The sequence below is a fragment of the Lissotriton helveticus genome, chromosome 4_1 (genome assembly GCF_964261635.1).
Source record: "Lissotriton helveticus chromosome 4_1, aLisHel1.1, whole genome shotgun sequence".
Classification (NCBI taxonomy): domain Eukaryota; kingdom Metazoa; phylum Chordata; class Amphibia; order Caudata; family Salamandridae; genus Lissotriton; species Lissotriton helveticus.
Genome location: NC_136063.1, coordinates 1,872,547,163 through 1,872,619,251, shown reverse-complemented (window position 1 = coordinate 1,872,619,251; position 72,089 = coordinate 1,872,547,163).

The window sequence follows — 72,089 nt, the reverse complement described above, 5'->3', positions numbered from 1 at the left end:
CGTCTCGCACAGGCACGATGCGACGATCTTTGGAACGGCACCGATCTCAGGTGCGACGTCGATGTGCAGCGGCGATTTTCTCCTCTCGCGGCCCCTCGATGCAATGGCTCCGCAACGATTTTCACAGCGATGTGATGCAGTCCGCAAGCAAGCAGTGTGGCGATCTCACCCAGCGACAACAGGTTCTGTGACGATTTTCACAGCAACAGGAATCTTCCTGCACCGGGGCGATGCGTTCCGCAAGTGAACGATGCGTTGGTTCTTGCAGGGGCAACAGGGAATTTCCTCGCACTGTCAGGGATGCGCTCCACAAGCGAGCGATGCGTGGAAATTGCAGATTTTCTTCTTTTCTCCTTGTCCAGCTCCCAAACAGCAGGCACAACTTCCAGAGGCCCCACAATTGGATCAAGCACTCTAGGAAGGGCAGAACTCATACAGCAGAGTTCAGGGGGAAGCTGGGGGTGAAGTCCTTTTGTTCCTGGGACTTCTTAACAGGGAACCAGCTCTTCTCAGGCCCTTGGAGATCTCTTCAAGCAAGGGGAAAAAGCAACAGCAAAGTCCTTCCCCTCTCCTTGGCAGCGAAGCAGGTCAGCCCACAAACACACAGCAGGACAGTCCTTCCTCTTCAATCTTCCAGCTTTCTCCTTGGCAGAGGTTTCTTCTTGATTCCAGGATGATCTAATTTTCTGTAGTCTGGGTAGCCCTTTTTTACCATTTTTCTCTTTGTTCTCTGAGGGCAGAGGGGCCTTGGCTTAGTCAGAACCAGTTCTGGTCAGTCCTGGAGCACTTTGTTTACTTGACTTCTTTCCTTTGAGAGAGAGGGGCATGGTCATCCGCTGCCCAGCAGGCAGTGGAGCCAGCATTGTGGGAGGCAGGCACAGCCCTATTCAGGCCCAGGTGCTATCCCCTCCCACCACTCAAGATGCTGATGGAGCTATTCGGCCCAGGGATGACTCACCCAGCCTCTGGAAACCACCCCAGCCCCTTTCACTCACAAACCAGACAGTCAATTCACAAACAGGCCAAGGCACATAGAATGGTCAGACAAGAAAACAGCCACTTTCTAAAAGTGTTGTTTTCAAACATAGGATGTAAAAAACATCCTTCCTAAAAGATGTGTTATTAAATTCTGAGTTCAGGGATACCAGACTTTAATTTTCTATCTTGCTCCTACAGGAAGATATGCGGGTAAACATTATACACAGCATTCGCCATTATAGCCAAAGGGCAAGATAGCCTTTCAATAGTGAAAAACGAAAATGGCTGTAATGCACTACCAGAGCATGTCACCCACACTAGTACATGCTCTACCTTTCACATACACTGCACCCTGCCCATGGGGGTACCTAGGGCCTTCCATAGGGGTGTCCAATGTGTACAGAAAGGGAAGGTTTAGGCCTGGTCATTGTGGGCACTGGTCACGTCAGCATGGCAGTTAGCAACTGCACACAGGCACTGCGGTGGCAGGCCTGAGACACCATTTTAGGGCTACTCCTGTGAGTGGCACAATCAGTGCTGCAGGCCCACTAGTAGCATTTGAATCACCAGCCCTGGCACACTCAGTGCACTTTACTAGGGACCTACTGGTAAAAGAAATATGCCAATCATGGATAACCCATGACAATAACAATTTATACAGAGAGCAGATGCACTTTAGCACTGAGCAGCAGTGGTAAAGTGCCCAGAGTCCTATTTCCAAAGACCACAGGTCAGGAAAAATAAAGGAGGAAGAAGCAAAAAGTTTGGGGATAACACTGCAAAAAGGGCCATTTCCAACACAGGGTCGCTGCATTGCTGAGGAAGCATGCTGCTGCTGATCGCCGACGCAACACCGGAGAAGCGTGTCGCAGGGCCTGTCGTGGCTCAGAAAATCAATGGGTTCACTGCACATCCGTCGGGCGTGCACGCATCATCTCTATGTTGTCGCATTGCAGTAAAGATGCCGTTTTCTCACATCGCATCAGATCGTCTCAACGCATCGAGGCACCATCTTCGCTCATCGGAAATGGAGCGCAGGAAGAATCAATGCATTGCCTTCTGTGCGACCCTTTTTGTTTGTTTTGCATTACGCATCCCAGGTAGTTTGTGAGTAAAGTGTTGCATCTCATCATCTAAAAGTTTATTTTTGCAAAAACCTTTCTAAAGACATTCTACTGAGTTTTTTATGTTGGAGTTTTTGTTGTTTTGGTCTTGTTTAGTTTAGATAAAGATATTTAATTTTTCTAAACTGGTGTGGTGTCCATTTGTGGTGTTTTCACTGTGTTACTGTGAGTGTTGGTACAAATACTTTACACATTGCTTTTGGGATAAGCCTGTCTGCTCGTGCCAAGCTACCAAGGGGGTGAGCAGGGGTTATGTAAAGTCTGTATCCCCCTTACCCTGGCTATAAGCAAGGGTCCCTCTTTGGACAAAGGTACCTACCTCTGCCAACTAGAGACCCCATTTCTAACATTGGTGGGCAGCGGTGAGATTTGAACTTGTATATGTACTTGACCCACAGGGATTGGTGTACATCACAGGACTAGTGCAGACCACTAGGGGTGGGCGGAATTTGCGTAGTCAGGCTACACAAAGCTCTACAAAACGGTACAAAATCTTCACGAGCACGTAAATGTTCTGCGAACACGTGGAATTGCTTGTTCCGTCCGTTAGCGATGCTTTTTTCCTGTTCGCGAACGCTGTTTGCATGCTCAGGGAGAAATATCTCTTGAACACGCATTTTGAAAGCACGAACAAGCAATTATCATAATGTTGAGTAGTTACAAAGTAGGTCAACTCAAGCAGTTCTGCAGCCACTTTGGATACCCCATGATGAGCAGCTCCAGGAAGGAGGAGCTACAGAAGGCCTTAGGGCCTGGTGGGAGGCCAAAGAGGCTGGGGAGGCAGAGAATGCAGAGGTGGATGAGGATGCACATGGGGAGGGTTTCAGGTCACAGGATTTGCCTGTGTTTCCAGAGCAGCCTCCAGTGCTAGCAGCAACCATTCCGCTAGATGTTTTTCCCCAGAGTAGTTGGAGGAAAACCAAAGGGTTATAGATCATGAGTTAGAAGTCATGGGACTCAAGGTGAAAATAATGGAGATGGAGAACCAAAAGGCTGAATTGTAACAAAAGATATTGCTTGAGGAGAGCAAGAAGATGTATGCTTTAGAAGAATTGAAATTGATCTTGGCACATGAGTTGAGAATGAGGGAGCTTGATTTGGAGCTCGAGAGGCTTAAGGCCTTGAGTGTCTTAGCCATGAAAGAAGAAAAGTGTTTAGCTCAGGAAGTGAGCTTTGCTGAGTTGGAGGTGGAGTCCAGCTCAGATGGTGGCAGCAAGATTATGTTATCTAGTACTGAGGGAGAAGTACAAACACCCAGAGATGTGGCGCCTGACTTGAGGGAGTGGGTTAACATACACAAGGGGTATCAGGTTTATGAGATAGCTGCAGTGGTGTGCAGTGTCCCTGAAGTAGAATGGGGAACTGACACAGGTGATCATATTCCTAGTGGTGGGAGGGACACTCTACTGACTCTAGATGAGAAGTGCAGAGAGTGGGGTTCCCCCATGGTAGAAGTCCTGATGTGTAAGTGTGAAGACCACCTAGAAGAGTGTGGGTTGAGTGACAGAGACAGTCAGACACTGTCTTGCCAATCTCAGGAGAGTGGTGTGGGGTACTTGTGTGAGGCACTGGAGGGCGAGGCAAAGGGTAGCTTGGTAAACAACTGTGGGGGGCAGTGTGATTCATTTGTTGGAGAGCATATTTAAGGTCCCTGTTTTCCAGAGCTATGCCAACACCTTGTGGAGTGTGAGTTCTCTGATTCCAGGGATCTTGCATTGGAGGCCGACCTCTTGGTGGATTCCAGAGGGTCAGAAGGGGCATTGGGGAGTGATCCTAAAATGAGTGGTCTGGGTATCTTCCTGTCCTGTGTGGTGGAAGAGGTTCGGAGTAGCCCAGAAAGGTCCAGGTATAGTGGGAGGGGTGTGGAGGCTCACGTCCTGTCTCAGCGGAGAAGGAGTGAGTGTGGGCTGTGTCCCAAGGTACCCGAAACCTAGTCTCAGGGCCTGGAGGGTTCCCAAAGGGAATACCAGTTTGGGGGCCTAGGCTGTACTGGTAGACTATTTGAGGGGGATCTCCTAGTGTCAGGAGAACCCAGAACGTCTGTAAACGGATCTCCGGTGGTTCCTGTGTCTGGCGGTGGCGCTTCAGTTGGGAGGGTGCAGAAGTCCAGATTGAGGGGTGAGAGGGGGAGGTGTTCCCCAGTGGGAGAACCAGAGGGTCAGGAGTCAACCAGAAGGGCTGAGCCTGCCAGTAGTGACCATGGGGACACCACTTCTGTCCTGGGGGATCTTTGCGCACTGTCAGATGGGCAGGGGTCAGTAGATCTGCGCTAGCCAGACTGTCACACGACACATGAGTCATGTGTTACGCTCAGGGGATACTGTGTGAGTCCCCAGAAGTCCTGATGTGCCAGGCAAGTGCTCAGCCACAGGGTTTAGCCCTAATGCTGGGAGGGCAGGTTCAGGTTCTGCCAAACCTGGAGGGAAGGAAGACTGTAAGCAGTATCCTGACCGGTTTGGCTTCCAGTGGTACCCTTCCAGGATGGAAGGGTGCAGCACTCTGGAAGGGGGTGCAGAGGGAGGAGTCCTCACCTCTGACCCCGGTTCAACCTGAGGGTTTAGATCCCAGGTTGGGAGACCAGTTGCTGGTGAAAGGTCCTGAACTGGTGGGAGAGTTGTGTTCTGAGGGTGCATCTCATGAAAGGAGAGGGCGGGACCCGGAAGGAGAGTTCAGGCGAGGAGAACCTCACCCATGACCTTTGGTCAGCCTGAGGATACAGACCCTGGGCTGGAGGGCCAGTGTCAGGATGCCATACGTGACTTGGCAGGAGGGAGAGTAGAGAAAAGGTGCCTGGCTCCTGGGGCTACTGCCCCCCACTTTCTGATGCCACAGAGGTTAGAGAGGCCTGAAAGGCATGAGGACTGGTTCTCATCACTGACAGCTGTCAGTGGCCACTGTGGCTGGTGGTCCTGGTGGACAGAGTTGCCCCTGGGAGGGGGGGGCAGGAGTCACACCCTGGGGTGGACTGGGCCAAACTGCTGTATTGGCCAGGTGGGTAGTGTCTACCAATACGGACATATCTGTGAACAAAGTAAGTTTAGGCGCTGTACATATGGGGCCCGGGTGAGGAGAATGGTCTCCCATGGGTTAGCCGATTGGGCCCTGAGAGTATAGATAGAGGGATCCAACTGGGTTCAGGGAGGCATAGAACAGGAGTATGCCCCGGCTGTTTGGGCCAGGTTCCATGTTCTGCCGCCCCAAGCAGGAAAGCCCACGAAGGCATTGATTGATCTACCCTGGCTGTAGGCTGGAAGGGGGTTGTGTTGAAAATGGCCCTTTTTGCAGGGTTATCCTTAAACTTTTTGCTTCTTCCTCCTTTGTTTTTTCTGACCTGTGGCTGTTGGCCATAAGACTCTGGGCATGGTCAGCCTGAGGATACAGACCCTGGGCTGGAGAGCCAGTGTCAGGATGCCATACGTGACTTGGCAGGAGGGAGAGTAGAGAAAAGGTGCCTGGCTCCTGGGGCTACTGCCCCCCACTTTCTGATGCCACAGAGGTTAGAGAGGCCTGAAAGGCATGAGGACTGGTTCTCATCACTGACAGCTGTCAGTGGCCACTGTGGCTGGTGGTCCTGGTGGACAGAGTTGCCCCTGGGAGGGGGGGCAGGAGTCACACCCTGGGGTGGACTGGGCCAAACTGCTGTATTGGCCAGGTGGGTAGTGTCTACCAATACGGACATATCTGTGAACAAAGTAAGTTTAGGCGCTGTACAGGTGGGGCCCGGGTGAGGAGAATGGTCTCCCATGGGTTAGCCCATTGGGCCCTCAGAGTATAGATAGAGGGATCCAACTGGGTTCAGGAAGGCATAGAACAGGAGTATGCCCCTGCTGTTTGGGCCAGGTTCCATGTTCTGCCGCCCCAAGCAGGAAAGTCCACGAAGGCATTGATTGATCTACCCTGGCTGTAGGCTGGAAGGGGGTTGTGTTGGAAATGGCCCTTTTAGCAGGGTTATCCTTAAACTTTTTGCTTCTTCCTCCTTTGTTTTTTCTGACCTGTGGCTCTTGGCAATAAGACTCTGGGCACTTTAACACTGCTGATCAGTGCTAAAGTGCACATGCTCTCTTTGTAAATTGTTATTGGTCTTTTTTTTCCTTTGTAAATATCTTTTTATTGGCATTATAGATTTATACACTATAATAGTCTAAATATTTTTGAAGTAAAGCAAAATCATACATATTGCAGTAGTTATCAATTACATCGAACATAAGAGCAGCAATGCGTTCCTGCCAACCAAAAAGGGGTACATGTAACCGTAATAACATACACACGTTCAATTACATAGAAAATAAATAGTTACATTGGAGGAAGAGCCGCGTCATGATAAAGTCTAGTTATTAACGTCAATTCAGTTGGGAGTGTTTGATCATCTACTCTTGTGGCTGTTTAAACACCTCCACATTCCTGTAAACTACAACATGTAATCCGTCTAATATTCCCAAATAATGCTAAGTCGATAAGAGAAATGCCACCTATAAAAATAAAAACAAATAATACAAACATTCAACGATAACAAAATCTAACCCACCAGAAGTCTGCACGATTTACGAAAAAAAAGCTGCCTGGTAGAAAAAAACACCAACAGTGTATGACAGGAAAATAGGCAAAAGGGAAGGGGGAGGGGCGGGGGGATTGGGAGAGAGGCCCTGAAACAAATTGGAACAAACCGTGAAGTCTGCACTGGTATCTTTCGCTATCCCTCAGAGTCAGTCGCGGTTGAAATCGGGGTCTGATTCGGGGTGTGTAGTGCCTCCCAAATCTTCACTGCATCAGCCCAGGGTTCAGCCAATGGTTTACGTCTTTTAGTAATCCTATCTTCCCGGAGCAGAGCTTATTCCTCTGCTCTAACCCAGTGTGTAACGTCCTCCTCTCAGGCCACCACTAACCTTGATTTCCAACCCAATGCAATCCTTCTCTTAGAAAGGATAAGAGCTAGACCAATGAACCTATTTCCTATTTTGAGTGTTTTGGGTCTCGTGAACAATCCCAATAGGCATATCTCTGGAGAACAGGCTAGGGTTCTGGCCAAGACCTTATTAAGCATATCTACAATCCATTGCCAGAATTCCACTAGTCCGGCACAAGACCATATCATATGATCAAAGTCTGCATCAAATATGAGCACCTGGGACAAGTCTGATCCTCCGTACCATAGATTACATTTAACCTGTGTGGAGTAAGATAGGTCCTGTGGAGAATGTTAAAGTGTATGAACTTTAAGGCAGTATTCCGAGATACCTTTTTTGGGCCTCTAAGGGCTTTCTCCCATTCCTGCTCAGTCAATTTTCTATTTAACGCATTCTCCCATCTCTCTACTAGCCCAGGCAAAGAGCGTGGCGCTAATTCCCTTATTGCCAAATACTACCATTTAATCAAGTGCCCTGCCAAACCCAAAGTTCACAGTCCCTGTAAGGTGGGATGGGTTCCCGGTTCATTGCTAGCTATACCCCACAGTTCAGTCATTGCCACTCGGAGTTTATGATAGTTTAAAAATTGCCCTGGTGGGAGTTGTGGTATTCCAGAAACTCATTTAGTGTGAGCAATTCCCAGTCTCTATAACAGTCTCCGATTGACCGTATTCTCGCCTCTACCCAGCCCACCAATTGTCGCCCAGTGAGGGGTGGACTAATTCCCGCTTGTGTCATACCTGTAAGTGGAATACTTGGTGCGTAAAGCACGGTTCTCTTGGCGCGCGTTATGCATCTGTCCCAGCAAGCCACTGCAAGCAGCACCCCCATTTGTGCGATCTTCCGCCGATGGTTAAGTTACCTAGGAAGTAGATTCATGTGTAGGTCGCCATGTGCAAGGGACAATGTAGTCGAGTCTCTCCCGTCTAACCACCTAGCGAGCCATTGGAGTTGGGCTGCCAAGTAGTAGGCCTCAAAGTCATTAATGGAAGTTTCATGGTCTTCAGCGATACTCTATGATGACCACCATCCCATATTAAATCACGTAGTATTTCATCCAGAGTTCTAAACCAATGTTTAGAAATTATCTCCGGTAGGTTGACAAAATAATACAAAAGTCGTGGCAATTATACCATTTTAGATAACACTGCTCTAGCCATTACTGGGAGTTTAAGTGTGCACCAAAAGGCCACATTTGCTCAAAGCCCCCTCAGGGCACCTCCTAGGTTACCCTCAGAAAGGTCAGCCTGTATACGATAAACCTGTATCCCCAAGTATTTAAACGAGACCAATGCCCAATTAAGGGTGGGTGGGAAATCTGGTTGCTTAAGGAGAGTAGAATGAAGCGGGAACACAAATATTTTTGGGGGATTCAAGCATAAGCCGGAAAGCTCTGCAAATTCCTCAAATATGCATAACACTGTGTGGATCCTGCTGTGGCCATCTCGTAAGTATATTAACATCATCAGCATAGAGCGATATAATATGTGAGGTCCCATCCAGTGGTATCCACAGCCTAACTTCTTCTTGTCTAAATCGCACCGCCAGGGGTTTCATCGCCAGGGCAAAAAACAGTAGCGAGAGGGGACAGCCCTGTCTGGTGCCCCTATGGATAGGATAGGGTGTGGATATCACCTGACCAGTATTACACGTGTCCAAGGCTGTGTATATAGATGGCGAGACCATTTCAGCCATCCGTCCCCCATCTGCAACCTCTCCATGACTGCCAACAAAAAATCCCAGTGTAGGGAATCAAAAGCTTTCTCTAAGTCGATTGCCACTACCACAGCGTCTGGGAAAACGCCTATCTCTGGATGGAACATCACGTGGAACGATCTCCTAAGATTTATGGATGTAGATCGTGAAGGGATAAAGCCATTTTGGTTGACATGAACTAAGTGTTGCATATGAGGCAAATGCCGGTTTGCCAGTGCCTTGCTCAATATTTTAATATCTATATTTAACATGGACACTGGTCTATACTCCGTCAAGTGGGCATGAGCATGTTTGGTGTTTGGTAGGGGAATCATCAGTGCTTCCCTGAGAGAGGGTGGCAATTGTTGGTTGTGCAGTGCAACGGTGTACATCTTTTCCAGTTGTGGGGCTAAAATGGCCACAAATGTGGCATAGAATTCAGCCGGTAGGCAGTCCGGACCTGGCAAGTTCCCCCTGGCCATGTCTCTAATTGCCATCCTTATTTCACCTGCTGTGACTGGCGATGCTAACAAAAGGTTCCGAGTTGCATCCTATATTTGGTAGCCGCAGGCCATCGAGATATGACTCAATCAATCAATCAATCAGTGGCACTTATAGAGCGCGCTACATACCCGTAGGGTCTCAAGGCGCTGGGGGGGGGGGGTGCCGCTACTGCTCGAACAGCCAGGTCTTCAGCTTCTTCCTGAAGGAGAGGTGGTCTTGGGTCAGGCGCAGGTCGGTCGGGAGGGAGTTCCAGGTCTTGGCGGCCAGGTAGGAGAAGGACCTTCCTCCCGTAGTCGCTCTTCGGATGCGGGGGACGGCGGCGAGGGCGTGGTTGGCTGATCGGAGGTGGCGTTTGGGAGCGTAGAAGTTGACTCGGCTGTTGAGGTAGCTCGGGCCTTGGTCGTGTAGGGCTTTGTGTGCGTGGGTGAGGAGGCGGAAGGTGATTCTTTTGTTGACGGGGAGCCAGTGAAGGTCTCTCAGATGTCCGGAGATGTGGCTGGTTCGTGGGATGTCGAGGATGAGTCTGGCTGAGGCGTTCTGGATCCGCTGGAGTCTCTTCTGGAGCTTGGCGGTGGTACCGGCGTAGAGGGCGTTGCCGTAGTCCAGTCGGCTGGTGACGAGGGCCTGGGTGACGGTCTTCCTGGTCTCGGTGGGGATCCACCAGAAGATCTTCCGTAGCATGCGTAGGATGTTGAAGCACGACGAGGAGACGGCGTTGACTTGCGTGGTCATGGAGAGGGAGGAGTCCAGGATGAAGCCCAGGTTTCGTGCATGGTCTGTCGGTTTGGGTGCGGTGCCCAGGGCGGGAGGCCACCAGGAGTCGTCCCAGGCGGAGGGTGAGGAGCCCAGGATGAGAACCTCCGTCTTGTCCGAGTTCAGCTTCAGGCGGCTGGTCGTCATCCACTCGGCTACCTCTTTCATCCCTTCGTGCAGGTTGGCTCTGGCGGCGGCGGGGTCGTGGGTCAGGGAGAGGATCAGCTGGGTGTCGTCGGCGTAGGAGATTATGCTGAGGTTGTGTTTGCGTACGATGGCCGCGAGGGGACTCATGTAGACGTTGAAGAGGGTGGGGCTCAGAGATGATCCTTGGGGGACGCCGCAGATGACGTCGGAGGCCTCTGACTTGTACGGTGGTAGGCGGACTCTCTGTGTTCTGCCGTCGAGGAAGGAGATGATCCATTCCAGCGCCTTGTCCTGGATTCCGCTGTTGCCGAGGCGCCGTACTAGGGTGCGGTGGCAGACCGTGTCGAATGCCGCGGAGAGGTCTAGGAGGATGAGGGCCGCTGTTTCTCCATTGTCCATCAGGGCTCGGATGTCATCGGTGGCGGCGATGAGGGCGGTCTCGGTGCTGTGGTTGGCTCGGAAGCCGGACTGTGAGGGGTCGAGGGATCCGTTCGTCTCGAGGAAGGCGGCCATCTGTTTGTTGACGGTCTTCTCGATGACTTTGGCTGGAAACGGGAGGAGCGAGATGGGGCGGTAATTCTTGAGGTCGGTGGGGTCCGCTGTTGGTTTCTTGAGTAGAGCGCTGAGTTCGGCGTGTTTCCAGCTCTCCGGGAAGATGGTGGTGTCGAAGGATGTGTTGATGATGTCTCGCAGGTGGGGTGCGATGACGGCGTCGGCCTTGTTGAAGACGTGGTGAGGGCAGGGGTCGGTCGGTGAACCGGAGTGGATAGAGTTCATCGTGCGAATGGTGTCTTCGGTGCTGATCGGGGTCCAGGCGTGGAGGGTGGTGGTGGGGGGTGGTTGATCGGTCTTGGTGTGCGTTGGTTGGTTGTTGAAGCTGTTGTGTATGTCCGCGATCTTGTTGTGGAAGTATGACGCGAGGGAGTTGCAGAGGTCTTGCGATGGGGTGATGTCGTTGTTTCCTGCGCTGGGGTTGGATAGCTCTTTCACGATGTTGAAGAGTTCCTTGCAGTTGTGTGCGTGGTTGTCCAACCGGTCCTTGAATGCTGTTTTCTTGGCGGCGCGGATCAGCTGGTGGTGTTTCCGGGTGGCAGTTTTGAAGGAGGTCCTGTTGTCCGGTGTCGGTTCCCTTTTCCAGACTTTCTCCAGAGCTCGGCAGTTCTTCTTGGAGCTCTTGAGTTCATTGGTGAACCATGGGGCCTTCTTGCTGCCGGGTCTGCTAGGCGGGGTCCTCAGTGGGGCGAGTTCGTCCGCGCAGTTGCTGATCCACGTCGTGAGGTTGTCGGCGGCCTGGCTGGGGTTCGCTGAGCTGGCAGGAGGGTGCTGGATCAGGGAGGTGGCGAGCTGGTGTGCTGTGATCTTGTTCCAGCTTCTGCGGGCCGCCTGTTGCTGGTGGTGGTGAGTCGTCGTTCTCTTGAATGTGAAGTGGACGCAGCTGTGGTCCGTCCATTGAAGCTCAGTGGCGTGGCTGAAGTCAATGTCTGTGCTGGACGAGAAGACTGCGTCGAGTGTGTGTCCGGCGAGATGGGTGGGGGTGGACACCAGTTGCTTGAGTCCCAGGTTGGCGAGGTTGTCGAGCAGGGTGCTGGTGTTGCGGTCGTTGTTGTTCTCCAGGTGGAAGTTGAGGTCCCCGAGGAGGATGTAGTCGGCGGAGGGGAGGGCGTGCGGGCTGACGAAGTCGGCGATGTCCTCGCTGAATTGCGTGCGTGGTCCCGGGGGTCGGTAGATCAGGGTGCCTCTGAGGGTGGTGTTCGGGTTGGTGTGGATCTGGAAATGCAGGTGTTCGGCGCTGGTCAGGGTGTTGTCGGTGCTGGTTGTGAGGCGGATGGTGCTCCTGTGGACGATGGCGATGCCTCCTCCCGTCTGGTTGGCGTTTCGGTCCCTCCGGACGATCTTGTAGCCCTCTGGGATAGCGATGGCGATGTCAGGAGCTGAGGAGGTGTTCATCCAGGTCTCAGTGAGGAAGGCAACGTCAGGGGCTGTGGCGTCTAGGAGGTTCCAGAGTTCGATGGCGTGTCTGTGGACGGAGCGGGTGTTGAGCAGGATGCACTTGAGGTGGGTGCTGCTGGAGTTCGACTTGGCTGGTGTTGGTGCGAGGCAGGTCCGGGTGCAGGAGAACTTGCAGGCGTGGCAGCTGAAAGGTCCGTGGGTACGTCGTGGTGTGGCTTGGTGGCAGTCTGGGCGTCGGCCGGTGTTGAGTGCGCTGAGAGTGGCGGCTGAGTACGTCCTGCGGGTCGGTCGGGATCGTCGAGGTCCAGGGGTCCTGGCCCTGGGCGCGGTCCAGGCGCGGACGGGCACAGACGGGCTTACCTTTGGCGCGCCTTCGGCGCACAATCGGCGCGCCCGCTGCGCGTCAACGCTGCGCGTTCGCACGGTCGCCATTTAAGGCGAAGTGCGCGGGTGGGCGGAGCAGCTGGGAGGCGGGAGCGGGGAGGGTTACAGAAGAGAAGAAAGGGGCGGGGACAAGCGGCGGTGGCGGGAAGGGAGGGCGGAGGACAACAAGGAAGGCAGAAACACGGGTAAAAGGAGGATAAACAAAACAGGCACAAATCTGCGACCAAACAAGGGAAATAAGGGGAAAAATAACAAGTTACACGGAGTAAACTAAACAGGCACAACTATTAGGCAAAACAAGGGAAAAAGGAAAAAAAAAAAGGAGATACACGAAGTTTTGGAAATACAGGCACAAATGCTTGACAAAACAAACCCTGCTGCGGAGGCAGCCGGCAACCGGCAAAACGCGGCAGTAGCGAGGCAGAGGGCGGGCAGGGGCACACGCAGCAGCTGGTGGCCGTGCGGCGCGGGGGTGTCCCACAAGTGGGTCACACTCACCTGCGTCGCACGGTCGCCATTTAAGGCCAAGTGCGCGGGTGGGCGGAGCAGCTGGGAGGCGGGAGCGGGGAGGGTTACAGAGGAGAAGAAAGGGGCGGGGACAAGCGGCGGTGGCGGGAAGGGAGGGCGGAGGACAACAAGGAAGGCAGAAACACGGGTAAAAGGAGGATAAACTAAACAGGCACAAATCTGCGACCAAACAAGGGAGATAAGGGGAAAAATAACAAGTTACACGGAGTAAACTAAACAGGCACAACTATTAGGCAAAACAAGGGAAAAAGGAAAAAAAAGGAGATACACGAAGTTTTGGAAATACAGGCACAAATGCTTGACAAAACAAACCCTGCTGCGGAGGCAGCCGGCAACCGGCAAAACGTGGCAGTAGCGAGGCAGAGGGCGGGCAGGGGCACACGCAGCAGCTGGTGGCCGTGCGGCGCGGGGGTGTCCCACAAGTGGGTCACACTCACCTGCGTCGCACGGTCGCCATTTAAGGCCAAGTGCGCGGGTGGGCGGAGCAGCTGGGAGGCGGGAGCGGGGAGGGTTACAGAAGAGAAGAAAGGGGCGGGGACAAGCGGCGGTGGCGGGAAGGGAGGGCGGAGGACAACAAGGAAGGCAGAAACACGGGTAAAAGGAGGATAAACAAAACAGGCACAAATCTGCGACCAAACAAGGGAAATAAGGGGAAAAATAACAAGTTACACGGAGTAAACTAAACAGGCACAACTATTAGGCAAAACAAGGGAAAAAGGAAAAAAAAAAAGGAGATACACGAAGTTTTGGAAATACAGGCACAAATGCTTGACAAAACAAACCCTGCTGCGGAGGCAGCCGGCAACCGGCAAAACGCGGCAGTAGCGAGGCAGAGGGCGGGCAGGGGCACACGCAGCAGCTGGTGGCCGTGCGGCGCGGGGGTGTCCCACAAGTGGGTCACTGTAGGTTACCATCCCAAATCACTCCCGGTAATCCATAAAGCGTCTCATAATAAGCTCTAAAAGCCGTATTAATAGCACATGGAGGGAAAAGTATCTGGTCTTGGTCATCAGTTTTACTGGGAATAGGTGTACCTCTACGCTCTGGTTAAATCAACCAGGCCAGTAATCGTTCCGCTTTACCTTCTTCCATGTGTTGTCTCGTTTGGTATGTTTTAAAGTCCAAGACTCTCAATCTATCCCAGGTAGAATTATAGAGGCTTTTCAGGTCTGCCAATTTACCTTGCGATCTAGCCCCTCCTGCTATTTCTCTGTCAAGTGCCAATATTTTACCCTCCAGATCATTTAACTCATGTGTTACCATCTTCCTAAGTCCCGTCTTCTGTCCCAGGCAATGCCCCCGGGTCACCACCTTCAGCGCCTCCCATTCTACTAATGGAGAGCTGCTGGTTCCCTGGTTCTCTGTAAAATAATGCCGCAGGGCGGCCGAAAGAAGCTGGTGGAAACCATCATCCTCCAACAAAACAGGGTCCAGCCTCCATAAATGTATGAGTGTCCTCTCTGGGGAGGGCGTGAATCGCAGTAGCAGGGGGCTATGGTCCGACAGGGATCTACCCAGGTCTTCAGCTCCTGACATCATGTTCGACAACACAGCAGAGCAGAGGAACATATCCAATCTAGTGTGTAAGTCGTATAAATGTGAGCAATAAAAGTAGTCTCTGCTCTGCGTATTTTGTATCCTCCATATGTCGAGCAATTCCCACCCAGCAGCCCAGCTCCTAAGCCCCTTTGCTGTAGTAGCGGCCAAGGTGCCCCTTAGTGGAGGGATGGATCTATCCCAACCCACATCCCACACACATTTGAAATCTCCTCCCACAATCAGGTTGTCAGAAGATATGCCTGCCAGCTTACATGATAAGAGGTCCAAAAAGGGAAGCTGGTCCCGGTTAGGGGCATATACACTACCCACCATTATTTCCTTCCCAAGTAACATGACAGTAATGAGTACAAACCTTCCCTCTGCATCAATGAGCTTCCGGCTGAGGGAGAAGGGGACACCTAGGCGGATCCATATCAGCGTTCCCCTCGCAAAGGCCAAATAAGCAGTCGCATATAATTGCCCTCGCCATCTGCGTCTAAGTGTAGTGATATCCATCTCAGAGAGGTGAGTCTCCTGTAGCAGTGCGATATGGGCGCACCTATGTTTAATGTATTTCAGGATACTGTAGCATTTGGATGGTGAACCCATGCCCCTGATATTCCACGTCAGGACTTTATAGTCCTCAGCCCTATCAACGTGTAATGCCATCTGTGTCACACATCCACCCCGCCCCACCTCGCCCCCCCCGCACACACATTGCAGACCCTCTGGTGTAAAACAAAAATCACAACTGCGTAACTTACCAATCCAAGAGCGGTCTGAAAACTGTCAGCTGCCCAAACTTAAAGTAATACTGCATTACAGTGACTTACAACAAACAGTCAAGGCACAAGGCTACTCGCACTGGTGCCTACAGGGGAGTGTAGACTACGAGAGCTTAGTCAACAGTTACCAAATCAACATGACTGCTCAGCCTAATGGGCCGTTCCAGCCCTGGCCCGGGGCGCCCATCCAGAGGCCCACCCAGGAGTTCCCCAACATTTCAACAATACAAAATACAAAAAAAAAGAGAAAATGAGACTTATCACATGAGGTCAACAGCGGGTCACCACAGGCATGGAACCGCTATCTGCTTCGGAGGTGTCAGTCTCAGAGTTCTCAGTTCCATATTTAACCTCCGAGTCCCTGTCCAGTGAGGCTTCTCTGATACGCCTCATGGCCGACACAGCTTTCAGGGCCTCTGCTCTCTCAATTGCTGTCTTGGAAGGGCTCGGTTTCGTCGTTGTCTTCCGCCGCTGCCTCCTCCGTAGTCGTTTCTCTGGAGTGCATACTACCGGCTGGTGTCCGTTGCGTGGCTTAGGAGCACCCTCTCTTCTGTAGGCCTCAACCCACTCCTAGGCCACCTTAAAGTCCTCGCAGAAATGATATTTCCCATCTAGCATTATTTTAAGTTGAGCCGGAAACATCAGTGCATATTGGATCGCCTCATCACACAACCGCTCATTTCACTTCCAGGAAGGAAGTGCGGCGTCTCTGCACTTCCATTGTGTAGTCTGGAAACAAGGACACTTTATGATTATCCACCTTGTAGGGTCCGTCAGTTTGAGCGTTTTTCAATAGCAGATCCTTGTCCCAAAAGTGGAGCAATTAGCCACCACAGCCCGAGGCGGCTGCCCCGGGGCTGGTGGTCTAGCAGGCACCCGATGCGCATTCTCCAGTGTGTAGAATTGTGACAGCCCCTCCAGCGCTACTACGTCTTGCAGCCATGCCTCCAGATAATGAACCATGTCTGGCCATTCCACTCCTTCTGGCAGGCCGAAGAATCGCACATTACTTCTTCGGTTGTGCCCTTCCGCGTCTTCAGCCCGCCGTTCTAGTACATTAACTCTGTAGGACAAGTCTCCTACTTGTGTAGTGAGGGCTTGTTGCGCTGGTGTAATTGTTTCCATTGTCATTTCTGTTTGTTTCACTCCGACAACTTTGCATGCTTGGCTCGTAGCAGACCCAGGCCCACTGCAACCGTACTAATATCTCAATGCAAGGTCTCCTTAGTGTCGGCGATCGCTTCCAGGATCTTCGTGAACTGTTGTTGAAGTAGTACTTCCGATTGGTCGCCTTTATCATCTGTCGGGACATGGCCAGGCGTACTCTCCTCCTGGTCCTGAGGGGGACCGACTTGTTTCCCTCTAGGTTTCCCCATTTACGGCGCAGTGTGGGCTCTTGTGGAGGACTGAATTTGTTGTTCCCCAGGGGTGTCCGAAACACTCACCAGTGTCTCAGGACTCCACCACTCCACTGTCCGGACCGTGCACTCCAGGGTCGGTGTATTACAGCCAGATAGAAGTTAACTATGCTCAGGCTGTGCCAAGGTGTGTCCAAAGTGCAAGCTGTAGTCACTGTCTGTTCCTAGAGGAGTGGCTCAGGAAAGCGTTGATTATCCCCAAAGCCTCTGACGTGTCGCTCCACTATGGAGCTTGCCCGGGTCGTGGCAGCACACTCTGCGGTGGCACTCTCAGACACAGCTTCGGTACTCCTTTACCCGCAACAAGGCACTATGTGACTATCCAAGCCCCACCACAAATCCACGCAATAGAAGCAGTGATCACTGAGGCCCATCTACCCATAAGGATTTCCACGCAGTCATCAGGGCTGTCCACACTGGCAAGGCAAAGTGATTCACAGCAGAGGCCGATCAGTAACAGGCAAGCTCTGGCGCGTCTGAGAGTGGACCAAACTCAGCTGGTGGCACAGCCGGGCACACCCCTCCCTATGTCGCGCCGGTCCAACCCTTGGTGTCCCAGGGGGAGGAAAGGGAAGACAGCTTCTCTGTGGTGTAACCAAGTGGCCCAGCACCTCATCTCCGTCACCACTCACCGCCCAGGGCCTCTATGATTGCGGGGGTCTCAGCGAGGTTCACCACATGTGGTAATCTTTCCCGCACCTTCAGTATGCCATTGTATACTTGCGCTCATCCATCTGCTGATTACCCAGTCCTCCTCCGGGCACGGTCCCCCAATCCAGGCCCCAGTCCCACAGACGCGCCTCAGCTGCAGATTAGCGCTCCCACACCACTCTGGGCATAGCCCTCCAAGCGCCCTCCACTCACCGCATCAATGTGAAAGGCCACCCTCACCGATGCCTCAGCGTGGTTTCACTCGTGTAGCTGCCCTAGCTGCGTGTAAGCGTGCACCTCCAAAGGCCAGCAAACCGCGAGGCCGCAATCTCCACTGCAGTGCTGCAGCACTCGCTGGGTGCATACATATGAGGCCGGTGGGCTCCTGGGTAAGCCTGCCAAACTCCGCAGTAGGCCGGTGCCGGTAGCCTCGGCCAGCCCCAATTCTACGATTCTTTCCGGTCTACCCAAATTGAGTTCAAGCATCGCAGACACACTCCTGCAGCAAGTCAGCATCCTAGGTTCTCCTTAGGGCCAGAATATGTCCCACCAAGGGCTTTCTGCTCATCGCTTCCACATCAGGGACCACTCCCGCCCAGGCCGCAACGTTTCGTTTCTTGAGGGCCCACTATGGCGACGCACGGGCAGAGCGTACCACGAATCCTGCTGTTCACAAGGTCTCAATCACCGCCGCAGCGTTGTGGGGCTCGCAGGGTATGTCCACATAAGTCCAGTGAGTCCGCAATTCGGAAACGCGCCTTCCCAGTTCCACAGCTGCCCGGTGGTGGCAGCTCCGGCTGGGGTCCCGTATTCCGTTGCTGCCCAGTCCGCCATTTGCAATCGCAGCCTCCGTGCAGTCGCGGTCACGGAACAGGTCCCGACAGCGAATCCAGCCACAATCCTCCCTGTCTGAGTAACTCTTGGCTCCTATGAGGCAGGTCCCCCACTAGGCGCCCCTGGGCTCAGGCGGATTCGCCGATTTACGGGATAATTGCTGTGGCTGATGCGGAGCTCTCGTCTCACGCGTCCGCCATTGCCGGCTTTGAAGTCACGCCCCCCCTATTATTGTGATTGGTTATCCATGATTGATGATTGGCTTATTTGTTTTACCAGTAGGTCCCTAGTAAAGTGCACTGAGTGTGCCAGGGCTGGTATTTCACATGCTACTAGTGGGCTTGCAGCACTGATTGTGCCACCCACATGAGTAATGCTGAAAAGAGGTCTCAGGCCTGAAACCGCAGGGCCTGTGCACAGTTTGTTAACTGCCATGTCGACGTGGCCAGTGCACCCACTTGTCAGCCCTCACCCTTCCATTTTCTTACACATTAGACATCCCTATGGTAGGCCCAAGGTACCCCCCTGGACAGGGTGCAGTGTATGTGAAAGGTAGGACATGTACTAGTGTGGGTAACATGCCCTGATAGTGAAATACTGCCAATTTCGTGTTTCACTACTGAAACGCTATCTTTCCCATAGGACAGAATGGGAAATGCTATGTAGCATGTTTACCTGTATATCTTCCCATAGTAGCAAGGTAAAAAATTTGAATCTGGTATCCCTGAACTCAGAATTTAATAACACATCTTTTAGGAAGGATAGTTTTTAAATTCAGTGTTTGAAAATAACACTTATAGAAAGTGGCTATTTTCTTGCTCAACCTTTCTGTGTGCCTCTGCCTGGTTGTGGATTGACTGTCTGGTTCGAGAGTGACAAGGGCTGGGGTCGCTCCAGGAGTCTGGGTGAGTCAGCACTAGGCTGAATGGATCTATCTGCGTTTGGAGTGACAGGAGGAGTAGCACCTGGGCCTGAATAGGGCTTTGCCTGCCTTCCACAGTGCTGGTTCCCCCTCCTGTGGTGCGTCTGATGACCCTGACCCACACTGACAAAGGAAGAAGTTGTGCACACGCAGAGTGCACCTAGAACTGGTTTGAACTGGGTCCAGGACTCCTCCTCACACATAGAGAACAAAGACATTTGGGGTATAAATATGAGAGCTGAAACCCCTGAAAGTTAGACTACTTCATGATCAAGAGGAATCCCTGCCAAAGAATATCAGCTGGAGAGACTGAGGAGAATTACTGCCCTTGCTGTGTATCTGGGGTTGGTCTGCAGTTTACTGTTTCTACTGAGGATAGAACTAAAGTACTTTGTTGTGTGCTGTGTCCTCTGCTTGAAGGACTTTGCTATGTGCAGTGTCCCTCTGAAGATAAGTCTCCAAGGGCCTGAGAAGAGCTGGCCTCCTGTTTCTGAAGTCCTAGGCACAAAAGTACTTTACGCCCAGCTTCCCTGAAATTCCTGGCTGGGAGTACCAATCTGCCATCAGGGCCTGTAACTGAGTGTGAGGCCTTTTTGCTGAAGGTAGCTGGAAGCGCAACACAACAAGAGAAGTGTGACGCCGCAGCAGCAGCCGCTGTTGCATCATCAAGGAAGTGTGTTGCAGCTGCCGCTGTTCGCCGTTGCATCACCCGAGACACGTGCTGCCGCACAGAGGGTTCCGTCGCATCACCAGGGAAGCGTGTTGCAGGGCTGTGGCATCGCAGAGGAAGGGCGCTGCTGCTGATCGCCGTCGCATCACCGGAGAAGTATGTCACAGGGCCTGTCGCGGCTTAGAAAACCACCGGGTTCTCCGCACGGCCCTTGGGCGTGCACACAGCGCCTCTACCTTGTCGCATCCCAGTAAAGACGCCCATTTCTCTCATCGGATCGGATCTTCATAACGCATCGAGGCGCCATCTTATGCAACGTAATTGGAGCGCAGGAAGAATCGACGCATCGCCTTCTCTGCAACCCTTTTGTTTGTTTAGCGTTATGCATCCCAGGTACTCTGTGAGTAAAGTGTTGCATCTCATCATCTAAAAGTTTATTTTTGCAACAACCTTTCTAAAGACATTCTACCGAGTTTTTGTATATTAGATTTTTTGTCCTTTTGGTCTTGTTTAGTTTAATTAAAGATATTTTATTTTTCTAAACTGGTGTGGTGTCCATTTGTGGTGTTTTCACTGTGTTACTGTGAGTGTTGGTACAAATACTTTACACAATGCCTTTGGGATAAGCCTGTCTGCTCATGCCAAGCTACCAAGGGGGTGAGCAGGGGTTATCAAAAGTGTGTATCCCACTTACCCTGACTAGAAGCAAGGGTTCCTATTTGGACAGAGGTACCTACCTCTGCCAACTCGAGACTTTCATCTCTAACAGGGTGGAACCCAAGAAGTTTCCTCCACTTCAAAAGTGGGCACCGGGTATAAATATTGTACCCTCAAACCCACTCTTCAGATCACTTCTGGACTGAGGAAGAGTGAACTGAGTGATTGCTCTGCTTGTCTACTGCAAGAAGGACTGTTCTGCTGCCCTGCTGCCTGAGTAAGAAGAACTGGACTTGCACTTTGAAATTAGGACCTATAAGGCGACTCCAAGGGCTCCAACACACTTGAACCCTGTTCCTGGATTTTGCCTACTGTAAGTCCTAACTCCCCTCCCCCCAATGTGGAGCAGTGCAATGCCCCACATCCAGGACATAGGGTACAATTCTCAACAAGCCTATCCTGGTCTCTATATCCAGCTGAAGCTCAATTGCACTTGGCCTGAACTTGTGACTTTGTCCCAGTCTGGTGCGACCAGGTAACCACAGTGTGCGCTTTGTGATTTTAAGCACTATTTTATCTAAAGCATTAAATTGCATATCTCCGGCTCATCAGATTGAATTTTTGTTATCTTGGTATAATATTGTTTATTAGAGTGCATTCTATTTACCTAAATTGGTGTGGAATTTTGTTTTCTTTTCTGTTATTACCTTAATACTATTTGTGTGTTGCAAAAAAACTTTACACACTGCCTTTAGTTAAGCCCAACTGTTTTTGTGGCAATCTACCAGAGGGTTAAGCACAGGTTAATTAAGTGATTTAATAGTTCATTCTGATGAGAGTTATGGCTGTTGCTTGAGAGGGGCTCACACCCTTCCATACCAACAGCCTGCTTTCTCGCACTACTTGTATCTTGTTAACCTACTCTGGAGTGTCAATGTACTACAAAAGAAAAGCCCATTTTAGAATGCATGCTCTTAATTTCCTTACAATGCGCTTTGCATTTAAAATTCGAAATATAATAATACACATTGTTGCATTAAGTACATTATATTAGCACATTATGCTCAACAAAAGACATTTCTCAAAACATTGACAGACATAACTGCAATCACTCAGAAACAATGAATACTAAACCATTGACACTCAAATGCCCTACATCTTTCTAAAGTATATTAAAACCAATTAGAAGGTTAAGTAATAATTGACATTTATAAGCATCACCAGAGTCCCCCAATAGCAATATAAGCCTGTATTACATTGTTAAATGCACAGCTACTTGTTCTCTCGTTATGGATTCTCTCTTGAGATATTTATATTGCTAGAAATAGTGGTCTCCAGTTGGCAGAGGTAGGTACCTTTGTCCAAATAGGGACCCTTGCTTCTAGTCAGGGGATACACTTCTAAAATAACTCCTGCTCACCCCCTTGGTACCTTGGCACAAGCAGACAGGCTTATCTCAGAGGCATTGTGTAAAGCATTTGTGAACACATAGAGTAATACTGTGCAAACACTACGAATGGACACCACACCTGTTTAGAAAAATAAGTAATCTTTATCTAAAACAAACAAGACTAAATAACAAAAATCCACAGTACAGTAATCAAAATATGACTTTCAAATGGTAGAAATAGTTCAGTTCAAAGCAAATTGCAGATGCAATACTTTTCACACAAAGTACCTTGGATGCGTCACGCAGACAAACAAAAAGGGCCGCAGGGAAGGTGATGGTTGGTTCCTTACGCTCATGGAAGGTGATGCGTTGGTTCCTTGCTCCAGTGGAGGTGATGCATTCATTATTTACAGCTGCACAAGGGAGGTGATGCATCCGTTCCTTACCAGTGAGGAGATGATGCATCGGTTTCTTACTGAGTGGGGAGGTGATGTGTCGGTTTCTTACTGCATCCCCCAATGATGCAACAGACGGCACCTCGATGCGAGATGACGATTCGTGATGATGCATGGGTTCTTGTAGCCACACAGTAGGCCTTGCGTCGGAATCGGTGCAGTGATCTTGGACTTCAGAGATCAGTGCGATTTCTCTAGCAGCGGGCAGGCGCTGCGAGGATTTCTTCGACGTTGCCTCAGAAACAGGTGCGGATGCATTGTGCTTCTTGAAATTGTGTACTTTTCACAGCCCCAGTGGCGAATAGCCTCCAGAATTCCAAAACAACAGCAGGCACCTCTTAGCAGGTCTGAACTGCCACCAAGGACGTTTGGGTAGCTGGTGGTGAAGTCTTTGTGTACCTCAGACTTCAGAACAGGAGGCAAGCTCAGTTTCAAGCCCTTGCAGATCTTCCACAAGCAGGGGACAAAGCAAACAGCAAAGTCCTTTCTCCTTTCTCCTTTCCTTGGCAGCAAGTAGCCAGTGCAGGCGAATCCCAGACACCAAACAGCACTGGGGCAGTATTCCACCTCAGCTCTGGCTTTTCTCCTTGGCAAAGGTTCCTCTTGATTCCCAGAAGTGATCTAAAAGTCTGGGGTCTGGGCCCCTCTTTTTATACGATACATCTCTTTGTTCTCTCCTGGCCCAGGGCTCTGAGCCCAGTCCAACCCAGTTCTGAGGGGCACTTTGCAAGTGCCCAACAACCTCCATTGTCAGTGTGAGCCCTGGCTTCGGACATACCACAGGGGGCAGAGCCATCATTGTGGAAGCAGGCACAGTCCTATTCAGGTGCAAGTGCTACTCGTCCCACCACTCCAAATGCAGACAGGCCTATTCAGCCTAGCGCTGACTCATCCAGACTCTCTGCACATCACTGCACATCCCCAGCCCCTGTCACTCCAAAGCCAGACAATCAATACACATTTTAGCAGAGGCACACTGGATGGCTAAGCAAGAAAATGACTACTTTTTAAAAGTGGTATTTTCAAACACAGAATGTGAAAATCACCCTCACTAAAAGATGCATTTTAACATTCTGCGTTCAGGCATACAAAACGTTATTTTCCTATCTGGTTCCCAGGGGCAGTTATGCTTATACGATGTTATAAACAAACTCCCCATGCCATCCTATGGGGACATTTAGCTTTACAATAGTGGAAAAAGAAATTGGCAGTATTTCACTATCAGGACATGCCACACACATCAAGGCATGCCCTACCTTTACTGCACACTGCCCACAGGGGTACCTTGGGCCTACCTTAGGGGTTATTAATATGCAAGAAAAGGGAAGGTTAGGGCCTGGAAAGTGGGTGCACTTGCCAGGTTGACATGGCAGTACTAGACTGCACACAGGCTCTGTAATGGCAGGCCTGAGCTATATTTACAGGCTGTTTATGTGGTTGACACAATCAGTGCTGCAGGCCACTAGCAGCATTTGATTTACAGGCCCTGGACACACACAGTGCACAATACTAGGGAGTGACTAGTAAATCAAATATGCCAATCATGGAAAATCCAATCCATAACAATTTACAGGGAGAGCATATGCACTTTAGTATTTATCAGCAGTGGTAAAGTGCCCAGAGTCATGAAACGAACAAAAACAGGTCAGAAACAGAAGGCCACAAAGCAAAACATCTGGGGCTAAACCCGCTGTAAAAGCCAGGTCTAACACACACACACATATATATATATCAAATAATAATAATAATTATTATTATTATTATGAGCTTAAAAAGCACACTTATACCCAAGAGCGTCCTGGCACTACAAACTGACTCCCTGGAGCACACGAAGATCTAATCCCTGAAAAAAGAGGTCTTAAGCCCCTTTCTGAAAGAGAGGAGCTCCGACTCATTCCTGAGATGAGTCGGCAGGCCGTTCCAGGCCTTTGCTGCACCGTATGAGAAGCTGTTTCCTCCCCAACTGGCCTTTTTTATTCGTTACACCACAGCTAGCCTGCCTTCGGCCGAGCGCAACATTCTCCCTGGCACGTACCATTTGAAACACCTACTCAAAAACTCTGGGCCACTGCCCATCAGAGCTTTAAAGACAATGCACAGCACTTTAAATTGTGCTTGTCTTATTACTTGCAGCCAATGCAGTTGCCGAAGTCCCTCACGTACCAAGGCAAACCTTGGGGTCCCTTTCCGTAGTCTCGCTGCCGCGTTTTGTACCAGCTGCAGTCTGTACCTATGCTTTTTTGTTCAGATTCAGGTACCAACTATTACAGTAGTCCAATCGCGATAATATGAGGGCTGAAACTGCTGTCCTAAAACCCTCAACAGGAAGAAAAAAATGTATCCTAATGTATGACATTGTTCTGAATTCTGTCCATCAACTGTTGTTTTTGCATTTGTCACCCCGAGTGGGACGGGTATGCTCAGACGTGAGTCCCGTGCTCTCCACACCACTGGAGTCAAGCTATCCTGGCTGATGACGGCTGATAGCCAGAAACCGGTCCTAGGATGCTTGATTCCGGTCCAAGGAAGACATGGTTTGGCAGTTCGGGCTGGACTGTTCCCATGAGGCACATGGTCAAGGTTGATTTGCATATGGCCTTGTCTGAACTGGGGTGGTGTGGAGTGCAATGGATTTAGGCCTAGATCTCAGTAATGGGGTGAATGTATGACATTGTTCAGCATTCTGTCCATCAACTGTTGTTTTTGCCTAAGGATATGGAAGCAGATTGAAACCACTCCACTGACCTGATCTCCAAAATGAAGATTCTGATCCACGATAACACCCATGTTCTGTGCCTTACCAGTAGGAACCGGTAGCTTTCCCAATGCCTCAGGCCAAATATGAGGATGTATGACGATTCATCGCAAACTAATACAACGCGTGCTTTTACAACACGGTTTTTAGTTCGCATGTACCGTCACAACGCATGTTTTTTCAACGCATGGCATTAGTTCGCATTTCCTTTGAAATGCATACTATATGCCTTAACATCGGACTCAACTTTCCCGCATGTATTTAAATCGCAAAATATCCCCCAAACACTAACACACTACCCTACAAACACACAGTTCACAGTAATACCCTACAGTACATAATTTAAAACTACCCCAAAACAGTACTCAAAACACGACCCTACCCCTACGTACAGTCTGTCCCGGACCTGCTTACACAACCCTAAAGCCTAAACCAATACTATACACTACAACCCCTTGACACTACCCTAAGCCCTAAATTCTAAAACACTAGCATACACTACAACACCCTTACACTACCCTAAGCCCTAAAGCCCAAACACTAGCATACACTACAACCCCCTTACACTACCCTATGCCCTAAAGTATTAAACACTAGCATACACTACAATCTCCTTACACTACCCTAAGCCCTAAAGTCTTAAACACTAGCATACACTACAACCCTCTTACACTACCCTAAGCCCTAAAGTCTTAAACACTAGCATACACTACAACCCCCTTACACTACTCTAAGCCCTAAACTCTAAAACACTAGCATACACTACAACCCCCTGACACTACCCTGAGCCCTAGCGCCTACACTACTACTACCTGAGACTACACTAAACCCTAATCCCACTTACTTCTCTCCTTCCTCGTGGTCCGTTCCCATTCCCAGTGTCGCCGAGTCTCTGCTCCCGGTTCCTGCATTGCTGTCCATGCTCCGATGCCATTACATCACATGCGTTTTAAATGTGCATGTGATGTAATGGCCCGCGTCGTAAAGTGTACGCGTGATTACGCCGCATGCGTTGTAATGCATGCAACGTAACGGCCTGCGAAGTAACAGCCGCGTTGTAATGGCTGTTCCCCAATCATGATGACCTCAGTCTTCCCACCATTCAATTTGAGGCAATTGGAGTCAATCCCGCCAGCAAGGTCTTTTAGACAATCATGGCATCTCGCTGCCATAACCCCTTGGGACCCTTGTTGAATGGATAACACAATTTGGGTGTCATCTGGTTAGGATGTAAGTTGCAGACCAAAAGATCTTATCAAGGCCGCCAGAGGGCTGACATAAATATTAAAAAGCGTAGGGCTCAAGGAGGACCCCTTTGGCACCTCGCAAAGGAGGGCAAATGGTTTAGATTTGTCCAACCCCAGGTCAACTGTTTGAAGTCTGTCGGCCAAGAAGGATTTCAGGAGGCTTCAGGCCGTACCTTCCACCCCCGCCTTCGACAACCGGTTCATCAACACCCCGTGGCCGACCGTGTCGAAGGTGGCTGACAGATCCAGCAGAATCAGAACAGCCATCCCTCCTTGGTCCACCACAACTCCTGCACGAAAACCAAATTGCTTGGGGTCAAGAGCATTAGTCCTCTAAAGGAAAGCGCTTAGTTGCAGATTTATAGCCTTCTCCAGCAACTTGGCTGGAAGCAGGAGTCGGGATATTGGTCTGTATTTGTTCAAATCGTTTTCATCCAAATTGGGCTTTTTTAATAAGGGAAGTATCAAGGCAAACTTCCGCCTCCTAGGATACTCATCCACGTCGATGATGGTGTTAAACAAGGGGGTAAGAGTGGTTGCAATGACCTCAGGACAGATTTTTAGTAAGGCCACCGGGCAGGGATCATTAAGGGATCCCGACCGAGCCGCACACAATAGATTAAGGACCTCAGTGAACAGTAGGGGACTGAAACCCTCTAATCTATCAGATGACATTCTCCTTGATTTGAGGCTGTTTGCCACATCCCCCACCTCCCCTTGCACCTTGGAGAAGGAAGAAATATATATATATATATATACATATACATATATACATATCTGGGAGCCCAATACTCAGCGCCAATGATGGTGCAATTATGAACACACACCGTGAGCTGTATAATGTCGATATCTGCCAGAAGGGAGCCGGTGACAGTCCATTTAAACCGGTAAGCACGTTTTTGCCTGTTATGCCCAAAGACGCGGTAGACATTTATCATGAATGTGTTATTGAAGATTTAAAAAAGTTACACCGCTCGGCACAGGCACAAACACATAAAAACAATGCCGCTGTGAATCAGTACAATATGCTAATGAAAAAGTTGAGTCAAAACCATGAAGTGGTGGTTAACAAATCCGATAAAGGCGGAAATATTGTTTTATGGCGGAAGAAAGATTATATTGGTGAGGCCATGAGACAATTAAATGATGCCAATTGTTATGTGAGATCGAATGGAATGGCATACAAAAAAGCGAAGGATGAACTTAAAAAGATGCTAATATCATATAAAAGAAATAAATCTATCTCACAAACAGAATTTGACTTTTTACATATTGAGCATCAATGATACCTATATTGTACTTGATTCCAAAAATACATAAACAGAAAGTTCCAACACCGGGCCGACCAATAATATCGGCCATTAACAGTATTGGTGAAAATATCTCCCTATACATTGATTTCTTTTTACAGGACATTGTTAAAAGCCTACCGAGTTACCTGAAAGACACGGGCGACTTTTTGAATAAATTGGACTCGATCCAGTGGCAGGACAATTGGTGTCTGATGACTCTTGACATCGAGTCTTTATATACCTCGATAGACCACTCAAAGGGTTTGGAAGCAATCAGACAATATTTAGGATTAAGATCATGTGAATATTACAGCTATAACAAAATGTTATGTGAATTAATACACTGGTGCCTGCATAACAATTTTTTCATGTTTGCTAAAGAAGTTTGGAAACAAGTCCGGGGTGTGGCAATGGGATCATGCTTCTCCCCCAGCTACGCGTGTTTACACGTGGGCTGGTGGGAGGGGCATGGTCTCATTGAAACACCAGGATTTGAACATGTTAAATACTGGAAACGATTCATAGATGACGTGTTCTGCATATGGGAGGGGGATGAACAAAGCGCCTTTAAATTTGTTGACGCTCTGAATATGAACCAGGAAAATCTTTTCTTCACCTCCAATGTTAGCACAGTGCAGGCAGATTTTTTAAACGTCCATATAACCATTAACAACAATATGGTGACAACATCGCTATTCCGGAAACCCACGGCCGGAAATAGTATATTACATGCCAGTAGTAAACATCCCCAACATGTGATTACAAATGTTCCCTATGGAGAATTACTGCGTGTTAAAAGAATAAGCAACACTCCTGAGATTTTTGAACAAGAGGCTAAGAACACTATTTCCAGACTCAAAGCTAGAGGATACAATGATAAAATTTTGAACAGTGCACTGAGACGTAGCCGTGAAAGATCCAGGGAGTCTCTGTTAAAATCTGAAGCACTTGATTCAGAAATGAATAGTAACACTCCTCGCTTAATTCTGTCCTATAGCAAACAGGAAAGACAAATTAGGTCTATTGTAAAGAAACATTGGCCTATTCTTATGACCGATGGTTTCTTCAGTGATACATTGCCCACTACACCTACAATTACCTATAAAAAATCCAAGAGCATGCACAACAGTTTGGTGAAAACCAGTCCTGAGCTAGGTGATGGCAGCATCTGGCTCAAACAAAAAGAAGGTTTTTTCAAATGCTCCTCATGTAGGGTGTGTAAATTTGGTGTCAACACGACACACTACAATACACCATTTAGTCCAATCAGTAAAGCTATCCGGGGTAATTACAATTGCCATAGTGATTTTGCAGTATATGTCCTGACATGCACCTGTGGCCTACGGTACATAGGGAGTGCCAAATTGCAGGTGCATGTCAGGATCCTGCAACACTTACGGGCAATAGTCAACAACGACAGCACATACCCGGTAGCTCGCCACTTCAGATCAACACATAACAATGATCTGACCAACTTGACATATTTTGTCATAGATGTGGTGGCCCCTCTCAAACGGGGAGGAGATAGAGAAAAATTACTGAGGAAGAAAGAAACAGATTATATAGTGGAGCTTGATAGCAAATACCCAAATGGACTTAACACCACTGAAGATTTACATCATTTTTTATAAACTGTAAAATTGTATAATTCAGCATATATGTGTGTCATCAGTTACATCATTGGTGGATCCAGTACAAACCCATATGTTTTTTTATTTATTTTTTAAGGACTTCCAGAATCAAATCTCCGTATGAAATTTAGAACATCTGATTGGCTCAAGTTGCCCCATGGGTGAACCAGTTGAATATCCAACTAAGATGAAATATATAGCTGATACTAGTGATCCGTTATTGGTATACTCCCAGATAAGAACTTTGTATATATTGATGAATAGTAACTTTTTGTAAAAAAAAGCTTTTTTCTTCACTTTTTCACAATATCACATATATAATCATTTATGGTATAAAAATGTTTTTCTTTTATTCACTTAGGATCAGGCAGGCACTGTGGGCACTTAAAGGACTTTTTGCGAAACAATTAATAATCGCATTATCATATACAGTTATTGAAATCTTTTATAGATGTTATTATCTAAGATCTGGTATAAAGTTATGAAGTTTATTGTGAGAAAATTAAATTTTTGATTACATTATATATATAGTTATATTATATGTAATTATTGTAAATAAGATTTTTGTATATTTATTTGTATATACATTGTTTCATTCTATTGGTTGGATTTGTTCAACAATGATTTCATTTCCAGTACTTTATAGTTCAATACTTTATATGATTGAGGAAAAAAACAGTGCATTCATGCAGTTATATTGTTTTATGTGCCCTTGTTGTTTTTATGGGTTTGCACCTATGTGGTGTATAGATGAGTATTTCATCTATGTTTATTTAACATGTGACTCACTAAGGAGGTGGAGCATCACGTAAGAAAAAAAGTATTTAATTGTTAGTTGACCAGGCGTATGGTGTGTGATCAAGGGCACGAGTTGCTCGAAACGCGTCGCCTGAGAGGTTGAATAAAATCTCCCTTACTGCAGCCTTGGGTCCGTGTCTTCATTGCAGGAAGTTGATGGTATGAAGATTGCGTTATATATATATATATATATATACTTTTTCATGATGTTATGTTATGTTTTTTATACATATAGAGCGCTTGATTACCCTCGGTGTCCTGGCACTAAGTACTGGTTACCTGTGGAAACTGAGGTCTAATAGTGAGAAAGAGTCATGTCTTCAGGCCCTTACGGAAAGATAGGAGTTCTGGGGCGTTTCTAAGTTAAAACAGAGGTTCATTCCATGCTCTCGAAGCACAGTAAACAAAGCTTCTACCTCCCCAATTTGTTTTTTTAAAAGGGACGATTTGCACTTGTTTAGACCCAGTAGACCGTAGTATTCTGCCTGGAACATACCATGAAAGTTTACATTTGAGAAACTCTGGTCCTGTCCCATTAATGGCCTTAAAGACAATACACAATGCCTTAAAGTGTGTTCTGAGCTTTACCGGGAGTCAGTATAATTTCTTACGTTCTACCTTGACAGAGACGAACTTAGGTGTTCCGGTCAGCATTCTGGCCGCCGCGTTCTGGACCAATTGCAACCTGTTCATGTGTTGTTTTTGAACATTAAGATATAGACTGTTGCAATAGTCCAGACGCAACATTATATGTGCTGTCACCACTGTCTTAAGGTTACTCTCAGTCAGGAAGAACTTAATTTTCTTGATTATTCTAAGGACCATGAAACAAGCTGAGGTCACCATGCTCACTTGGTCCAGTAGGATTAGTACAGCGTTTCCTCCCATATCCACGGCTTCTCTGATTTCCTCCGTGGATTTTAACAAAGATAGCTCCGTGCTGTGAAAGGCTCTGAACCCATATTGCGATAGGTCCAGTGAGTTGTTAAAAGAGAGAAAAGCACTGAGTTGGCTCTTCATTTCTTTTTCCAATAATTTGGCTGGGAGTGGGAGCTTAGAAATCGGTCTGTAATTATTGGGATCTTTAAGGTCCAGAGTATGTTTTTTCAATAATGGAAGGACGGATGCTTATTTCCATATTTTGGGAAATATTCCGGATGACAGAACCGCATTAAGAAAAGGCCTGGATTAAACAACCACTGGTGTCAGCAAAACTATGAGTGATCACTTTACTCGCATCGTGAAAAATTATTCTACTGGTTGGCTTAGCTCCGCCAACTGTGAGCAATCCTCTGCAGAGGGTGGGGGAAGGCAAAAGGAGGCAGCATTGCAAAATCTCTCTCTCTCTCTCTCTCTCTCTCTATATATATATATATATATATATATATATATATATATATATATATATATATATATATATACATTTGACTCATACAAAACCACTGAAATTCTGCAGTTATATTTACCTGACCTAAATATAACTTACATCCTCACAATGCACTGCTTATGACCATACATATTCCATGATTCATGACAAGGTCAGTGACATTACTTGTGACAACACTGATGACATCTTAATTGACATCCCTGCTCTCATCTCCCATGACATCATCCTGTGTGTGTAAGTGCTTTGTAAAAATGTTTGAGACCTAAAGATATATTATGAGCTACAGCATAAGTTAAATTACTATTCTTTCTATACCTGTAATTAGCTATACTATTTCTAACATTTTACATCTGAGTGACTTTGTGACTGCCTGTATCAGTATGTGACTGGATTTCTGTATGGTTGTATGGGTTTGTGAGTGGGTGCATGCGTGGCTGCATGGATGTGTTAGTGGGTAAGTGAGTAGCTGTATGGGTGAGTGAGTGGCTGTATTGGGTAGTGAGTGGGTGAGTGAGTGGCTGTTTGGGTAGGGGAGTTGGTGTGGGAAGAGCTTTATGGATGAGTGTGTAACTGTTTGAGTGTGTGTATATGTAAGTGAGTGGGTGTTAGTGGCTGTATTGGCAAGAGAATGTATGTGTGAGTAGCTATAAGGGTGAGTGTGTGGTTGTATGGATGTATGAATGGGCAGGTAAGTGGTTCTGTGAGTATGTGGCTGGGTGTGTGACTGATAATATGGGTGAGTGAGTGGCTGTGTCAGTGGCTGTATGGGTAAGTGTGTGGGTGTGTGAGTACCTGTAAGGGTGAGTGAGTGAGTGGCTGTGTGAGATTCTGTCTAGGTGATTGAATGGGTGTGTAAGTGTTTGTATGTCTCTATGAATGTGTGAGTGACTGTATTGGTGAGTGATTGGGTACATTAGTGGCTGTATGGGTGAGTTAGTGAGTGTGTGAATGGCAGTATGAGTGAGTGGTTGTGTAAGGGGCTGTATAGTTGAGTGGTTGGTTGTGTGAGTACTGGTATGGGTATGTGAATGATTATGTGAGGAGTTGTGTTAGAGTGGGAGTAGGTGCATTAGATGTCATATGGTGTGTGAGTGGTTCTGTGGATGATGTCATAAGTGATGTAAATTAAAATGTCATCAGTGATGTCACTGACCATGTCATTAGTGATGTAATAGGTCAGGTAATAAGCAATACATTGCAGGGTGTATGTTATAGTTAGCTCAGGTAACTATAACTGTTGAATTTCACAGATTTCACAGATTTTGTACAAGTGAAATCAGAACCTAACAACAACATCAATTCTATTTCCTAACAATAACATCCCTATAACCTTAGTTTTTTTCAGGGAATTACTTTGGTTTTAAATATTATTTCTAAACAATAACCAGGGCCACTGGAATTATGTGGCAGAAGGGGGCCAAATTATGTGTCAGGGTTGAGTGAATTATGCAGCAAGAAAAGGCTGATTATACGGCATAATGCAGCACATTTTATAATAGTATTACTTCATTATTTCATCATTTTTAAACTTGTTAACACTGACGTATTGGTTGCACCTCATTAGGACCGGTTTAACAAACATAGCAATAAGCAACAGAAAGGTGACCAGTCTAGCTTTGCAAATGGCCTTCCACTGTGCCGCAACACATGTTGTTGCATTGTTAGTAACCTTTGAACTGTTTGAGTTAGAAACATTCTTTTTGTTATAAACTGTAGATTATGTGGTAGATAATATATTATGTGGCAAATGCGGCGAATCCATAATTAGGCGAAAATCGCATCGGACGCACGATTGCATAATTCCAGTGGCCCTGACTATAACGTCCTTGTAACCTTTGTAGCTCTCCTGGCTGACAATGAAACATAAAGTAGAGCTATATAAATATTGTGTCAACTTGTTTCTGAATCTGTGTTGCAGATTAAATGTCCATTCCAGGAGCCCTGCTTTTAAGAAGGGTGGGAAATAAATGGGTTGAACATAAACTTTGTAAATATTAGAAAAAGTTTTACAAAACCTGTGAAAAATGGTTCAGAGGACACACAATATGTAATTGTGTGACCTGTGTATCAAAAATCTTGTTAAAAAAATACATTTTGTAACATATTTTAATTATGAATGTATTGTTTGTATTTTTGTAGCCCTGAAGAAGTTGCTTGTAAAGAGATGAAACACATTGGCTACATGAGAAATCTGATTTTAAGAAGATATGAATCAAGGAATATTAAAAGTATGTATGAAGAGTGCCCCGTTATGTCACCCATTTCAAAGTGGACACAAGATGCAATAACAAACAAACCGTGCCAATCAGAATACAAATCCCTCATTCCTTCAAAAGCAGCAGACAGTACGAGAGAGTGCACAAGGTACGCAGACTTAGTTCTTCATGTGCAACACTATTTAAGCACTTTATACTATTGCAGGATACTGTTTAATACTTCACCTAACTGAGATACATGCATTAGTGGCGAATGAATATGTTAATAAAATAACGCTCTTCCCTGCAAGTCATGTTTTTCTGGAAAGTGAAAACTGAGAGGAATTAAAACAGATATTTTTGAGCAGTTTTTTTAGGTCTCGCCTCCTACGCAGCGCGCATGCACTGCTTAGGAGAGAGACCTCTTGAGATCGATGTATTTTTGTAGCCCTGAATAAGTTGCTTGTGAAGAGATGAAACACATTGGCTACATGAGAAATCTGATTTTAAGAAGATATGAATCAAGGAATATTAAAAGTATGTATGAAGAGTGCCCCGTTATGTCACCCATTTCAAAGCCGAAACAAGATGCAATAAAAAACAAACCGTGCCAATAAGAAAACAAATCCATCATTCCTTCAAAAGCAGCAGACAGTTCCAGAGGGTGCACATGGTACGCAGACATAGTTCTTCATGTGCAACACTATTTATGCACTTTATACAATTGCAGGATACTGTTTAATACTTCACCTAACTGAGATACATGCATTAGTGGCAAATGAATATGTTCATAAAATTAAGCTCTTCCCTGCAAGTCATGTTTTTCTGGAAAGTGAAAACTGAGAGGAATTAAAACAGATATTTTTAAGCAGTTTTTTTAGGTCTCGCCTCCTACGCAGCGCGCATGCACTGCTTAAGAGAGAGACCTCGTGAGATCCATGCAGCTTTGGGGGCAAAAATGTGCAAGCATTTTATTGCTTGCAATGCATCGCGTGCACATCTTGGCAATTTCCTTTCAGGAGCGCGCGGCGCCAAACGGTAGTGCCATATGGTCGCACGCTTCCAAAAGGAAAATCGCCCATGCCCTCTCCCCCTACTGCCACTTTCACTGCCGCGCGGCTTTACTGCAGCGCGGCCAATGCTTGTTTATTTTCTTCCCGCGGCCGCTCCCTTACATTTTCTTGCCGCGCGGCTTTACTGCCGCGCGGCCAATGTGATTATCTATCTATCTATCTATCTATCTATCTATCTATCTATCTATCTATCTATCTATCTATCTATCTATCTATCTATCTATCTATCTATCTATCTATCTATCTATCTATCTATCTATCTATCTATCTATCTGTCTATCTATCTATCGCCCTCACTCTATCTATCTATCACCCTCACTCTATCTATCTATTGCCTTCACTCTATCTATTTATCGCTGTTGGCCCTTTTGGCTGGTTTCACCCCGAAACTTTTTTGCTTTTGCCTAGCCTGTTTCTGTAACCTGGTGTTGGTGATTTTAGGCCTCTGCGCACTTTTTCACTGTGGTACAGTGTAAAGTGCGTGAGCTCTCTGTGTATGTGTGGTGAGTGACCTGCCCTCCCATAGGAATGCATGGGGAATATGTGTGACCATGGTAGTTCCTGATGTGTCGGGAGTGCAGGGTCGAGTTTGGTATGTGCGAACTCGTGAGATCGAATGCTGCGGCATGAATGTGTCTAGTGTGGAAGTGCCACTTCTAGACATGGGTGTGCGTGTGTAGTGAGTCTGCTGGCACCTGATTGGCTGGAGCCTAGCTCCCGGAGTGTGCCTGGGCCTGCTTGTGGATTGACTGTCTGGTTTGAGGGTGACAGGGGCTGGGGAGCCCCAGGAGGTTGTCTGAGTCAGCCCTTGGTTGAATGACTGCATCTGCAACTAGAGTGGTGGGAGGGGATAGCACCTGGGAGTGAATAAGGCTGTGCCTGCCTGCCACAATGCTGGCTCCACCCCCTGTGGTGCGTCTGATGTCCCTGCCTGGCCAGTGAAAGGAGTTCCCTATAACCAGTTGTAGCTGGTTCTCACATTGCCTACACCCTGCTAAACAAAGGATTTTATGGTATAAAAAGGGGCTGTGTCCCCTTACAAAAGGTTCTTGTTTCTGACTTGAATCCTGCTAGGGGTGTGCTGCTGCTTGGGCCCAGGGGAAGGCTTGCCTCCCTGGGCCCTGCCCAGCCCCTGGATACCTGATGGCCCTGGATGCTGGATGGACTTTGTTTTAGGGACCCCTCTGCTTTGCTTGGGGGGCTGAAGGACTTCCTTTTGACCCTCCTGCCCTCTGCTCCTAGGAGTGCCTTGTTGCTGGGTCCCTGGTTTCTGAAGGGGGGCCATTCCTGAGGAGCCTCGTGCTGTCTGTGCCCCTCAGCGCTTAGAGGCGCTGTAATTTGTGCTTTAGCACTGAAGAGAGCTTTATTCTTATCTAGCGCTTGGGAGCGCCTCATTTCTGCCGTAGCGCTGAGAGCGCTTTGTTTATCGAGCCGGTGCCCACCCGGCATTTGCCCCGTCATGTGTAGGTCTTCAGGACCCCCAGCAAGTGCCTACCTCGCTGCATTCTTATTTTATTGATTCTCGAGGGAGCCTACCCCTCCTCGTCCCCCCGAGTTCACCGCCGCACGCCCGAGTGTCCCCGACCCCCGAGAAGCCTGCCCGCAGCGTCACGAGCCGTGCCGCGCTGGGATTGGTCCCCGCGCCAGCGCCGCGCTCGGATTGGCTGGGGAGGAGCGAGGGAGCAGGAAGCAGCCTGCGGTGTCCGGCCTGAGGCTCCCGAGCGAAGGGGGAGCCCCGGGGAAGAGAGAAGAGCAGCCCGCAGCAACGGAGGGTCCTGAGGAGCGGGAGCTCTCCTCCGGCGGCCGCCACCAGAGCCGATGAGTGAAGGAGGGCTGGGGCCTCCCAATGGAAAGCAGAGCAGCCGCGATTGATAGGGGGCCGCTCCACCGACAGGGGCATTGTTCAGTAGAGCCCATGAGAAGGCTCCAGGGGCCATTTTAGTTAGAGGGGGCGTTGGGGCACATTGCCGGTGCCCGCCCCCTCCTGCCTGCGAGATATTTGTTGCAGAGCCCCGAGGCTCTCGAGTGCCACTTTTGTTTAGAGCCCAGAGAGGCTCGAAAGCGCCACAGTTGTTTGTAGAGCCCCGAGAGGGCTCCGGGGGCATAAGTGTATTTCGGGTCCCCAGGAGGGGGACTCCCACGGCCTGGGGCATTCTTCGTTAGAGCCCGGAGAGGCTCACAGCCCCCATTGTTGTTTGCTCAAGCCTAGAGAGGCTCAGGGGGCCATTCTGTTGTTCAGGGCCTGGAAGGCTCCAACGTTGTCCCCACCATTATCTACACAGCTGCCCGGCACTTAGTGGCCAGCTGCCACGTTTAGGCCCCTGACTTTTGGACACAGGGTGTCCAAGCCCCAACAAGGCCAGTTGGCCTAGGTACTGCCACAGGTGGTGACTTATGTGTTTTTGCGCTATTGAGTTGTGTTCTGGCACCTCTGAATGTTTTTATGCATCATGTGTCTTCCTTGTTCTTACACCTCTGAATGTGTTTTTATGCATCATGTGTTTTCCTTCCCTACACCTCTGAATGTTTTAGGCATCATGTTTTTTCTTTCCTTACACCTCTGAATGTGTTTTTATGCATCATGTGTTTTCCTTCCCTACACCTCTAAATGTTGTGATGCATCATGCGTAATGTGTTCTTGCTTATACCCCTAATTGTATTGTGATACTTAGGTGGTTGTTCTTTCTAGTACAGGTGGTCCTAGTAAGGTCCTGGTTCCCTGCGTAATATTCTCCTAAGGTGGTTAGGGTTGCGTAGGTGGTACTTACCTGGTACCAGTAGTTACTGGTTGTGTGCTAAAGTGATTATTGTTCTATGATCTAGAAGTGCTATTTCTAAAAGTGTTGATTCTGACAGTGGCCCATGTGGCCCTGTCCTGTAAATAATCCCTTGTGAATATTGCCCGTGCCAGTTGGCACAACGTATATTGTGTGATTACTATCTGATGTGTTTTGACAATACAGAAGTTATTATTATATAACCTTGTGTGGAGTTCCTTTTGTGGTGTGCCTAGGATGTTGTTGCTGTTGTGTGCGTGCGCAAATGCTTTACACATTGCCTCCGGGATAAGCCTGTCTGCTCGTGCCAAGCTACCAAGGGGGTGAGCAGGGGTTATCTTGGCATGTGACTCCCTTGCCCTGACTAGAATGGTGGTTTCTGCCTGGCTTTGGCGTCAGCCTTAGCCTACCAGAAATCCCAGTTCTAACAATCGCCCTCACTCTATCTATCTATCTATCTATCTATCTATCTATCTATCTATCTATCTATCTATCTATCTATCTATCTATCTATCTATCTATCTATCTATCTATCTATCTATCTATCTATCTATCTATCTATCTATCTATCTATCTATCTATCTATCTATCTATCTATCTATCTATCTATCTATCTATCTATCTATCTATCCATTTATCTATCTATCACCCCCTATCTATCGCCCTCCCTCTATCTATCTATCCCCCTCACTGTATCTATCTATCACACTCACTCTATCTATCTATCGCACTCACTCTATCTATCCATCTATCGCACCACCACAGCATCACTCAGGGGCACCACAACATCACTATGCGCTACCACAGCATCACTGAACACCACAGCATCACTTGTCGCCACCACAACATCACTCAGCGCCACCACAGCATCAATCTGTGCAACCATTCAACAACAACTGGTTCAAATATGTTCCAAGCTTTATTACAAATGTCACAAAAAGATATTAATATTTCACTTCTGTTCTTGGATTTTCGTCACAATAAAATACACTGAACATAATCTTCACAAAAGTTATTTACAAAAGTTTAAGCTATTGCCATTATAAATTATAATATCTTTTATTAAAGTATTAATTATTAAAAAAATTAAAAGCCATTGTTATTTGTAATATTAATACATCTAAGTCACGTAAATACAATACATATTGCATTAAAAATGCTATATGTGTCACATTTACGAAAGTTAAAACTATTGGCATTGTAAATGACAAAGCTATTAATTTTGCGAGACCTATTGCATTGCAAATGCTTGTGGTATATAGTGGTGAGCTGAATGTAATAACCTGTGTTTGTTTTTTTTTTGTGGAGGGGGTTTGGCCGGAGTAGCAAATCCAGTGTAATATCTGCCTTAAAATCAAGGGGGAAAAAGCCCTGTTGGGGTCCCAATGGGACCCAATGACCAGGGCAAGGGAGTCAGGGCATTTTTACCCTGACCTCTTTTCTTTATTTTTAATGTTTTATGTGGGACTTGGCTGAATCTGAGTTCCAAAATGACTGCCAACACTTCTGCGTTGAAGTGTTGGCAGCCAATGAAAATTTGAGCACCGGGACTGTCGGATCCTCATAGGATCTGTGTCGCTATATATACAAATTTGGATTTTGCTTAATATTTCCAAAACTATTGAATGGATTAACACCAATTTACAAAATGGTCACTTTCTGGACCAACAGCTACCTTTCAACCAGCGGTTCGGGCTGTAACTGTGTCTAAAATCCCAATGGGAAATTGCATGGTGAAAATGCATTTTGGGGCCCCTCTTTTTCCTCACACCCACTAGATGGATCACCCCAAAACTTTCAAGACAGCAGCTGAAAAGAGTGGCAAAGTAGTTTAGAACGTTTTGTGAGGATTCATTAAACGGCACGAAAGTTATTGGCAAAACAAAAATCGATTTTCCTAAGGGAACTAGCTCCTAACAATAACTACGTACTGGCAACCCCCATTAGGTAATAAATATATTTATATTTGCAGGATGTAGGCCTGTAGGATGTCCTTAAGGGGTGTGAGTATGTAGTCTAGGAGGCCATGTGGAAGAATGGTAGGAGGGTATGAACAGCAGTTCTGAAGTTTCTGTCTGGAAAGAATGGTTTCACTTTCTTTAGAAGAGAAGGCTGTTACCAGGTAGCCTTTGTGTTTCTACAATAGGTTCCTTGAGGCTGAGGTTGGTGTACAAGATGAATTCAATTAACTTGGTATTTGGTAGAAGTTAGGGTAGGAAGCAGTCAATGTGCATATCATTAAACCAGGTTTGTATTGCTTCTTGCTTGTTGTTTTTGGTACACAACAGGAATTCTGTTTTAGCTCTGTCGATCTTCATGTAGACATAGGACATTCAACTCTGAATGAGGTGTATGCACTGTTTGAGGCATTGGATGTCTGGAGCAGAGGATGCTTTAAAATATCATTGGGATTTGGTGAATCTTGATGCTGATATCTGTGAGGCTCAATGAAGAGGCTGAAGATGGTAGAAAACAGTATGGTACCCTGAGGGACTCCACAGGATTTAGGGATCTGTTCAGACAATTTGGTACCCAGGTAAACAAACTGGTTTCGATTGGAAAGGTAAGAGGAGAACCAGTGAGACCTATGTGCAAACATCCTATCTCAGTTGGTCAATATCATGTTAATTTGACTGTCAGTTGCAGATTAACACAATGGGCCCTATAGGCAAAATTGACACAGGGCATTGACAGTGGACCAGGTGTGAATAGAAAGGATCAAGATAATCAGAATTTGAGGTTGTCTTGGTTGAGACATGAATGCATTTTAGGAACAAATCTTTCAATGTCTTTATTTTCATGCCATTACACAATGTACACTTCAGGCAAGATTCTGAGGACAGTAACATGCTTCTATCACTCTGTTCACATGGCTTATAGGAGTCAATTAATAAGAGACCAGCACAAGCCCTCCTGCTGCTTTGCTATGCCTAGAGGACCAGCTGAAACTGTGAGTACAGCATCTGTACTCATTGTTCCTGGCCAAAGGTAACAGTTTTGAATTGGGACCTGCGGTCTCACACACTACTCACGCATATGTTTGTGGGACACTTTGCATCCTGTAAATGTGCAGACGCAGTTAGATAAATCAAGTCCACTGATTTCTGCTGTTTATTTATGTTAGAAATGGGATTTCTGGTTGGCTAAGGCTTGTGCCAAAGCCAGGCAGAAACCACCACTCTAGTCAGGGCAAGGGAGTTACACGCTGAAGATAACCCCTGCTCACCCCCTTGGTAGCTTGGCATGAGCAGTCAGGCTTATCCCAGAGGCAATGTGTAAAGCGTTTGTACAACACACACACACAGCAGCAATCACTAGGCACACCACAAAAGGAACTCCACATAAGGTTATATAAAAAATAGCCTTTGTACATAATCACACATTTACAGTGTGCCAACTGGCACTAGGCAATTTTCACAGGGGATTATATACAGGAACAGGCCAATCTGGCCATGGTCAGAATCATCAGATCAGGTAAGTAAATCTAAAACACAACCAGTCACTACTGGTACCATAATGACCTAAGCATTATCACATTAGCATTAGACTCTATCCTAAAATATCATAACATGACATTAAGCATATCCGCATTAGGCCCAAACCTCATTAGCATAAACACATCATGCACTAGAAACTCAGCAGCGCATACACATTAGGGAATAATCATGGTGCATAAATCACATTTGTCCTAAGCATCATATAAATGACATGCAGCAATAAATTACCAACATAGGCACATTACGCAATATGCATCATAAGCCTAAACAGGACACCACAGTAACACCTTAGGCATAGCCCACATTAGGCATCACAGTAGGGCCCACCTTAGAAACTGACCACAGGCCAACTGGCCTTTTCTAGGGGTCCAATGCCCTATGTCCTGCAAAGTCAGAGCTCAGCTGCCAATGCAGCAACTTTCAAACGTGCATAATTGCGCTTGGGAACAGGAGTGTACCTCACTCCTGTCTCACTAAAATGCCCCCAAAGGAATGTCAGCCTAAACGTTTCAGCTGCCGCTAATTGCCATGCAGCTGTGATGAGGGATATACACTGGCACCAACTGTGCCTAATGAGCCACTCTGGGACTCTAACTTAAACAAGTATGCCCACTTGTTGCAGCTGCCCACGCTGGTGCGGTGCAGCTGGGAATAAGCCAAAAGAAAAAAAGGCCTGGCATCGCTGTGCGTCCCCTGTCCCACTCAGGGAGTTCTTATCACAAAAATGCAGCCAAAGTTGCAGCTGCCCGCTATGGCAGTGCAGCTGTAAATCAACAACACAGGCACGGGCCCTTCGGTGCCCTCTGGACCACCACCGGGGCCCTAAGAACAGATGTGGCCCAAAACGGACTTCGCACTAGCACTCACAGTGCCTGAGGAGCCCCGTTCACTGGGCTCCTCCTGGGACCATCATTCAGTTCCACCATGTGCCCTCTGCAGTCCCCACTCACCAGGCTGTTCTGGGGAGGCTCTCCTGACTTCACCTGGGCCCCCTCCTGGGACCAGGGACTTCTGCATGAGGCACGCGGGGCAGGACCAGAAAAGCGTGGTGGGCTCCCGCTGGACCCACACTCTCCTGCTCTTCTCCTGGCCTAAGACTCTGCCCCTCTTCACCCAGTCCCTCTCCTGGGGCCAAGACCCAAGAGTGGAGCCCATGAGGCTCCGAAAGGCTTTCCTCAGCGGACGGGACTACCAGCCGCTGCTCCGCCCAGAGTCAGGCAGCTTGCCTGGATTCATGGCCCGCTGCGGAGGCCGGCGGCATTTCTCCTCTGCGGCAGCAATACGGGACAGGCTCCCGTTTCACACAAAGACACTTGCGGTTTGGACACCCGCTGTCACTATCATAAGCGAGGTGGTCACCTGCGAAAAAGGCATCACAATGCGGGTTGGGCACCCGCCGATCACCGGTGCAGAAAGAGGGGTGGGCGTCCACCTAAAAAGGCACAAATGTGAGTTGGGGACCCACCTAGAAAAATGCAATTGCGGGGTGGGCACCTGCTATAAAATAAAGATTAATTGCAGCATAAAAGCAGGGTGGGCTCCCGCCTCATCAGCAACGCAGTGGGATCCCTACCCCGGGGATTTCCTCCTTTACGGCTGTGCAACACAGCACTGCAGGCTCCAGTGCTACTCTCTCCTAGATAAAAAATAAAATGTACACAAGGCACTAAGTCCATCAGGGTTCAAGGAGCACAGCTGGGCCCAGGGAGGCCAGCACACAGGGCCCTCCAGCAGGAAGGCAAGCCCTCGTGGTGGTTCCTCCTGGGCCTTCAGCAGCAGCACGCCCCCAAGTCAGGTACAACACATCTCCCTGAGGTCACAGCCCCTACATTTATACACATATTCCTCCTTTGTCTGCTCTGGCACAGGGGCTTGGGGGGACCAGCTAGAACTGGTGGTTCTGAAGCATTGTTTTTACAGTGCTTACACCCTTCTTTGGGAGATGGGGGCTCAGCCATTAGACATACCACAGAGGGGCAGAGACAGCATTCACTAAGGCAGGCACAATCCTACTCAGGTACCAGGGACTTCTCCTCCCACCACTCCAAATGCAGATGTCCCATTCAGCCTAGTGCTTACTCACCTTGCCCCTCCTGGAGCCACACACACCTCCCAGCCCCGTCACTTAAAAGCCAGACATGCAATTCACATCAGACAGGCAGACACATAGAACACAGAAATGCCAACTTCTAAAAGTGGCATTAATAAAATAGTCATAATAAATCTGTGCACCCCATCGTGTAGCATTTATTATCGCTATTCCAAACATACCAACTTGACATTGCTGTGCCTCTCATAGCAGGAATTACCACTGAAACACTTATCAGGGAATCCCCAATGCATTCCTATGGGAGGGTAGCCCCACTGTAGTGAGAAACCAAAATGGCTGTTTGTCACTACCAGGATATGTCACACACTTAAGGTACATGCCCTATCTTTTACCTACAATGCACCCTACCCATAGGGCTAGCTAGGGCCTACCCTAGGGATGACTGACATGTAGTAAAAGTGGGCTCACGGACAATATCACACACTTTAGGTGCCACGTCACAGCGGCAGTAACACTGCGCGCACAGGCCCTGCAATTGCAGAGGCCTGAGATAGGTTTGAAAGGCTACTTTGGTGGGTGGCGCAATCAATGCTGCAAGCCCACCAGTAGCATTTAATTTACCAGCCCTGGGTATACGAGATACCACTTTACAAGGGACTGACTGGTAAATTAATTAGGCCAAGCAGGTGTAGACCAATGTTACCACATTTATCACAGAGAGCACGCGCACTTTACACTGGACAGCAGTGCTAAAGTGCCCAGAGGCCTAAAACCACCAACCACCAACACTCAGCAAAAAGGCTAGGAGAAAGGCAAAATGTTTAAGGATGACCCTGCAAAAAGGGCCAAGTCCAACAATACATTAACCAACTTAACTATCTAAGTTTGGAATGGTAATCTAAATATTCCACTTATCACTCTGCGTTGGGTGTATTAATACCATGTAGTGACTCATTTATATTTTAACTTGTAACATACGGAGGTTTTATTTTTTCGTTAGTGTTCCTAATTTTTTTCTGCTTGCTTACCATCATTATTTCCTAGCGTGGCTTTTTCCCTGTTTGTAAACCTTTCACCCTGTTTCTTTTTTTTTTCTTTTTTTTTTTTTTTTGCTGGTTTCTGTTCGTTTATTTCCTTTCATGATTTAATGTTGTCTTCCACACATTTAACGCTATACTCTTTCTTTTTTAGTATCTATTTTCATTCATCTCTCATCATTTCTGCTGTGCCTTCAGTTGTCTTTCTTTTCCTGTTGTGTTCTACTTTCCCTCATTTCCAGCAAAGCTTTTTTTCCCCAATCTTATTTTGTTTTTCCCCTTCCCGTTGCTACCTTTCTTCCACAGCTTGCTTTTCGACTTACCTCTTTCTGTCTATTTTTGTTATGCCCCCTTTAGGTATTTCATCTCTACTTTTCTCCTGGCCTTCTTTCATTTCTACTCAAATATTTTCCCTGATGCTGTCAAGTGGCGAGTTTAGCAGCATGATCCCAATGCAGGACATGATTAGGAAGCAGGGAAAGGTAACTACCTGCAGCAATGATTAACACACCCATGGAGGCAAAGGGCTGAGGGTATTGGCTTGAGGGGTGGGAATTCACTGAGCCCTTCGGCTTTTGAAGAGAATGACGAACAATAAATCCGCCTTTGGCGCTGGTAAAGATCCCTGCAGCACTTGATAGGCCAAAGGGGGGGGGGGGGGCAAAGTGCTGCGTCAGAGACCAGGGGCAGGACTACACATCAGGAGTCTGCTTTTGATGACCAAGTCCGATGGTAAATGCACCTACAGTGATTCGAGGAAGGTCGTAAACTAATGGGCACTTACATTTCGAAACAACTTGAGAGTACACACTAACTAGAATCCCATGTAGTACACAGTAATGTAGCTATTCATATTTTATTGCTAAAGAAAGGATTGAGGGTGTGAAATTAGAAAACAATAGTTTTGAATGACATGATGTCACTGATAGCATGGTGTGGGGGAAACTGTCACGTTTGCTTTTCCAGTGCTTTTAGCTTTATACCTACTGTTATAAAAATATAATTGAGAATATCATTGCTTCTGCTCATAAATCAGCAAACGTTATGTTTTCAAATATCTCCAGTGATTTTTTGGTCACAATTTAGCATTGGTAAGCATGCGCGTGCTGTTCTGCTATGATAGCTTGGCACTCATCCATGTATTTAAAGATCCAGACGCAAATTAACATTAAAGACCGTGCCACTGCCCCTATCAAATTAATCTCCTTTTTGTTTGGTTCCAAGTATCCAAATTAAATTAATCTGCTCCTTCGCCAAGGTTCCTGGGAGACCTTTAAGCAACGTGTCCCTCGACTGAATATAAAGTGCTCTCAATTATAATTCATTTATGTTTCACTTCTGTAAAAAAAGAGCAATTTCCGAGGGTAAGGAATGATACTGAGTAGCATCACTGTCTATCTCTGCCTAAGCCCCTCCCACCCCGTTTACACACATTCGAGCACACGTGTGTAATGATGCAGTCATTTGATTAATTCTGGAATTGCCCATGGCCAGTATTGTGGTTGTTTTTATCCTATTTTACATCTGAGGCTGTATCACCACAGTGTATCTTCGTGCAGAGCACAGCTGCACACCTGTTTTTATGTGATGGCACTTTCTAAAGTATATACATTTAGTCATACATTCTAGGAGCGATGTGTAACGCAGACAGCACCGGCCCTATCATGAAGAGCTGAGCTGGCTCAACGCACAGCCGAGTAATGCAGACAGAACCAACTGAACGACTGAGCAGAGAATCCCCCTCTCTGTTTCCGACTTATTCTTCCTAAAGTTCACGCATTAATTCAGAGAAATTTATATGAATGAACTTTAGACACTTCAAACAGAAAATGCCACTAGCTCAGAGTTGAGCCAGCCCAGCTCCTAATGCTACTGTCCCTGCTGTCCGTTTCAGAAATGTTAGCTCGTAAAAATTCAGTCAGTGTATCATCTTTAGAAAGTGCAGTCACACAAAAACAGGACAATAGCTGTGCTCTGCCTCAACCCACACTCTTCACGGCCTCCCAACCCTGAACCAGAAAGAAGCAGTCCCTCTCGGGTTTCCGAGCTGTTCTGTCTGTAGAGCATAGACCGACTTTCCCAAGTGAGTGAAGGTGCTTTAGAAGGTGTAACTGCACAAAACAGGCTCGCAGGTGGGCCGGCGCCAGCGCACACCTTCATGATATCTCCCCCGGTTGTGGATCAGGTATCAAATGTGCAATGTGAGTAGTTTGCTCTACTGTCAACATTTTGAACTTGTTCATAGAAACCGCAGTAATAAACATTTCATATGAGTGCTGAATTACGTATTGGAGTAGCATGTTTGCTGGTTTAGATCGCGTATATAACAAAAATACAATATGTAGTGAGCTACCGGTCACTGTTCTACTTGTTTAATGTACCAACCACTACCCATGGGCTGCCTTACACCCTACCCCACACCCATCCAGCACAGGCATCACAGGACATGTGACCCTGATAATAAAAGGGGCCGGGCACATGAGCTCTGGGCCAGTTCCACTAACTACAATACTGTGTCCTTTTCGTGATTCTATATGCATGGGGGCCTAGGCCCCATAACATTACACATTGTAGGAATGCATGACTTGGGTGAATTACAAAACTAAATATACATGTAATGTATGCTCGTATGTATAGTGCGTGTATTGTACTCGCTGTATGGTTACATTGTGTACCGTAAATTTTTACTTTAAAAGTATGCTAACGTTGGGAAGTGAACGCGGAGAATGCTATGGGAATCTGGTTACTGGCCAGAATACAATAACTTTTTAGGCGTTCACAACAATCAGGCTTGCATTAGTACCTTCTCCATCTTTTTCCTGACAGTTGTTGCTTTGTTGGAGGCAGGCATAATAATGATGTCCTTGCTGTATTTTCGTTTCCAACTGCTTCAAAGCTGTTTGTGCTTGGGCCGGGCAATTTGTTGTCTACTGATGCTGGTAACTTCTCATTGTGTGATCTAAGGAGCTTGTAGCTCCCTGTCTTGTAGTAGATCGGTACCTTTATCTAAGTATTGACAAGTTTCTAGCTTTGGCAGGTGAATTTTAAATAGAACTACGAAAGTGAGTTATTTTTTTTTTTTGTAACATGTATTTATTGGCATTTAAAGGTTACATTGACAGAGTACACTTGGATACAGTACATTGGATTACAATACTCTCTGTTATCATATGGTACAGTGCTATTCATACTCTGATTAGTCCGTTGTTCTGGCAACAGTGGGGCGCCAAGTCAAATGAAAAAAATGAAAATGTAAAACTGGGGTACGAAACTGGGGGGTGTTCATGGAATTATGGGTACTGTTGTCAGATGAAGAATCGAGGCATTGTAAACACATTGGTCGGTACAGTTATGCACTACCAGGGAGAATGGGAAATATATAGTCTGACACGGTCTGACATCTGGCCTTCGGATGCGACGTGTTGTATGGCACTATGCGCTAGTGATTCTGTGTGGATGCCGCGGGAGGAGATCTGGGGTGTGTACTTGTGAGCTGGTCTGGCGGTTGTGAGGTCCTAGGTACATGTGTGTCGCGGTCTGGGTTATCACATGGCAGGTACTGCTTGAATTGGTGCAGTAACAGGGCCCATTCCATGGAAATGGGAAGCTTGCATATCCCTTTCACCTCCCCTCGTGCAATGTTTCTTCCTCTGCCCATTTGAGTACTGCTCCCACCCATGCTGTAATTCGGGGGCCTGTGGAGGATCTCCAGTGCATGGCTATGCCTTGTGTAGCTAGTAAAATGGCCAGTGATACAAACCTAGTGGGAACTTTGTGTTGCTTCTGTTTCTGGAAGATACCTAGTGCACAGGATTCCCAGGTGGTCAGGTGTGTGAGCCCGGTGAGCTCTCCGAGGGATTTGTGAATATTGTGCCAGTCTGCCTGTATAGTTGGGCAGCTCCAGAACATATGGTAAAAATCTGCTTCCTGTGCATGACATCTAGGGCAGAGGAATTGGGTATCAGAATAAAATCTTTGGAGACGGGCTGGTGTCAGATATGCCCTACGTAGGATATAGAATTGTATATTTTTAAACCTTGGGTTTCTGGAGACCTTTTTGGGGAATTCAAGTGCCCTCTCCCATTCTTTCTCATGTAAGGGGCTCCCTATTTCTTCCTCCCAGGTTGTCCGTAGGGCCTCTAGGGGTCTGTTTGTAAGTTCCAGTATGGCTTTGTAGAGTCACGAGGTTAGGTGTCGCCCCACCCCCATATATAAGATTGTATGGATGACCGGGTGTGTGGCTGGTTCCTCCAACAATAGGTTGTGGTACCATCGGTAACTCTTGAGTAATTGGTGATGAAGTCAAAACTGGCCAGGGGGGAGATCTCAGTCATCTATGAGTTGTTGGAACAGTCTTAGTTGTCCGTCTTCAATTAGCAACTCTGCTTCGGAGATACAGCAGATCGTCCATGTGTGAAGCATGTTGGGTGTGTAATAGTGTTCGTGTTTGGCCCAACCTATCAGCAGCAGCGAAGGTGATTATGGGGGCTTGGCTGGTGACATACAAAGTATTCTTTGCACGCACTTGCGGGCCACCGCTACTTGTAAGGGGTATGGCCGTATTGGTGTAGTTCCTGGTACTAATAGGCGGCATAGTTCTGGGGTGGGCACCCGCCCCGTTGTAGTGTATGTCTCACCTAAGTGTCTGCCTGCCGTCCAGTAGGATAGCCACTGCGCCGCAAGGAAGTATGATTCGAAGGATGAGGCACCTAGTCCTCCTTGCGTAGTGGGTAGTTTCAGTTTTGCCAATGCTATCCTATGTCTGCTTTTTCCCCATATTAGCGAGCTGAGGAGTGAGTCTTGGTCTCTAAAAAAGGCTCTGGACGGGATTACTGGTAGATTAGTGAAATGGTACAGCAGTCTCTGGACTATTATCATTTTGGCTAGTGCCACCCGACCGATCGGGGCCAATGGGAGATTCCGCCAAAATCCAACTGCTGACCTGATACCGGCCAATGCCCTACGGTGATTGCCCTCGAATATGTCGGCTGGGGAATGGTAGAGACAGATCCCATCCCAAGGTATCGGGGAGCCTCTGCAGTCCAGGCTACTTTCTGGTCCCCCAGCCAAATGTCCTGGGGGGAAGGTTCAGGTGTAGTGGGTATACCTTGGATTTATTCCAATTCACTCTCAGCCCTGAGGCGTCCGCAAATTCTGTGAGCGTTGCCAAAATGGGAGTGAGATCTGCAGTGATGTCCTGAATATATAGAAGGAGGTCATTGGCGTACATGGATTGTAGTGTAGTTCCTATTTTCCCAATAGGCTCTGCGCATTGGAATAGTACCTACAGCAGTAAAGGCCTAGGCCAGACGTTAACTAGTTCTACTACTGTCGATACTAGACTTAATTTTTGGGTTTGCCAGCTAAGCTCAGAGTTCGCTAGAAACTTTCTCGAATGTTCAAGGAAGGATTAACTTCCCTGATTAGACAAGAAGGGATTTAGTTTCTGACAACCATAGAACATGACAACTTTGCTCTCCCCTAATCAAGAGTCAATCTCGAGAGTCGTGTGAGCACAAGGCAATTATTTTACTCAGTCAGTACGTGCATTCTTAGTCTCATCAGAATGTAGAGAAAAGGAAGAGACGGGCGTGTTCAATAAAAGGTGTTATTTATTGATCAGTCTCTTTTCTCGTACAAGAGAAATGGATCGATATTATTGCGATACTTATAGTTAAGTAAAGTGCATACATTAGAAGCAATAGTATAAAATAATACTGTAAAAACATTGATATGGTTTCTGAGCCATATGATGTTTAAAATGATTAAAATATATTTACATACACATATACATTTGACTAAACGTACTCAACTGGTGTTTCTAAATACGCCTACCCCGTGTACCTGACCTAAGTCTAATGCGTGGGCGGGAATAGAAAGTTACAGTTTAAGTTAAGTTTGTTTTTGCCAAGTGAATAACTAAAGAATTCTCTAGGAGGGGTTATTCAGTTCTGTACCTGGAATTTAGGATGAATGAGGAATGGTATCTCTTTCTCTGCTCTCGATATTCCAGGCTGCCTGCGAGGGCTACCCGGAAGCGCCGGTGCTGGGTCTCTCGGCTTGAGATAGCAGCGCGTCTCTCAGCGCGTCAGGAAGGCGGGGCTGCTGCCTGCGGGGTCTGCTTCCGCTCTCGGCTTCGGCAAGTATGGCTGCTCCGTCTTGTCACCACGCGTGTGTTTTGCATAGGGCAAGATCGGCAATATTTATACCTTAAAGGTGCCGGGATTGACGTAAGGATGGACATAGGTACGTCAATAAAGATGTCATACGACTTGCTCGTTAGCACATTCTTTACTAAAGTTCTCTGTGAAATCAAAACAATGGCCGCACGGATTATCCAGGTTGTCATAGGTTTGATTTGTTATGAGAACGTCGTATGCCTTATCAGGGGCTGGAGGAATATCGCTTGTCTAATTAGATCTCAAGCGTTATGACCTAATCAGATAACACGTTCCTGTGCCGTAGTGTGACTGCGTCAGATAACGGTATCTGCATCATGGGGAATTTCTTGCCTCATGGGCTGACTGTTAGTTAACTAGCTAGGTAGTTTAACCAGAATAGGGTCAGGAATAGGGGGATCGATTCAGAACCTATAGAAATACACGACACCCACTCCACGCTAACTATGGTCATATCTACTAATCTATGCATAGTATAACATAGTACAACATACTATAGAGTATAGTGTATACCTTACCACCCCAAAATACATAAATGCATTTTGAAATTTTCAAATATACTGAAAAATTGCAGTCATATATATCGTATGCACTTAAGCTATGAATCAAATGCAAAAGTAAACACGCATTGTTATGCATTATTGTTTGTTGGTATATGATAAATACACATGAAATGGCTCTTAATATGGCTATACAGAAAAAAAGTCGAAACCATTTCATCACATAAAATATATTGTGAACATACCAGTGGGCAGCTAAAGTCTATATAAAGTCTATAAAGAATCTAAAAAAATAGAAATCTTAGTTCTCTAGGAATAGTTTCTTACTTTAAGCAGAAGATCAGTGTCCCGGGAAAAAATATATAGAAAAATTTTTTAGGGGCTTGCTGAAAAAAGTTGCTGTCCGTGAACTGGATTGTAATTGTTCATGTGACTTTATTTTTAAAGTTGAAGGCCGAATTCAGGGAACGCCGTGTGCGAGTTTACTCAAAAGTCTCTATTTCTGTTCCGGAGAGAACATCATATCATTCAGGCTTTCGAAAAAACTGTCAACAGCTTCATGGGAAAGTTCCACTAAGTCGGAAATAGGGGTAACCATGCATTCATGCGCATGATTGTCTCCATTGACATTCTGATTTGCATTGCTGACAGAAGGTCGTACCTGTTCGATGCTGCTTTCATCTTGAACTTCACTACTCTTCAATCGCAGTGGTGAAGATTCCAGGAATGCCGTCATCAGAATTGGCAGCCTTTGAGGGCAGCACAGTGCGTGAACCTTGGTAGGAACCAACAGTGTATCTGCATCCACTGGCGCATCCGATTGTAGCGTCAGACAGGTGTCTAACACGCATTCTTCTCCGCATAGCAGACACCTTAGTACAGGTAAAACACACCTTTGCCACATTGGTCGAAATGATAGAAACCAAGTCATGTTTAGGTCTCTAAGCCGGGAGAGTCCCAGGATTTTTGATATCCGGTCCCGGTATCCAATGGCTAGGATCGTATCTTCCATTGTCGTGAGATTTTGTTCTGTGACATGGGTTGCCATAACGAAAAATAAGGACTAGGAATAGGATTCCTGCAATTAGTCCTAGGATCAGGGGAAGTCCGCCAAAAATCGAATGGACGAAGTCTGGAAAAATACCCAGTATGGCTTTGAATGGTGTTAATGCCATCGAAAATACTGTCTTAAATACCTTTGAGACCCCTGTGGTATCAGAAATATTTAAGATTTCGCTCAGGATTTCCGCGAAATGTACGGGGGAATTGGTTGATAATAATGTATGTATCTCTGCAGTCGTCCTTGCGACTTGTAGATCATACGTTTCATTAGATGACGTGAGCCTTGTAGGCGTCTGAAGAAGCACTGTTTTCATTCTGCTTAAAGTGTCTATTCGAATAGAAGTAATTTTCAGACCGGGCCATGCCCTTGCCTCCCTGTCTGGAAAGGAGCTGGGGAACAAAGAACGTCCACAGCACTTGACCTTCGCCGTCGTAGTGACGAGATAAGGAGTCCCGGGCATAAGACTACAGCATCTGCGGTCTACAATAAGAATGTAACTCCCATTATAGAGTCTTTGAAAGAATGGTTCTATTTCAGTTGCAGGTGCGCCTTGCTGGTGACATGAAAGGTTGTATGAATTCCCTTCACAGGCTCCGTGCAAACTAATACCGTTACACAGAAGCGTGCCGCTCAGTGACATAGCACAATTGTTGCCACTAAGAAACACTTTCTGTTCTTTGTTACTGACACATGCATGTGAATAGGGCAGGTTCCAAGTTGTTTTAAGGTACCCTTTTCCCAATTTCTCGTACATGCCAGCCTGTATATATTTTTGGCAGTATTGAAACCTGAAGGTTGAGATTGGAATATTTATGATTCCGTGTATTATCCATTCACTGACAGGTCGTTCTGACATTGTCATTGGTAATCTTTCTAGTTTTTCAATGCTCAAGATTGTATAATCAGCACCCTTCTGCGCCATACCGATTTGTCTATCAGTAAGGTTAAAGATTTGGAATAGTGACGTTGTGTTGATTAAACGCCAAGGCACATAGCCTGAACGCAGATTTTGTAACGTCCAACCAAGCTGTACAATAGAACGCAATTGTGACTGACCATGTTGTAATAATAGTAAGTCTTGCGATAATATATCGATTGCTGAAGACACAATGCTGTCCAATGAAAAAATTCTGGAGGACAGAGTCATTAACCCATTGTCCACTACAGAAAGTGATTTTTCCAAATTAATACGGTCAATTTCCCGTATTCTTTCTGCTGTCTCAATTTGAGTAACCTTCCAGGCCTCATTGTATGCTGCATATACAGAGGCTGCTATGAAACGCTTATGACGCTGTTTGCGTGGTCCCAGTATGAAATCACGCAAGTCAGCACCATTAGTAAGTAAAGTTAGGTGTTGCTTAATTTCAGGCAGTGTGGAAGTTTGTAGCCATTGAAGGCATAATTTGCCCACACTGTAGGTTGTTATTATCCCTGGGTGATGTCTTTGGGGATATCTAGGGTCTGGCCTGGTCATTTTGAAACCCTGTGTTTTATTCAGGAATCTATCTTGACAGTTATTTGTATCTGTGGGCCAGATCAACCATTGTTTCCAATCAGGATGTGTTCTGTTTTGGTTAAGTATATGGTTTATGTCTATTCCTTCATCTGTATCAGAGTTATTGCTAAACATTGTTGGCTTTGGAATAGATAGGTTATTTAAATCTTTGATTTTGGCTAGGCCAAGACAGGTGGTTTGTTCGACGGTGTCATTTAAAAATATCATTTGTTCTGGGATCATGCAGGCTCTAAACAAAGCTTCTATACCCTGTACTTGCCATTCTTTTGTACCCCAAACACTTTTCAAATCAACATGTTTGTCCCAATAATCAAATCCAAAAGTATTCATTTTTTCAAAGAAAGAATCCAAATTTATCAATTTTGTGTTGGTTATCATGGTTTTCATCCCTGTCTTGTTTGACAATTTGTAATAAAATGTTTCAGCATTAGTTATGTTAAAACCTGAAAAATATGAATATTTGTCATATACGGTTCTAGAGCTCCCTTTTGGAGGTGTAGCACAATGTTCCCATTGATTATAATTTAAAACATTTCTAGGTTGTGCAGATTTATGCAAGAAATGGTTACCATAGTGGTTATAGCAATACATACTATCATAATTTGTAGAACCCTGCAAATAATCATGTTTTGTAAATTTAGCAGACATTACTAAGTCAGACATCATATTGTTAATACTTTCAAAGTCCCAATCATCAGCAAATGAGTTTGGTTTTGCAAAGTCACTCAAAGAGATCTTGATTTGGTGTGGATATTTCAGGATCTCGACCGGACCATAAATTTCATAGTCAGTGTTGTCCCAGGCTACCCCACCAGGTATTGGAATTGCTGTGAAGTTGGCTGAAGAAAGTTCTGAAGAAAGTTCTCGTTTCTCGACGTGTGAAGATGTGTGTGGTTTGAGGACCAAGTTGATGTTCTGACTTGCTGTGTCCATTTTAGCATATTTTCCCTCAATGAAGCGTCCCAAAGTAAATACCATGATGAGCCAAAGTATGAGGATAAATGCACCAAAACCCACCCAAAATTCAATCCATGGAGAAATCAGATATGTTTCTTTTAGTTGTTTCAAAAGTTCCTTCGCTTTGTCTTTAAAGCATTTTGATGATGGCTGTGTCTTTTGTTCGCTGAAACCGTCAGAGGAATCATCGAAGTTGATGAAGTAACCGGATGCAGTTCTGTCAATTGTTCCAATTGGTTCAGGATTTTTGTTTCTTGCATTTTCACTTGGTACTTCTGTATAGATTGGTGTGTCTCTACTAAATGTCTTTATTTGGGTTTTCAGAGGTCTAAGTTCTATTGCATTGTTGCATAGTCCTTGTTGTTCTTCTGTAGGCGTTTCGAATGTGATGAGCCTCTTTGATAGGACCTCTGTACTGGTAGCAAACCTTGGTGTTCTGCTACTTATTGGGAGTCCACTTGGCCTACTGTTTGTTATCGGCCACATGTTGTGGTTTTACCAGGTCGATGGATACAACTCGGTTCTCCTTTTTTCCAGCAAGTGGCGGTAGTACAACTGATCTTGTCCCGTTGACAGACAAGACAGGAACTGCTTTTCTGTAAGAAGGCCCAAATTCCTTCTTTACCGCGATCTTTTCCCTGACTAGATCCCCGACTTTTGGAATCCAGACAGGTCTTGCTGGGACAGGTGGTGATTCTTCAGTGGTTGTTGGCTGTTGTTTCAACTGTATGTTGCTCAGGTCTTTTCTTGTTTTGTTTGAGTCCTGCAAAATAGCCAAACGGTCTTTGACATCAAAGGTTTTTTCTATTACCACTGAAGTCTGACTATCAAGGTCAGAGATCAACATCCTAGTTCCGAATAATAATTCGTACGGACTGAATCCCTTCAGAGAATTTCTTGGCAAGTTATTTAGACTACGTTGGACACTTATTAGATGTTTGACCCACCCAGCTCCCGAACCTAATATCCTTTCTATTATAGATTGCTTTCTGTCTTGGTTTTTTCTTTACACCATCCCATACCCTCAGGAAGGAAGTGAGAAGATTCCCGCTGGGCTGTGCTCATTTGGCCATTCTTTCCCCCCCCAGGCTGGATTGCCTGAGAAAAAGAAAAAAATGGTCGAACGTAGCATGCTCTTAGCGTATATGCCATTTAGACTCGCAAATCTTGTATAACAGTCCGGACGTCAGCCGAGTGCTGTGGATCTACATTATAAGTGGGAACTAGCCTGTATATGTTAATCGCAAGCCATTCTTTTTAGTGGAGATGTTATCTGCCTTGATACGACGAGGTATTAAACTGCTTCTCTCCCCACTGCGATCTCTGTTGCAGTTTGGGCAGTTTTTTACAAACATGGTGTAGTGCAGGCTCATGCCTGGCCACCAGTACCGTGATTGTAATTCTTCCAGAGAATCTTTTAATTTAAGGTGTCTGTGACCCTCGCCCATGTGTGCGTCTGCGATTAAAAAGTTTCTCCTGTCCATGTTTGGAATCACTCTATCCCCCACTCCAGGGATTCGAGCAAAAGGGACGGAGTTTGCATCGATTATGTATGTATAATTGAGTGGATAGTTGATCGGTAACGCTGAGCAGTCGCCTTTTGATGACGTTTTCACCGCCAGCAATGTTTCGCCGTCAATGTATTTTAATGTACGCTTTTTTCGATCTACGGGAGCCGATTTAGTGGCTGCCGCTGCGGCTGTCTCAGCCAATGAATTCCCCACAACGTGAACGCCATCACGTTGATGACTCAGTGAGTGAGTCACGTGAGTCTTTGGTAGTTCTTTCTTCAAAAGAGCTATTTGTTCCCAGAGAAGTCTCTGCTTTATTGGTGCATCTGTGTCATCTTTGTAACCGTTCTGAATCCATGTCTGCAAATCCTTGTTATATGCTTTGACGCAGAAATATGAATCTGACACTATAAGTGTCGGGAATTCGCGATCCGCATTATCTAGCGCCATTTTCAAAGCTAATATTTCAGTTTGTAGTTCTGAATTAGTTTCTACTGAGTGTGATTTTGTTAATAGAGGTCTTAGTTTACCTCCGTGCCACACTTCTTTTGTAATCTCACATGTGGGATTGTATGCATGTTCTCCCCAAACGGAGGGTTGAGCATGTCCGTCTGTATAGATTACACAGGCGTAATGTCTTAGAGGCAGAATGTCGATTGGCAGAGGATACGTTTTTTCATATTTTAGATTTTTTAATTCTTCTAGTTCTTAAAAGACTGTCAACCAGGCAATACTTGATAATTCATATCCTCCGTACTGAATTTTCAGATGGGCAATTCTGGACTTTTTGAAGTTGAATTTGTAACCCTCTGCAGCGAAACCAAGTATTATGGTGTTCACTCTTTTCAAGTGAGTTTCCAAGTCATCATCTGTTACGTAAATGTCATCGACATAAGATAATGCTTCATCATCATATTGTTGTAGTAATTCTGTTACTCTCGCTGAGAATACCCCCGGGCTATTCTTGTACCCCTGGGCTAACCGACAGAATTGTTTTTGAGTGCCATTTACTGAGAATGCAGTTAAATATCTGCTCTCTGGTGCTATGTTTTGACAAAAGAATCCGTTGGAGATGTCCAAGGTTGTTTTGTATTTTTTGCGCACTATGTTATTCATTAGTGCAGCACTGTGTGAGTTTTGCACTGCAAAAGTTTTGCAACATGTGTTAAGGTGTCGGTAATCCAAAACTAGACGGTACGAATTGTCTGGTTTGGAGACCGGAAACAAAGGATTGTTCATTTGTGAGGTGCAAGTTTCAATCACCCCTTGGTATTCTAGCTGATCTAGTATTTCATTTACTTGTTTTTTAGCTTCTTGCTTAATTGGGTACTGCCTTTGTGCAGTTGGTTGTGATTTTAGCTGGACTTTGTGAGGAGGAGAATCCTCATCCCATCCTACGTGATTTTTATATAAAGCAGGTGCTAAGGCCACTGCCCACTTTCTAGCAAGTGTGTATTTTTTATGAATCGGTATTTGATTCGAGAAGGCAGGCATAATTACTTCTTCGCCATGAGGGCACTCCCTGACAAACTCCGGTGGCCAGTCTTTTTCAGCTAGAAGGATGTCATAGCCCTTGGATAGGTTATCCCAAAATAGTCCCCTTATTTTCCTAGTCTTATCTCCCTCTATACGTAATGTTATCTCGTATATTTTGTGGGGCTTGCTAACTCTGGTATCTGCAGTTTCCACTTGAAGGTATTCATTCGTGTCCACTGTCTCCAGATGATTCATAAGGACTTTGCGAGCTATGCTCACCTCTGCTGCGCTGTCTAGCATTGTCTGAGCCCACTCTCCGTTTTTCAATTGTGTCCTCAGTATTCTCGGCATTGTTAACTACCTTGATACTGGCTACCTTCTTTTTTGGAAATTGTGATTTCTTTTTCAGTTGAGCAGGTTCCTTGTCTTTGGACTTGGCGTGCTCTTCTGATCGTCCTCTTCTTTCCGATTTCTGCGAGGAATTCTGAAAAGATTGAGAGGGACGTGTATCAATGTCTTGATATCTATCAGGTTTTTTAATATTATCCCTATTTCTAAGGTTATATCTATTCCCAGAGGGTTCACTCTGAGGTGACCTTTGTCTCGGGTTTGGAGATTTCTCTCTTCGCCTAGGAGACCTTCCTCTGGACTGGAATTTCTTTTCTTTAGGATTGGATTGTTTGTTCCCATCCCAGTTTTTTTTTTGGTGAATTATTATTATTATTAAAAAACATTTTTTCTGGACTTGTAGTCAGTTGCGGTTTTACTGGTATTCCACCTAGACTATCTCTGCCTAGTTCTTCATAGGATTTTTCTATGATTCTGGCAATTTCAGCTGGTTGGTCTGCTATATCTGTCTCTTTTAACCTCTGGCGGATCGCCACGTTTGCTGCTTCACCCTTTATGTTGGCTAGTAATATAGCCGAGACCTGCTTGAAGTCTTTCAGTAATTTCATACCAAGAGTTAAAGCAGGTTCTGGACCATATTCATCTTGAATTTGTTTTAGCACATCTGGTATTACCGAAATGGATGGAACACCGTGCGTTTTTGTGTAGATGGAAGCAAAGACTGTACCCCAAGTGTCACAGTCCTCAATGTGTGGTGCGATTCCCATTGGGAGACATATAGTCAGAATCCTGTGTTTCTCTAGCGGGGTGGTGTCAGGAAACACCGCCTCTATTTGGGTGATTTTCTGTGCCAACCAGAATGGTATCTGTTCCCGTTTAGCTGGAACCTTACCTAGGCAGGATTGGATGTTCTGTGGTGTAATTTAATTTGTGTTCCCCTGGTGAGAGGTCAGCTGTGGTAGTTTAATCGCTGGCTGAATTGTAGAAGTCCGCATTACATACTGAACTAATTGTCTGTGAATTTTTAGTAGTTGTTTTAGCTGTATTAATAGCTCTGGTGCAGTCATCTCGTCGATGTCTGGATGTGGTGTGTATCCGGCTAAGACCGGCCACGTTGCTCCTGGTCTTCCTAAAGGACCGAGCCTTGTAATGTGATTATTATGTTTTAGGGCGCCATCAAATAAGAGCAAATGCTCTTGGAATTTGAGTGGTACTTCCACCTCCTCGAAAGGAGTGTACGTTTCAGGAGGTTCCTCTACTTTGTAATAGTGGAAGTACTTTGTTACAGCATTTGCTGCTGGAAAATGTATCCATGTATAGTATACCTCTGTCTGCCGATATTCGTGTGCCTCAATTACGAATATGACTGTGCCACCTCTAGGTGTCAGTCCATTTTCTATAAGTTTTAAGGTTATAGATCTCCTTTTGGCGACCTGGATGAGTATTATATCCGGGTCTGCTGCTTGCATGGTAGCATCAGCATCTGCTATTTCAGTAGCTAATCTAATTGCCTCTCTTTCTCCATCACTGTCTCCCATTTTACTGACAGGATGGTATTATTTTTATTTGCAGATCAGGTTTCTTTATGGAAACAGAGATTAGATGCACAATATTCTGGAACTGTTTTATCCTTCAACGTTGACTAGACCAAGAACCGTACATAGGAGTTCCCTCCTGCGGGGTTTTGGAGGATATAATAACCTTTCACCCACTCCAGACGTCTTTGGAGTATTTGGGAAAAGGGGTCTGAGTGAGAAAGCACGACTGAGTTACTCTAAATGTCTTACGTTAGTTTTATCGCCCTTTCCAAACACGTTGGGCGCCATGTAGTGTAGTTCCTATTTTCCCAATAGGCTCTGCGCATTGGAATAGTACCTACAGCAGTAAAGGCCTAGGCCAGACGTTAACTAGGTCTACTACTGTCGATACTAGACTTAATTTTTGGGTTTGCCAGCTAAGCTCAGAGTTCGCTAGAAACTTTCTCGAATGTTCAAGGAAGGATTAACTTCCCTGATTAGACAAGAAGGGATTTAGTTTCTGACAACCATAGAACATGACAACTTTGCTCTCCCCTAATCAAGAGTCAATCTCGAGAGTCGTGTGAGCACAAGGCAATTATTTTACTCAGTCAGTACGTGCATTCTTAGTCTCATCAGAATGTAGAGAAAAGGAAGAGACGGGCGTGTTCAATAAAAGGTGTTATTTATTGATCAGTCTCTTTTCTCGTACAAGAGAAATGGATCGATATTATTGCGATACTTATAGTTAAGTAAAGTGCATACATTAGAAGCAATAGTATAAAATAATACTGTAAAAACATTGATATGGTTTCTGAGCCATATGATGTTTAAAATGATTAAAATATATTTACATACACATATACATTTGACTAAACGTACTCAACTGGTGTTTCTAAATACGCCTACCCCGTGTACCTGACCTAAGTCTAATGCGTGGGCGGGAATAGAAAGTTACAGTTTAAGTTAAGTTTGTTTTTGCCAAGTGAATAACTAAAGAATTCTCTAGGAGGGGTTATTCAGTTCTGTACCTGGAATTTAGGATGAATGAGGAATGGTATCTCTTTCTCTGCTCTCGATATTCCAGGCTGCCTGCGAGGGCTACCCGGAAGCGCCGGTGCTGGGTCTCTCGGCTTGAGATAGCAGCGCGTCTCTCAGCGCGTCAGGAAGGCGGGGCTGCTGCCTGCGGGGTCTGCTTCCGCTCTCGGCTTCGGCAAGTATGGCTGCTCCGTCTTGTCACCACGCGTGTGTTTTGCATAGGGCAAGATCGGCAATATTTATACCTTAAAGGTGCCGGGATTGACGTAAGGATGGACATAGGTACGTCAATAAAGATGTCATACGACTTGCTCGTTAGCACATTCTTTACTAAAGTTCTCTGTGAAATCAAAACAATGGCCGCACGGATTATCCAGGTTGTCATAGGTTTGATTTGTTATGAGAACGTCGTATGCCTTATCAGGGGCTGGAGGAATATCGCTTGTCTAATTAGATCTCAAGCGTTATGACCTAATCAGATAACACGTTCCTGTGCCGTAGTGTGACTGCGTCAGATAACGGTATCTGCATCATGGGGAATTTCTTGCCTCATGGGCTGACTGTTAGTTAACTAGCTAGGTAGTTTAACCAGAATAGGGTCAGGAATAGGGGGATCGATTCAGAACCTATAGAAATACACGACAGGATACACTATGCACAGTGTCCGCTATTGAAATGCCCCAGTGTTGTCCCTCCTGGCGCAGCCGTATAGCCAGGGGTTCAAAAGGTAGTGCAAAGAGCAGGAGTGAAAGCGGGCAGTCCTGCCTTGTGCCTCTCTGCACCGTAAATTCTGGTGAGATGTACAGCCCGATACGAACGCGAGAGGTGAGTTTGGTATATAAGAGCCGTGTGTACGCCATGTGAGTGGGACTCAGTCCCGCTCGTTGTAGGACTGAGAAAAGAAACTGTCATGTAAGGGCATCAAAGGCCTTCTCGAGGTCCAGAATGAGGCTTGATCTTGAACATGGAATAATCAACGTATATTTTGGGATGTGTTCCTGTCTGGGACAAAGCCGCATTGGTCTGGGTGCACCAGCGGTCATATGATTTGCGAGTATCTGTTCGCTAGTATCTTTCCTAAAATCTTACAGTCGGCGAACAGAAGCGTGATGGGACGATTGGAGGCCATTTGCTGAGGATCGCGGTTTGGCTTCAGGAAAGTCACGATAACGGACTCCGAAGGGATCTTGGCAATTCTCCTGTCTCCAACAAGACCGCGAACATCGCCACCAATATGGGGACCAAACAGGGAGAGAAAGTGGTATAATATTCTAGGGGGTACCTGTCTCGTCCCGAAGCCTTATTGCGAGCTAGGGCGTGAAGGGCTTGAGTAATGTTGGTAGACTGTATCTTCATATCTAATGTTGTCCTGTCTGCCTCTGTAATTTTGGGGATTGTAAGGGGGTCAAAACATTTCTCAAGTATGACCTGCTTAGTCGGTGCTGGGTTACGATGAACCGCAGAGTAGTATTGATGAAACGCCAATGGATATCTTCCTGGGACCGTACAAGATTTCCGAGGGGGTCTATTATTTCCGTTATGGGCCGCACATCAGTGTCCTGTATTGCTAACCATGCCAACAATGTACCGGTTTTATCCCATTCTTTGTGCAGCCGGGTCACATATGTTCTAAAATTGTGTCGCCGGAGGTCTACACAGGCCGCTTGGTATTCTGTCTTGGCGTTAGCCACTAGTGTCGCCGTTTCATCGGAAGTGTCGCCTCGTTTAGTAGCGGTAGCAAGTTGTGTTTCGGCTTTGGTGAGAACCTGTTCTTGTGTCCGTCTTACCCCAGCTCTTTGTTTAATACATTCTCCCCAGGCCATTACTTTGAATGTGTCCCATTTCACTAATGTCGATGACACTGTCCCTGTGTTATGGGCATGGTAGTCCTGGATACACTGTCCCTGTTCGTGTTTGAAGGCTTGATCTGTTAGGCAGTCCCGTGGTAGTCGCCATGTGGGGACTGGGGGGTGTGGGGGCCTCCAATTGAGTTGCAGGATATGGGCGTCATGGTCAGAAAAGATCCTACCCATGTAGTCCGAATGGTGGATTTTGGGGAGTAACGCCGCCAAGCATAAGAATCTATCTAAATGGACCCGCAGGTTATGGGGGATGGAGTGGAACGAGTACAGTCGAGTCTGTGGGTGTTGCATTCTCCATGCGTCTGTGAGTGCCCATTGTGTGACCCATGCCTTAAACCATTCAGTTCTGAATAGTGTGTGGGTGGGGTTTGGGGTCGGTCCAGGATGGGGTCCAGTATTCCGTTGTAGTCCCCCCCTAGGATCCGTGGTGTGAGGGCAAATTGGGCAAGAACCTTCGTGAGGCGGTCCCAGAATTTGTCCTGCTCGATGTTCGGGGCATATTCTATGAAAGTGAATTTTAGAGAGTACACCAACACTTGCTTTTGCAGGGTCACGAAGGGTCCAAGCGATTCCTCAAGGCTGTGAAAGATGGAAAAAAATATGCAACAGAAAAAAAATAATTAATACAGTGAAATGGGTCCCAGATTATTCACCAGTGGGTCCCACTGAAAAGATAAGTCACAGCTGTGCATAGTAAAAAGTAAATAAGTCCAGAAAAAGGAATATTGTTATATCTTAGGTGGTCCCATATGTAGTGATCCACCCGCCTCCTACATGTAAGTTATGTGCCTTACACATGTCGAAGGCCAGGTGCACCCTCTGGTATTAATTAAAGGAGGACTAGCTACTCGAGGCTAGTTGCCTGCTAACACTTAACTAATGCATGGTGTCATTCAGTGGCCGTGTGTACAGGTGGCCCAGTCCCCGCTACGTCTATGCAGATAGCCAGATCTAACACTGGCAAACGGGGTTCACCCATCAACGTGTGCAGGAGGGCAGAGGAGGTGACCCCACTGTAGCACTAACATTGCGAAGCGATGGAACGACTCTCGCTGTGAGGGGAGGAAGTAAGCAGTAAAGTGGAGCGTGACTGCCAGCCAGCAGGAGTAGCCTGCAAAGGGGTGCAGTGTGTAATTTGGGGCCATCACGCTGGAGAAGGTGAAAGGAGCGCATGCAGCGGGATATGCTAATTGTTCAGCTGCTCAACACACATGCTGACAGCGGTTAGCAGCAGAGTCATTAAAGTGACGGCAGGAGTCCTACACACCATGAAGCAAGGGCCTGAAAACACCAGCTGAACTGCCACATAATCTTAGACAAAACCTACTAGGAGGGTGGAGGAGACAAGGAAGGGCAACCCAGTGGTAGTGATGCAACGGAGGTGGCGCATCGTGTACCAGAGCTCCATAAAGTAAGCCACAATACAAATAAAAACCTGGGAAATAGGGGCCACAAGTCAGCTCTTCCCCTCAAAACCAAGAGCTATTAGGACTGTGTTCCATACAGCGCAGGAGGGTGTACCGGACAGAGGGCGCCCGCCAGAGACCAAATTATGCCTCAGGTGTGGCCCAGCCAGCCGCTGCTGCGCTGACACAAAAGATAAGGATAATTTTGAAGCAGTGGTCCTGGCACTTAATAGACATTTTGATCCTCAGTTAAATCCTGAATTACAGAGATTCAAGGTAAAACAGCCGAGCCAGACAGAGAATGAATCGGTCGCTGCCTTCTTTGCGAGATTACACGGGCTGGCAAGGACATCAACTCATCCAGGATGGCGCTCTTCCAGCTTGCAGAAATTAATATTGCTGCAACCTGGCATCACGCTGGATGATATTTTGGTTTTGGTCAGGTCTCATGAATTAACTGACAGCAGGGCCAACGAAATGGCGGGCAGCGGCCGCTGAGACAATGAGCAGAGTAAAGATAAAAGAGGATCAAGTGGAAACAGTGCAGTGGCACCAACCCAAGAGGGTCTTGCATCACCAAACAGCAGGAGAAAGCATCCTGGAAATGCGACCTGGCCCAACAGCCAGCAAAAGGATTCTCCGCTCAAGGAAAAGCATGCCTGAGGTGAGGATGTCAGAACCATTTCATGAAGGTATGCCGCAGTGCCACCACTACTTCTAACACAAGTAAATGAGGAAGAAGCCCAATGAACATCTGGCACCTGTCACTGGCAGACAGAGAGGAGCAAACAACATCAACATCTCGAGGACAATGAGGACGAAAAGGTCTTCGTCATATTGTTCACCTAAAGGGGCAATCTCAAGCAGATACAACCCAGATGTGCCAGGTCGCAGTGGGCACTCTCATTGATAGAGGGGCGTCCGTGAACGTGATTGACAAGACTCAATTTGCAAAACTGAAGGCCCCACCGGAGATAAGTCCCAACAATGCGAAGATCTAAACATATAGGGGAACAGATCCTATTCCACTAAGAGGGACCATCGAAGTAGAAGTGAAGGCAGGGTTTGTGAAGACCTGGGCCAAGTTCCACATAACGAAAGACAGCAAAGGAATGCTACTCCGCTGTCATACTACTAAAGATCTCGGGCTGCAGTTTTTCACAAGGCAGGTACACCAGTCAAAAGTGGAGAGCATGTAGGAAGAGTTTAACAAACTTTTCAAGGGTCTGGGTTGCTTAAAAGGAGTAAAAGTTAAGCTCCACATTGATGAGTTTGTGTAACCCATAGCACTATGGCACTGGAGGGTGCCGTTTCATCTACAAAACCCTAAACGAGAGTTGGAAATGTTGGAGATAGATGAAGGTATCAAGAAGGTGATCGGGCCAATGCCTTGGGTTTCCCAGTCAGTGATCACTTCAAAACTCAAACAGCCTGGATCAATCTGTCTATATGTTGAAATGAGGTTGCCTGTTAGATCTGGGGGTCTCTACTTGGCAATAGTATTCACTTTTGTCCAAATAGGGACCCTTACTTCTCAGTCAGGATAAGGGGATTACACTCCTCTGTTCACTGGCCCCTTTCTTTTGGTCCTCCCCCCTCCCCAGTTTCCTCTGTCCGGACTTTGGGCATCAAGATCAGTAACGATCTATCTATGCATGCTCATATCAGTTCCGTTGTCTCCTCTTGTTTCCTTTCCCTCCGCCTCATTCGCAAAATCTCCCGTTTTTTTTCTGTTGATGCCCTCAAAGTTATTATCACTGCCCTCATCACATCCCGCCTGGATTAAGGAAACGGCCTGTACGTAGGCATTCCCGCCTACGAAACTCGCCGTCTCCAGGCCATCCAGAACCAGGCGGCCCGTCTTGTCCTCCGTCTTCCTAAGTTTTCCCACATCACTCCTGCCCTCAAAACCCTTCACTGGCTCCCCGTTCATTTCAGGTCCCAGTTTAAACTTGCTTGCTTGGCCTTTCGGGCGCATGCCTGTTCTGCTCCTCTTTTTATCAACTCCTTAATCTCTTCTCATGCCCCCAGTCGCTCTCTCCGTTCTTCCTCCCTCTCTCTTCTTCACGTCCCTCGCTTCCGCAAATCCCGCACCGGGGGCACCCGTTTCTCGGTGCGGGCCCCCCAGATCTGGAACAATCTCCCCCTCTCCATTCGCTCCATCCCTATCTTCTCACACTTTCGTAAAGCCCTCAAAACTTTTTTCTTTCTTCAGGCTTTCCCTGGCTAATCCCCCTGGGTCCCTTGGCAGATTCTGACGTGCTCCTTAGCACCAGGAAGCCGCTTGGCCGCAGTGCGCTCTAGAAATTTCTTTTTCATTTCATTTCATTTCCTTAAAAACCCCTGCTCACCCCCTCGGTAGCTTAGCATGAGCAGACAGGCTTATCGCAGAGGCAGTGTGTTAAGCATTTGTGAATATACACAGTAATACAGTGAAAACACTACAGATGGACACAACACAGGTTTTATAAAAATAAGTATTTTTTTGTATAGACTTAAACACAAGACCACAAAAAACAAAAATCCACAATACTAGACTTAAGATTGTTGTAAAGATGATAAAAATTACTTAGTTCAAGTTGATGATAAATGCGACTCAGTTCTCAACAAAGTACCTGGATGCGTGTCACAAAGTGAACAAAAGGCTCGCAAAAGGGGAGATGCGTCGGTTCCGTGATCCGGGGGAGATGATGCGTCGTACCTCAATGCTGGCAACAGGGCAAAGACTGATTTGCATATGGCTGGGTTTGAACTTGGGTGGTGAAGTGAGCTAAAGAATGATGTTGGATTCAACCCGGATCTGTGACTGGTGTGAGTGTCTGAAAAGTTTCAGTGCTCCATTCATCATCTTCTTGTGTTTGCTTTGTTCACCCTATGTTGGCAGGGTATGCCCAGACTTGGGTCCCTTGCTCACTTTGCCACCGTATTCAAGCTAGCCTGGCTGATGAGGGGTGTTACCCTGAAACCGGTCCCGGGATGCTTGTTTCCGGTCCAGGGAAGACCTGGCTTGGCAGTTCGGGCTAGACTGTTTCCATAGCAACAGGGTCAAGACTGATTTGCATATGGCGGGGTCTGAACTTGAGTGGTGAAGTGAGCTAAAGAATGATGTTGGATTCAACCCAGATCTGTGACTGTGGTGAGTGTCTGAAAAGTTTCAGTGCTCCCTCCATCATCTCCTTGTGTTTGCTTTGTTCACCCTAAGTTTGCAGGGTATGCCCAGACATAGGTACCTTGCTCACTTTGCCACTCGATTCAAGCTAGCCTGGCTGATGAGGGGTGTTACCCTGAAACCGGTCCCTCGATGCTTGTTTCTGGCTCAGTGAATACCTGCCTTGGCAGTTTGGGCTGGACTGTTCCCATAAGGAACAGGGTCAAGACTGATTTGCACATGGCTGGGTTTGATCTGGGGTGGCGAAGTGAGCTAAAAAATGATGATGGATTCAACCCAGATTTGTGACTGGGGGTGAGTGTCTGAAAAGTTTCAGTGCTCCATCCATCATCTCCTTGTGCTTGCTTCATATATTTCTCTTAGCTATTTTGGGTTTTATGTAAGTAATATTCTTTTTGCTTGTTTTGTGCTTGTTCTGTTGAAAGATTGGATGAGATGTAGTGAGCCATCCTTCTCCTGCATGCACGTTAAGGACCACATGCATGCCAATGGCTGGGTGCCGCCGGTGGTATTAAATAAAGAAGGGCTAGTTGCTCATGGCTAGTTGTACGCTAACACGTAACCAATGCATGGCGTCATTCTGTGCCCACGTCTACAGGTGTCAGAGGCCCGGCTATGTCTATGATGATAGCTGGATCTAACCTCAGAGACATTTTAAGTCATGGGCAAAGTGGGCATTTGCCCAGGGACACCACCTTCCAGGGTCCACCTCGGAATATAAACTTTCTCTCTGGCTCACTAATGCATATTACTTTTTTTTTTAATTATGCAAGAAGCTGAAGATCTGGCTCTTCAACTAATTCTCCAAGCCTGCTTACCATACCGACTTATAAACCTCACTATACAAATCAACATACCAAATCATATAAAATCATATCATATATATTATCATATCATATATCATAACATGACATCTTTTAATGTATTATTCACTTTTGTTCGTTACCATAGGGCTTGAATTAGCAGAAAGTGAGTAATAAAATTCTAAGTTGTGCCGAACCAGGGCCCCCAAAATGTTGCTAGCCCGGGCCCGCCAAATCCTTAATATGACACTTGGTGATCCCATTGTGTGCTGAGTGAAAGGTATGCTTTTGAAGATTAAATCGAGCTAAATTGATTACCAAAAGGGTATATGAAAAGTAGCATGTGCCACAACCTCTACACACAATGCAGGTTCTATGTTATAACAGAAATCAACAGCCTAGGAGATTTATTCAATAGTGGGGCAGTATGATCATAAGTCATTTTAGTACCATTCTGCTTCATTTCGACAACAGGAAAAAATGGGCTGAAAAATCCTACTCTATTATTTGACCTCAACCTTATAGAGAGACTATTGCAAGTACTGGTTTGTGTGATGCATGAATTATATTTTGCAATTATTTTACTAGTGTCAATCTTCACATTACTGCATTTCACTGATTACATAATGGGTTCACCAAAGATATATAGTCAAACAATTTTTAAATACATTCACTTTTTACCATGCACAAGGATGACATTTTTTCATTGCTTGGACCTCACCCGTTTTATATATTTATATACATAGCTTTAGTAATATTGATTTCCTTTTCACAAGCACAAGCACAAGCACAAGCTCTCATCCCACCGCTGAACACCAATATGTTGGACCTGGAGTTTCCAGTCCACATAGGGTAGCCTGGCACAGAGTGGAAATGACTATTCTCAAAGGCAATTGTGTTATGTTTGCGTCACACACTTCACAGCAACCCAGCGCCCATCCACTAAAAATTACACTACACCAGTTTAGAAAAATACGGAAGGCTTTATAAAAATTCTTTAAGTGATCTTATTCCTTCAGACATATATTGTTAAAGCACATCCAGCACTTCCACATGTGATTACCGGCATCATTATGAATTCACTACAATTTAGTTCTAGAACCTTGTTCTCTATTAGAAATGGGTCCAGTAAACCCACCTATTGCTCTAAATTTCAGGCAGTACCTTTGTGGTTTTAAATACTATTTAGCAGTAGGAAAACAGTCACATCAAATCAAAAGAAGCTAAGTTGCGCATTACTATACTCTGAAGAACAGTTTTCATATCCCTTATAGTAAGGTTAGATTATGCGTTAGCAGGTTTCAGGACTGTTCAACCCTGGCAATATAAGAACAGGCATTAGATTCAATAAGGGTCATGCATTTGATTTGGTCACCCACAATGCTCTGGCTTTTGGTTAATCTTAGTAAAGAGCCAGCAGTAGTCTTATGTATGGCAGTTCTTTACTTCCAGGATGTTAGTCTTGTCAGAACAGGCTCCCTTGGCCTATATGTCCGCTTCCTTTAGGACTCAAGAAAGCAGTTTTTCCACTAAGCCATGTGGGGATCTCTCCGTTTTTATGTCCTGCACCAGCCCCCAGATCCCTGCTTACTTGTGGCCGTGTCGATGTTAGTCCAAATTCAGCCGTCACAAGCAGCTGGATAGGTTACCTCGATACTGGCAGTCTCTTTCTTTAGCGTCTGCTCCCTCTCCTGCAAGGCCGACTCACACACCGGGCCTGCGCAGGAGGGGAGACGCTTCCGCTCCACCGGACCTGCGTGAGGGAGGTAACACCTCAAGGCCGCTCCGCCCCTTTGGTTGCTGACACGTCCTCCACTGGGCCTGCGCGGCAGATAGACGCCTCAGATCAACGTTGCCGCCTCATCGCTAATCACCTCAGAGACCAACAACAGCACCGGCGGCATTTCTATTTACAGCCACCCCTCCCCGACTCTGGAAGGGAGACGTGACACCTGCCCAGTACCTTTTGATCCGATAACGTGGATCAGGCGACCCTCATGGTTCAGCGGTTCCCCCTGCAGCTCATCCCTAGGAGGAGGGAGAGGTGGCTTCCGGGCAGCTCTCCTCGGCGCAGGTGAGAGGGGAAAGGCCAGGTCAGGAGTGAGATCGTGAAAGAAACAGGGGGAGGTGTCGGGTCCTCACAGTTCCTTCCTTACCCTCCCTGGGCTTTTCAGTGTCCGTGATCAGCTCTTCCTACAACGGACAAAGGGAGCAGTACTCTCTACTGAGCTCGGGCCCAAACAGTCACTTAATACAATCCAGTGAAAGTGTCAGTTTCTCCTCCCCCTTGAAGATACCAGGGCAGGGTTGATCAAAAGAATATTTTGGCTGGGTCAGGATATTTAGGCAGGGTCAGATCTACGGCCGGGGTGGTAACTGCAGTAAGGAGGCAACCCTTAAAAGAAGTCAACCCTCTGAGTATCCTATCCCTCTTACGCCACAGCCTGCACTCCAGCTAGCTATCCCTGCAACACAAAATGGCCGCCCAGGTACTGACCTTATAAACCCCTAGGCCCAGGTCACTAGAATGGGCCGGAAGGTTCTAGATCCCCCCATACTAACCTATGGCTAAGGGTTCTGAGGTAAAATTCTGACAGTTAGCAGGCCATAATTTTGTGAGGGTGCTTGCCCTACCTCCATTCTGAAAGAGCACCTGTGCCTCTTCATTGTGTAGAAATGATAAGGCACCCCAAGCCCTAAGGTCAACACTAAAAATATAGTGGACAAAAAGGGGGTAGGAGGCAAAAGGGGAAACAATAAGGAATAAATTAGGAGGGACCACCCAAAGGGCTGACAGGTCTAACAGCGGTGTAAAGCTTTCTCTCTATTTCCTCAGTCCTTAAATGTATTCTCACAGTAGGCGGTTGGAATCTAAACATGCGGTGATCCATGCATTTTTGCACCTTTGGTTTTTAATTTTACTTTGCTTGGCTTCATTTATTTCACCTATTGAGCTTTGGTATGGTCATCCACACACCCATCACAGCCAGGACCCTGCAATGAATTTCCCAATAGGCCCCAAGGCTGTGCTTCATCATCATGAGTGCCACCTACCCGAGGCCAACATGGCAGTGATCTTATGAGTAATGGGAGTCAAACATGTATGGCTGCTGTTTGGCAACAGAATAGTTGCTGAAGTTGGTATGTTAAGGATTCAGCATATGAAGGATTCCCGTCAGTGATCAGCTTTGCAACTGTGGTTTACTCTGATCTTCTTTTAATAAGTACATAAGTGGCACCACACTGGTGACAGTACAATGCCAGAGAGAAGGTTTTGTCCTACTGTTCTAGCAATGTATTTGCTTAAGTGAGAGTGGAAGGAATGGTGTTATTAATATGGGAGAGAAGTTACTCTTCCAAATTAATACACCAAATCAGGCTAGGTCACAACACACGTCCCAGTAATAACAGCACAGTCAGTATTCAGTGCCCCAGAGTAATGCGTGTTAAATTCATGGAGTATCGAGTAAGTTTAAAGTCAAGAAAAAACACAATAACATTCCCAAACAATTTAGAAAAATGACGAAAACATACTGAGAAAAATACACCAAATCAGATAACGGTAACAGGAGATGTACATTTTTAAAGTTCTGAAGCAAAAGCACCAATAAAACGCAAAGCAATACCTCATGGTTGACTGTGACATAGGTGCAATTTACAACAGATCTCGAAGGAGCAGAGGTTGGATAGGTCAGCAAGTCAGCTGGTCAATGTGTTTACGTTCCACCAAAGCCTATTTTCTTTAGCCCTAGGTCGTCTGGCGGGTTAAGGCAAGAAGCTCTAACTCACAACAGTCTCTCATGTGACAGATATGTCACAATTATACACCCTCTGAAACTGTTACTTTTGGTGAGAAAAGCTCCAAGCAGGGCAACGTATGATTTCAGAGCCTCTACGGTGACTTCGCTTCTGGGGTAGATTTGCCACATTGTCCTGGTCCAAGGTTTTACTAATGGGACTTAGGACCAGATTTAGAGTTTAGCGTACATGGTACTCTATCACAAAAGTGATGAATATTCTATTCACCTTAATAAAAGGTGCCATAGTATATAATGCACCTGAAATACGGCAGATAAGATATCTGCCATGGTTGTGACAGAGAATCCCGTCCACCAGATTAGACCCTTACTCAGTACTTTGTTTACTAAACTTTGTCAGTGGGGTATGGCAGCATGCTGTCACAGGGCAGGACTCCACAAGGCTGGATGCATTGGCCCATGTCTCACAGAAGCCATTTTGTGCTTAGCAAAGTGCTCCAAGTATGAGAAAACAGAATTTCCTGCCCACCCAGGGTGTGCTTTCCCTGAGAACCTTGTCCTGGTCCTCCTGTGTTGGTGGGTAATAAATAACTAAGGCACACTCTTATCTAAATGCTGAGAACATTTCTCCTGGTCACTCCTACATACCACAGTTCCTCAGGGCCGTCTTTCAGGCCCGGTTGTACCTCTCCAGCCAGGACTCTTGCTGGGTCTATTCCAGAGTGGTCAGCTAGGCCTTTTAGAGTCACAAGTCCTTCTGCTTTTTGTTTCCCTGAAACAGATAACAAGAGAGCAACCAACTGACCCTTGTAGTGCAGTTCCAGTCCCTGGATGTTAGTGGAAGTTAGGAGTCCTTGAACCTTTTTCTTCCAACAGTCAGGTAGAGTCTTCTACCATCAAGATGCTTTCTTCCTGCTACAGGAATGTTCTGAGGAGGTGGTGGTGAGTTTCGCATCTTA